Source organism: Engystomops pustulosus, unplaced genomic scaffold (genome assembly GCF_040894005.1).
Source record: "Engystomops pustulosus unplaced genomic scaffold, aEngPut4.maternal MAT_SCAFFOLD_235, whole genome shotgun sequence".
NCBI classification, from domain to species: Eukaryota; Metazoa; Chordata; class Amphibia; order Anura; family Leptodactylidae; genus Engystomops; species Engystomops pustulosus.
In genome coordinates, this window is record NW_027285114.1 from 1 (window position 1) to 59381 (window position 59381).

The window sequence follows — 59381 nt, forward strand, 5'->3', positions numbered from 1 at the left end:
CCTTCTTTTACCATCTTTGACATAGAAACTAACACAATTTTCAGGTTCAAAAAGGTCAACGGAACTTGGGATTCCCAGCCAGTCTCCCATGCTGGTACTTGCCAAGCCTTAAGCTGCATTGCTGCTGCGATCTGACGAGAGCAGGCACATTCAGCTTAGAATGGCCGTTGACAGCAGCTGTTCAATTTGAACCTTCTTTTACTATCTCATAGAGAAACTAACACAATTTTCAGGTTCAAAAGGTCAACGGAACTTGGGATTCCCAGCCAGTCTCCCATGCTGGTACTTGCCAAGCCTTAAGCTGCATTGCTGCTGCGATCTGACGAGAGCAGGCACATTCAGCTTAGAATGGCTGTTGACAGCAGCTGTTCAATTTGAACCTTCTTTTACCATCTTTGACATAGAAACTAACACAATTTTCACTTTCAAAAATGTCAAAGGAACTTGGATTTCCCAGCCAGTCTCCCATGCTGGTACTTGCCAAGCCTTAAGCTGCATTGCTGCTGCGATCTGACGAGAGCAGGCACATTCAGCTTAGAATGGCCGTTGACAGCAGCTGTTCAATTTGAACCTTCTTTTACTATCTCATAGAGAAACTAACACAATTTTCATGTTCAAAAAGGTCAACGGAACTTGGGATTCCCAGCCAGTCTCCCATGCTGGTACTTGCCAAGCCTTAAGCTGCATTGCTGCTGCGATCTGACGAGAGCAGGCACATTCAGCTTAGAATGGCTGTTGACAGCAGCTGTTCAATTTGAACCTTCTTTTACTATCTCATAGAGAAACTAACACAATTTTCAGGTTCAAAAAGGCCAACGGAACTTGGGATTCCCAGCCAGTCTCCCATGCTGGTACTTGCCAAGCCTTAAGCTGCATTGCTGCTGCGATCTGACGAGAGCAGGCACATTCAGCTTAGAATGGCCGTTGACAGCAGCTGTTCAATTTGAACCTTCTTTTACCATCTTTGACATAGAAACTAACACAATTTTCAGGTTCAAAAAGGTCAACGGAACTTGGGATTCCCAGCCAGTCTCCCATGCTGGTACTTGCCAAGCCTTAAGCTGCATTGCTGCTGCGATCTGACGCGAGAGCAGGCACATTCAGCTTTAGAATGGCTGTTGACAGCAGCTGTTCAATTTGAACCTTCTTTACTATCTCATAGAGAAACTAACACAATTTCAGGTTCAAAAAGGCCCAACGGAACTTAGGGCTCCAGCCAGTCTCCCATGCTGGTACTTGCCAAGCCTTAAGCTGCATTGCTGCTGCGATCTGACGAGAGCAGGCACATTCAGCTTAGAATGGCCGTTGACAGCAGCTGTTCAATTTGAACCTTCTTTTACCATCTTTGACATAGAAACTAACACAATTTTCAGGTTCAAAAGGCCAACGGAACTTGGGATTCCCAGCCAGTCTCCCATGCTGGTACTTGCCAAGCCTTAAGCTGCATTGCTGCTGCGATCTGACGAGAGCAGGCACATTCAGCTTAGAATGGCTGTTGACAGCAGCTGTTCAATTTGAACCTTCTTTTACCATCTTTGACATAGAAACTAACACAATTTTCAGGTTCAAAAGGTCAACGGACTTGGGATTCCCAGCCCAGTCTCCCATGCTGGTACTTGCCAGGCCTTAAGCTGCATTGCTGCTGCGATCTGACGAGAGCAGGCACATTCAGCTTAGAATGGCTGTTGACAGCAGCTGTTCAATTTGAACTTCTTTACTATCTCATAGAGAAACTAACACAATTTTCAGGTTCAAAAAGGTCAACGGAACTTGGGATTCCCAGCCAGTCTCCCATGCTGGTACTTGCCAAGCCTTAAGCTGCATTGCTGCTGCGATCTGACGAGAGCAGGCACATTCAGCTTAGAATGGCCGTTGACAGCAGCTGTTCAATTTGAACCTTTCTTTTACCATCTTTGACATAGAAACTAACACAATTTTCAGGTTCAAAAAGGTCAACGGAACTTGGGATTCCCAGCCAGTCTCCCATGCTGGTACTTGCCAAGCCTTAAGCTGCATTGCTGCTGCGATCTGACGAGAGCAGGCACATTCAGCTTAGAATGGCCGTTGACAGCAGCTGTTCAATTTGAACCTTCTTTTACCATCTTTGACATAGAAACTAACACAATTTTCAGGTTCAAAAAGGTCAACGGAACTTGGGATTCCCAGCCAGTCTCCCATGCTGGTACTTGCCAAGCCTTAAGCTGCATTGCTGCTGCGATCTGACGAGAGCAGGCACATTCAGCTTAGAATGGCTGTTGACAGCAGCTGTTCAATTTGAACCTTCTTTTACTATCTCATAGAGAAACTAACACAATTCAGGTTCAAAAAGGCCAACGGAACTTGGGATTCCCAGCCAGTCTCCCATGCTGGTACTTGCCAAGCCTTAAGCTGCATTGCTGCTGCGATCTGACGAGAGCAGGCACATTCAGCTTAGAATGGCTGTTGACAGCAGCTGTCAATTTGAACCTTCTTTTACTATCTCATAGAGAAACTAACACAATTCAGGTTCAAAAAGGCTCAACGGAACTTGGGATTCCCAGCCAGTCTCCATGCTGGTACTTGCCAAGCCTTAAGCTGCATTGCTGCTGCGATCTGACGAGAGCAGGCACATTCAGCTTAGAATGGCCGTTGACAGCAGCGGTTCAATTTGAACCTTCTTTTACTATCTCATAGAGAAACTAACACAATTTTCAGGTTCAAAAAGGTCAACGGAACTTGGGATTCCCAGCCAGTCTCCCATGCTGGTACTTGCCAAGCCTTAAGCTGCATTGCTGCTGCGATCTGACGAGAGCAGGCACATTCAGCTTAGAATGGCTGTTGACAGCAGCTGTTCAATTTGAACCTTCTTTTACTATCTCATAGAGAAAACTAACACAATTCAGGTTCAAAAAGGCCAACGGAATTTGGGATTCCCAGCCAGTCTCCCATGCTGGTACTTGCCAAGCCTTAAGCTGCATTGCTGCTGCGATCTGACGAGAGCAGGCACAATCAGCTTAGAATGGCCGTTGACAGCAGCTGTTCAATTTGAACCTTCTTTTACCATCTTTGACATAGAAACTAACACAATTTTCAGGTTCAAAAAGGTCAACGGAACTTGGGATTCCCAGCCAGTCTCCCATGCTGGTACTTGCCAAGCCTTAAGCTGCATTCTGACGAGAGCAGGCACATTCAGCTTAGAATGGCCGTTGACAGCAGCTGTTCAATTTGAACCTTCTTTTACTATCTCATAGAGAAACTAACACAATTTTCAGGTTCAAAAAGGTCAACGGAACTTGGGATTCCCAGCCAGTCTCCATGCTGGTACTTGCCAAGCCTTAAGCTGCATTGCTGCTGCGATCTGACGAGAGCAGGCACATTCAGCTTAGAATGGCCGTTGACAGCAGCTGTTCAATTTGAACCTTCTTTTACTATCTCATAGAGAAACTAACACAATTTTCAGGTTCAAAAAGGCCAACGGAACTTGGGATTCCCAGCCAGTCTCCCATGCTGGTACTTGCCAAGCCTTAAGCTGCATTGCTGCTGCGATCTGACGAGAGCAGGCACATTCAGCTTAGAATGGCCGTTGACAGCAGCTGTTCAATTTGAACCTTCTTTTACCATCTTTGACATAGAAACTAACACAATTTTCAGGTTCAAAAAGGTCAACGGAACTTGGGATTCCCAGCCAGTCTCCCATGCTGGTACTTGCCAAGCCTTAAGCTGCATTGCTGCTGCGATCTGACGAGAGCAGGCACATTCAGCTTAGAATGGCCGTTGACAGCAGCTGTTCAATTTGAACCTTCTTTTACCATCTTTGACATAGAAACTAACACAATTTTCAGGTTCAAAAAGGTCAACGGAACTTGGGATTCCCAGCCAGTCTCCCATGCTGGTACTTGCCAAGCCTTAAGCTGCATTGCTGCTGCGATCTGACGAGAGCAGGCACATTCAGCTTAGAATGGCCTGTTGACAGCAGCGGTTCAATTTGAACCTTCTTTTACTATCTCATAGAGAAACTAACACAATTCAGGTTCAAAAAGGCCAACGGAACTTGGGATTCCCAGCCAGTCTCCCATGCTGGTACTTGCCAAGCCTTAAGCTGCATTGCTGCTGCGATCTGACGAGAGCAGGCACATTCAGCTTAGAATGGCCGTTGACAGCAGCGGTTCAATTTGAACCTTCTTTTACCATCTTTGACATAGAAACTAACACAATTTTCAGGTTCAAAAAGGTCAACGGAACTTGGGATTCCCAGCCAGTCTCCCATGCTGGTACTTGCCAAGCCTTAAGCTGCATTGCTGCTGCGATCTGACGAGAGCAGGCACATTCAGCTTAGAATGGCCGTTGACAGCAGCTGTTCAATTTGAACCTTCTTTTACTATCTCATAGAGAAACTAACACAATTTTCAGGTTCAAAAAGGTCAACGGAACTTGGGATTCCCAGCCAGTCTCCCATGCTGGTACTTGCCAAGCCTTAAGCTGCATTGCTGCTGCGATCTGACGAGAGCAGGCACATTCAGCTTAGAATGGCCGTTGACAGCAGCTGTTCAATTTGAACCTTCTTTTACTATCTCATAGAGAAACTAACACAATTTTCAGGTTCAAAAAGGCCAACGGAACTTGGGATTCCCAGCCAGTCTCCCATGCTGGTACTTGCCAAGCCTTAAGCTGCATTGCTGCTGCGATCTGACGAGAGCAGGCACATTCAGCTTAGAATGGCCGTTGACAGCAGCTGTTCAATTTGAACCTTCTTTTACCATCTTTGACATAGAAACTAACACAAATTTCAGGTTCAAAAAGGTCAACGGAACTTGGGATTCCCAGCCAGTCTCCCATGCTGGTACTTGCCAAGCCTTAAGCTGCATTGCTGCTGCGATCTGACGAGAGCAGGCACATTCAGCTTAGAATGGCCGTTGACAGCAGCTGTTCAATTTGAACCTTCTTTTACCATCTTTGACATAGAAACTAACACAATTTTCAGGTTCAAAAAGGTCAACGGAACTTGGGATTCCCAGCCAGTCTCCCATGCTGGTACTTGCCAAGCCTTAAGCTGCATTGCTGCTGCGATCTGACGAGAGCAGGCACATTCAGCTTAGAATGGCCGTTGACAGCAGCTGTTCAATTTGAACCTTCTTTTACTATCTCATAGAGAAACTAACACAATTTTCAGGTTCAAAAAGGTCAACGGAACTTGGGATTCCCAGCCAGTCTCCCATGCTGGTACTTGCCAAGCCTTAAGCTGCATTGCTGCTGCGATCTGACGAGAGCAGGCACATTCAGCTTAGAATGGCCGTTGACAGCAGCTGTTCAATTTGAACCTTCTTTTACCATCTTTGACATAGAAACTAACACAATTTTCAGGTTCAAAAATGTCAAAGGAACTTGGATTTCCCAGCCAGTCTCCCATGCTGGTACTTGCCAAGCCTTAAGCTGCATTGCTGCTGCGATCTGACGAGAGCAGGCACATTCAGCTTAGAATGGCCGTTGACAGCAGCTGTTCAATTTGAACCTTCTTTTACTATCTCATAGAGAAACTAACACAATTTTCATGTTCAAAAAGGTCAACGGAACTTGGGATTCCCAGCCAGTCTCCCATGCTGGTACTTGCCAAGCCTTAAGCTGCATTGCTGCTGCGATCTGACGAGAGCAGGCACATTCAGCTTAGAATGGCTGTTGACAGCAGCTGTTCAATTTGAACCTTCTTTTACTATCTCAGAGAAACTAACACAATTTTCAGGTTCAAAAAGGCCAACGGAACTTGGGATTCCCAGCCAGTCTCCCATGCTGGTACTTGCCAAGCCTTAAGCTGCATTGCTGCTGCGATCTGACGAGAGCAGGCACATTCAGCTTAGAATGGCCGTTGACAGCAGCTGTTCAATTTGAACCTTCTTTTACCATCTTTGACATAGAAACTAACACAATTTTCAGGTTCAAAAAGGTCAACGGATCTTAGGATTCCCAGCCAGTCTCCCATGCTGGTACTTGCCAAGCCTTAAGCTGCATTGCTGCTGCGATCTGACGAGAGCAGGCACATTCAGCTTAGAATGGCCGTTGACAGCAGCTGTTCAATTTGAACCTTCTTTTACCATCTTTGACATAGAAACTAACACAATTTTCAGGTTCAAAAAGGTCAACGGAACTTGGGATTCCCAGCCAGTCTCCCATGCTGGTACTTGCCAGGCCTTAAGCTGCATTGCTGCTGCGATCTGACGAGAGCAGGCACATTCAGCTTAGAATGGCTGTTGACAGCAGCTGTTCAATTTGAACCTTCTTTTACCATCTTTGACATAGAAACTAACACAATTTTCAGGTTCAAAAAGGTCAACGGAACTTGGGATTCCCAGCCAGTCTCCCATGCTGGTACTTGCCAAGCCTTAAGCTGCATTGCTGCTGCGATCTGACGAGAGCAGGCACATTCAGCTTAGAATGGCTGTTGACAGCAGCTGTTCAATTTGAACCTTCTTTTACTATCTCATAGAGAAACTAACACAATTTTCAGGTTCAAAAAGGTCAACGGAACTTGGGATTCCCAGCCAGTCTCCCATGCTGGTACTTGCCAAGCCTTAAGCTGCATTGCTGCTGCGATCTGACGAGAGCAGGCACATTCAGCTTAGAATGGCCGTTGACAGCAGCTGTTCAATTTGAACCTTCTTTTACCATCTTTGACATAGAAACTAACACAATTTTCAGGTTCAAAAAGGCCAACGGAACTTGGGATTCCCAGCCAGTCTCCCATGCTGGTACTTGCCAAGCCTTAAGCTGCATTGCTGCTGCGATCTGACGAGAGCAGGCACATTCAGCTTAGAATGGCCGTTGACAGCAGCTGTTCAATTTGAACCTTCTTTTACCATCTTTGACATAGAAACTAACACAATTTTCAGGTTCAAAAAGGTCAACGGAACTTGGGATTCCCAGCCAGTCTCCCATGCTGGTACTTGCCAAGCCTTAAGCTGCATTGCTGCTGCGATCTGACGAGAGCAGGCACATTCAGCTTAGAATGGCTGTTGACAGCAGCTGTTCAATTTGAACCTTCTTTTACTATCTCATAGAGAAACTAACACAATTCAGGTTCAAAAAGGCCAACGGAACTTGGGATTCCCAGCCAGTCTCCCATGCTGGTACTTGCCAAGCCTTAAGCTGCATTGCTGCTGCGATCTGACGAGAGCAGGCACATTCAGCTTAGAATGGCTGTTGACAGCAGCTGTTCAATTTGAACCTTCTTTTACTATCTCATAGAGAAACTAACACAATTCAGGTTCAAAAAGGCCAACGGAACTTGGGATTCCCAGCCAGTCTCCCATGCTGGTACTTGCCAAGCCTTAAGCTGCATTGCTGCTGCGATCTGACGAGAGCAGGCACATTCAGCTTAGAATGGCCGTTGACAGCAGCGGTTCAATTTGAACCTTCTTTTACTATCTCATAGAGAAACTAACACAATTTTCAGGTTCAAAAAGGTCAACGGAACTTGGGATTCCCAGCCAGTCTCCCATGCTGGTACTTGCCAAGCCTTAAGCTGCATTGCTGCTGCGATCTGACGAGAGCAGGCACATTCAGCTTAGAATGGCTGTTGACAGCAGCTGTTCAATTTGAACCTTCTTTTACTATCTCATAGAGAAACTAACACAATTCAGGTTCAAAAAGGCCAACGGAATTTGGGATTCCCAGCCAGTCTCCCATGCTGGTACTTGCCAAGCCTTAAGCTGCATTGCTGCTGCGATCTGACGAGAGCAGGCACATTCAGCTTAGAATGGCCGTTGACAGCAGCTGTTCAATTTGAACCTTCTTTTACCATCTTTGACATAGAAACTAACACAATTTTCAGGTTCAAAAAGGTCAACGGAACTTGGGATTCCCAGCCAGTCTCCCATGCTGGTACTTGCCAAGCCTTAAGCTGCATTCTGACGAGAGCAGGCACATTCAGCTTAGAATGGCCGTTGACAGCAGCTGTTCAATTTGAACCTTCTTTTACTATCTCATAGAGAAACTAACACAATTTTCAGGTTCAAAAAGGTCAACGGAACTTGGGATTCCCAGCCAGTCTCCCATGCTGGTACTTGCCAAGCCTTAAGCTGCATTGCTGCTGCGATCTGACGAGAGCAGGCACATTCAGCTTAGAATGGCCGTTGACAGCAGCTGTTCAATTTGAACCTTCTTTTACTATCTCATAGAGAAACTAACACAATTTTCAGGTTCAAAAAGGCCAACGGAACTTGGGATTCCCAGCCAGTCTCCCATGCTGGTACTTGCCAAGCCTTAAGCTGCATTGCTGCTGCGATCTGACGAGAGCAGGCACATTCAGCTTAGAATGGCCGTTGACAGCAGCTGTTCAATTTGAACCTTCTTTTACCATCTTTGACATAGAAACTAACACAATTTTCAGGTTCAAAAAGGTCAACGGAACTTGGGATTCCCAGCCAGTCTCCCATGCTGGTACTTGCCAAGCCTTAAGCTGCATTGCTGCTGCGATCTGACGAGAGCAGGCACATTCAGCTTAGAATGGCCGTTGACAGCAGCTGTTCAATTTGAACCTTCTTTTACCATCTTTGACATAGAAACTAACACAATTTTCAGGTTCAAAAAGGTCAACGGAACTTGGGATTCCCAGCCAGTCTCCCATGCTGGTACTTGCCAAGCCTTAAGCTGCATTGCTGCTGCGATCTGACGAGAGCAGGCACATTCAGCTTAGAATGGCCGTTGACAGCAGCGGTTCAATTTGAACCTTCTTTTACTATCTCATAGAGAAACTAACACAATTCAGGTTCAAAAAGGCCAACGGAACTTGGGATTCCCAGCCAGTCTCCCATGCTGGTACTTGCCAAGCCTTAAGCTGCATTGCTGCTGCGATCTGACGAGAGCAGGCACATTCAGCTTAGAATGGCCGTTGACAGCAGCTGTTCAATTTGAACCTTCTTTTACCATCTTTGACATAGAAACTAACACAATTTTCAGGTTCAAAAAGGTCAACGGAACTTGGGATTCCCAGCCAGTCTCCCATGCTGGTACTTGCCAAGCCTTAAGCTGCATTGCTGCTGCGATCTGACGAGAGCAGGCACATTCAGCTTAGAATGGCCGTTGACAGCAGCTGTTCAATTTGAACCTTCTTTTACTATCTCATAGAGAAACTAACACAATTTTCAGGTTCAAAAAGGTCAACGGAACTTGGGATTCCCAGCCAGTCTCCCATGCTGGTACTTGCCAAGCCTTAAGCTGCATTGCTGCTGCGATCTGACGAGAGCAGGCACATTCAGCTTAGAATGGCCGTTGACAGCAGCTGTTCAATTTGAACCTTCTTTTACTATCTCATAGAGAAACTAACACAATTTTCAGGTTCAAAAAGGCCAACGGAACTTGGGATTCCCAGCCAGTCTCCCATGCTGGTACTTGCCAAGCCTTAAGCTGCATTGCTGCTGCGATCTGACGAGAGCAGGCACATTCAGCTTAGAATGGCCGTTGACAGCAGCTGTTCAATTTGAACCTTCTTTTACCATCTTTGACATAGAAACTAACACAAATTTCAGGTTCAAAAAGGTCAACGGAACTTGGGATTCCCAGCCAGTCTCCCATGCTGGTACTTGCCAAGCCTTAAGCTGCATTGCTGCTGCGATCTGACGAGAGCAGGCACATTCAGCTTAGAATGGCCGTTGACAGCAGCTGTTCAATTTGAACCTTCTTTTACCATCTTTGACATAGAAACTAACACAATTTTCAGGTTCAAAAAGGTCAACGGAACTTGGGATTCCCAGCCAGTCTCCCATGCTGGTACTTGCCAAGCCTTAAGCTGCATTGCTGCTGCGATCTGACGAGAGCAGGCACATTCAGCTTAGAATGGCCGTTGACAGCAGCTGTTCAATTTGAACCTTCTTTTACTATCTCATAGAGAAACTAACACAATTTTCAGGTTCAAAAAGGTCAACGGAACTTGGGATTCCCAGCCAGTCTCCCATGCTGGTACTTGCCAAGCCTTAAGCTGCATTGCTGCTGCGATCTGACGAGAGCAGGCACATTCAGCTTAGAATGGCCGTTGACAGCAGCTGTTCAATTTGAACCTTCTTTTACCATCTTTGACATAGAAACTAACACAATTTTCAGGTTCAAAAATGTCAAAGGAACTTGGATTTCCCAGCCAGTCTCCCATGCTGGTACTTGCCAAGCCTTAAGCTGCATTGCTGCTGCGATCTGACGAGAGCAGGCACATTCAGCTTAGAATGGCCGTTGACAGCAGCTGTTCAATTTGAACCTTCTTTTACTATCTCATAGAGAAACTAACACAATTTTCATGTTCAAAAAGGTCAACGGAACTTGGGATTCCCAGCCAGTCTCCCATGCTGGTACTTGCCAAGCCTTAAGCTGCATTGCTGCTGCGATCTGACGAGAGCAGGCACATTCAGCTTAGAATGGCTGTTGACAGCAGCTGTTCAATTTGAACCTTCTTTTACTATCTCAGAGAAACTAACACAATTTTCAGGTTCAAAAAGGCCAACGGAACTTGGGATTCCCAGCCAGTCTCCCATGCTGGTACTTGCCAAGCCTTAAGCTGCATTGCTGCTGCGATCTGACGAGAGCAGGCACATTCAGCTTAGAATGGCCGTTGACAGCAGCTGTTCAATTTGAACCTTCTTTTACTATCTCATAGAGAAACTAACACAATTTTCAGGTTCAAAAAGGTCAACGGATCTTAGGATTCCCAGCCAGTCTCCCATGCTGGTACTTGCCAAGCCTTAAGCTGCATTGCTGCTGCGATCTGACGAGAGCAGGCACATTCAGCTTAGAATGGCCGTTGACAGCAGCTGTTCAATTTGAACCTTCTTTTACCATCTTTGACATAGAAACTAACACAATTTTCAGGTTCAAAAAGGTCAACGGAACTTGGGATTCCCAGCCAGTCTCCCATGCTGGTACTTGCCAGGCCTTAAGCTGCATTGCTGCTGCGATCTGACGAGAGCAGGCACATTCAGCTTAGAATGGCTGTTGACAGCAACTGTTCAATTTGAACCTTCTTTTACCATCTTTGACATAGAAACTAACACAATTTTCAGGTTCAAAAAGGTCAACGGAACTTGGGATTCCCAGCCAGTCTCCCATGCTGGTACTTGCCAAGCCTTAAGCTGCATTGCTGCTGCGATCTGACGAGAGCAGGCACATTCAGCTTAGAATGGCCGTTGACAGCAGCTGTTCAATTTGAACCTTCTTTTACTATCTCATAGAGAAACTAACACAATTTTCAGGTTCAAAAAGGTCAACGGAACTTGGGATTCCCAGCCAGTCTCCCATGCTGGTACTTGCCAAGCCTTAAGCTGCATTGCTGCTGCGATCTGACGAGAGCAGGCACATTCAGCTTAGAATGGCCGTTGACAGCAGCTGTTCAATTTGAACCTTCTTTTACCATCTTTGACATAGAAACTAACACAATTTTCAGGTTCAAAAAGGTCAACGGAACTTGGGATTCCCAGCCAGTCTCCCATGCTGGTACTTGCCAAGCCTTAAGCTGCATTGCTGCTGCGATCTGACGAGAGCAGGCACATTCAGCTTAGAATGGCCGTTGACAGCAGCTGTTCAATTTGAACCTTCTTTTACCATCTTTGACATAGAAACTAACACAATTTTCAGGTTCAAAAAGGTCAACGGAACTTGGGATTCCCAGCCAGTCTCCCATGCTGGTACTTGCCAAGCCTTAAGCTGCATTGCTGCTGCGATCTGACGAGAGCAGGCACATTCAGCTTAGAATGGCCGTTGACAGCAGCTGTTCAATTTGAACCTTCTTTTACCATCTTTGACATAGAAACTAACACAATTTTCAGGTTCAAAAAGGTCAACGGAACTTGGGATTCCCAGCCAGTCTCCCATGCTGGTACTTGCCAAGCCTTAAGCTGCATTGCTGCGGCGATCTGACGAGAGCAGGCACATTCAGCTTAGAATGGCTGTTGACAGCAGCTGTTCAATTTGAACCTTCTTTTACCATCTTTGACATAGAAACTAACACAATTTTCAGGTTCAAAAAGGTCAACGGAACTTGGGATTCCCAGCCAGTCTCCCATGCTGGTACTTGCCAAGCCTTAAGCTGCATTGCTGCTGCGATCTGACGAGAGCAGGCACATTCAGCTTAGAATGGCCGTTGACAGCAGCGATTCAATTTGAACCTTCTTTTACTATCTCATAGAGAAACTAACACAATTTTCAGGTTCAAAAAGGTCAACGGAACTTGGGATTCCCAGCCAGTCTCCCATGCTGGTACTTGCCAAGCCTTAAGCTGCATTGCTGCTGCGATCTGACGAGAGCAGGCACATTCAGCTTAGAATGGCCGTTGACAGCAGCTGTTCAATTTGAACCTTCTTTTACCATCTTTGACATAGAAACTAACACAATTTTCAGGTTCAAAAAGGTCAACGGAACTTGGGATTCCCAGCCAGTCTCCCATGCTGGTACTTGCCAAGCCTTAAGCTGCATTCTGACGAGAGCAGGCACATTCAGCTTAGAATGGCCGTTGACAGCAGCTGTTCAATTTGAACCTTCTTTTACTATCTCATAGAGAAACTAACACAATTTTCAGGATCAAAAAGGTCAACGGAACTTGGGATTCCCAGCCAGTCTCCCATGCTGGTACTTGCCAAGCCTTAAGCTGCATTGCTGCTGCGATCTGACGAGAGCAGGCACATTCAGCTTAGAATGGCCGTTGACAGCAGCTGTTCAATTTGAACCTTCTTTTACTATCTCATAGAGAAACTAACACAATTTTCAGGTTCAAAAAGGCCAACGGAACTTGGGATTCCCAGCCAGTCTCCCATGCTGGTACTTGCCAAGCCTTAAGCTGCATTGCTGCTGCGATCTGACGAGAGCAGGCACATTCAGCTTAGAATGGCCGTTGACAGCAGATGTTCAATTTGAACCTTCTTTTACCATCTTTGACATAGAAACTAACACAATTTTCAGGTTCAAAAAGGTCAACGGAACTTGGGATTCCCAGCCAGTCTCCCATGCTGGTACTTGCCAAGCCTTAAGCTGCATTGCTGCTGCGATCTGACGAGAGCAGGCACATTCAGCTTAGAATGGCCGTTGACAGCAGCTGTTAAATTTGAACCTTCTTTTACCATCTTTGACATAGAAACTAACACAATTTTCAGGTTCAAAAAGGTCAACGGAACTTGGGATTCCCAGCCAGTCTCCCATGCTGGTACTTGCCAAGCCTTAAGCTGCATTGCTGCTGCGATCTGACGAGAGCAGGCACATTCAGCTTAGAATGGCCGTTGACAGCAGCTGTTCAATTTGAACCTTCTTTTACTATCTCATAGAGAAACTAACACAATTTTCAGGTTCAAAAAGGTCAACGGAACTTGGGATTCCCAGCCAGTCTCCCATGCTGGTACTTGCCAAGCCTTAAGCTGCATTGCTGCTGCGATCTGACGAGAGCAGGCACATTCAGCTTAGAATGGCCGTTGACAGCAGCTGTTCAATTTGAACCTTCTTTTACCATCTTTGACATAGAAACTAACACAATTTTCAGGTTCAAAAATGTCAAAGGAACTTGGATTTCCCAGCCAGTCTCCCATGCTGGTACTTGCCAAGCCTTAAGCTGCATTGCTGCTGCGATCTGACGAGAGCAGGCACATTCAGCTTAGAATGGCCGTTGACAGCAGCTGTTCAATTTGAACCTTCTTTTACTATCTCATAGAGAAACTAACACAATTTTCATGTTCAAAAAGGTCAACGGAACTTGGGATTCCCAGCCAGTCTCCCATGCTGGTACTTGCCAAGCCTTAAGCTGCATTGCTGCTGCGATCTGACGAGAGCAGGCACATTCAGCTTAGAATGGCTGTTGACAGCAGCTGTTCAATTTGAACCTTCTTTTACTATCTCATAGAGAAACTAACACAATTTTCAGGTTCAAAAAGGCCAACGGAACTTGGGATTCCCAGCCAGTCTCCCATGCTGGTACTTGCCAAGCCTTAAGCTGCATTGCTGCTGCGATCTGACGAGAGCAGGCACATTCAGCTTAGAATGGCCGTTGACAGCAGCGATTCAATTTGAACCTTCTTTTACTATCTCATAGAGAAACTAACACAATTTTCAGGTTCAAAAAGGTCAACGGAACTTGGGATTCCCAGCCAGTCTCCCATGCTGGTACTTGCCAAGCCTTAAGCTGCATTGCTGCTGCGATCTGACGAGAGCAGGCACATTCAGCTTAGAATGGCCGTTGACAGCAGCTGTTCAATTTGAACCTTCTTTTACCATCTTTGACATAGAAACTAACACAATTTTCAGGTTCAAAAAGGTCAACGGAACTTGGGATTCCCAGCCAGTCTCCCATGCTGGTACTTGCCAAGCCTTAAGCTGCATTCTGACGAGAGCAGGCACATTCAGCTTAGAATGGCCGTTGACAGCAGCTGTTCAATTTGAACCTTCTTTTACTATCTCATAGAGAAACTAACACAATTTTCAGGATCAAAAAGGTCAACGGAACTTGGGATTCCCAGCCAGTCTCCCATGCTGGTACTTGCCAAGCCTTAAGCTGCATTGCTGCTGCGATCTGACGAGAGCAGGCACATTCAGCTTAGAATGGCCGTTGACAGCAGCTGTTCAATTTGAACCTTCTTTTACTATCTCATAGAGAAACTAACACAATTTTCAGGTTCAAAAAGGCCAACGGAACTTGGGATTCCCAGCCAGTCTCCCATGCTGGTACTTGCCAAGCCTTAAGCTGCATTGCTGCTGCGATCTGACGAGAGCAGGCACATTCAGCTTAGAATGGCCGTTGACAGCAGCTGTTCAATTTGAACCTTCTTTTACCATCTTTGACATAGAAACTAACACAATTTTCAGGTTCAAAAAGGTCAACGGAACTTGGGATTCCCAGCCAGTCTCCCATGCTGGTACTTGCCAAGCCTTAAGCTGCATTGCTGCTGCGATCTGACGAGAGCAGGCACATTCAGCTTAGAATGGCCGTTGACAGCAGCTGTTAAATTTGAACCTTCTTTTACCATCTTTGACATAGAAACTAACACAATTTTCAGGTTCAAAAAGGTCAACGGAACTTGGGATTCCCAGCCAGTCTCCCATGCTGGTACTTGCCAAGCCTTAAGCTGCATTGCTGCTGCGATCTGACGAGAGCAGGCACATTCAGCTTAGAATGGCCGTTGACAGCAGCTGTTCAATTTGAACCTTCTTTTACTATCTCATAGAGAAACTAACACAATTTTCAGGTTCAAAAAGGTCAACGGAACTTGGGATTCCCAGCCAGTCTCCCATGCTGGTACTTGCCAAGCCTTAAGCTGCATTGCTGCTGCGATCTGACGAGAGCAGGCACATTCAGCTTAGAATGGCCGTTGACAGCAGCTGTTCAATTTGAACCTTCTTTTACCATCTTTGACATAGAAACTAACACAATTTTCAGGTTCAAAAATGTCAAAGGAACTTGGATTTCCCAGCCAGTCTCCCATGCTGGTACTTGCCAAGCCTTAAGCTGCATTGCTGCTGCGATCTGACGAGAGCAGGCACATTCAGCTTAGAATGGCCGTTGACAGCAGCTGTTCAATTTGAACCTTCTTTTACTATCTCATAGAGAAACTAACACAATTTTCATGTTCAAAAAGGTCAACGGAACTTGGGATTCCCAGCCAGTCTCCCATGCTGGTACTTGCCAAGCCTTAAGCTGCATTGCTGCTGCGATCTGACGAGAGCAGGCACATTCAGCTTAGAATGGCTGTTGACAGCAGCTGTTCAATTTGAACCTTCTTTTACTATCTCATAGAGAAACTAACACAATTTTCAGGTTCAAAAAGGCCAACGGAACTTGGGATTCCCAGCCAGTCTCCCATGCTGGTACTTGCCAAGCCTTAAGCTGCATTGCTGCTGCGATCTGACGAGAGCAGGCACATTCAGCTTAGAATGGCCGTTGACAGCAGCTGTTCAATTTGAACCTTCTTTTACCATCTTTGACATAGAAACTAACACAATTTTCAGGTTCAAAAAGGTCAACGGAACTTGGGATTCCCAGCCAGTCTCCCATGCTGGTACTTGCCAAGCCTTAAGCTGCATTGCTGCTGCGATCTGACGAGAGCAGGCACATTCAGCTTAGAATGGCTGTTGACAGCAGCTGTTCAATTTGAACCTTCTTTTACTATCTCATAGAGAAACTAACACAATTTTCAGGTTCAAAAAGGCCAACGGAACTTGGGATTCCCAGCCAGTCTCCCATGCTGGTACTTGCCAAGCCTTAAGCTGCATTGCTGCTGCGATCTGACTAGAGCAGGCACATTCAGCTTAGAATGGCCGTTGACAGCAGCTGTTCAATTTGAACCTTCTTTTACTATCTCATAGAGAAACTAACACAATTTTCAGGTTCAAAAAGGTCAACGGATCTTAGGATTCCCAGCCAGTCTCCCATGCTGGTACTTGCCAAGCCTTAAGCTGCATTGCTGCTGCGATCTGACGAGAGCAGGCACATTCAGCTTAGAATGGCCGTTGACAGCAGCTGTTCAATTTGAACCTTCTTTTACCATCTTTGACATAGAAACTAACACAATTTTCAGGTTCAAAAAGGTCAACGGAACTTGGGATTCCCAGCCAGTCTCCCATGCTGGTACTTGCCAGGCCTTAAGCTGCATTGCTGCTGCGATCTGACGAGAGCAGGCACATTCAGCTTAGAATGGCTGTTGACAGCAGCTGTTCAATTTGAACCTTCTTTTACCATCTTTGACATAGAAACTAACACAATTTTCAGGTTCAAAAAGGTCAACGGAACTTGGGATTCCCAGCCAGTCTCCCATGCTGGTACTTGCCAAGCCTTAAGCTGCATTGCTGCTGCGATCTGACGAGAGCAGGCACATTCAGCTTAGAATGGCTGTTGACAGCAGCTGTTCAATTTGAACCTTCTTTTACTATCTCATAGAGAAACTAACACAATTTTCAGGTTCAAAAAGGTCAACGGAACTTGGGATTCCCAGCCAGTCTCCCATGCTGGTACTTGCCAAGCCTTAAGCTGCATTGCTGCTGCGATCTGATGAGAGCAGGCACATTCAGCTTAGAATGGCCGTTGACAGCAGCTGTTCAATTTGAACCTTCTTTTACCATCTTTGACATAGAAACTAACACAATTTTCAGGTTCAAAAAGGCCAACGGAACTTGGGATTCCCAGCCAGTCTCCCATGCTGGTACTTGCCAAGCCTTAAGCTGCATTGCTGCTGCGATCTGACGAGAGCAGGCACATTCAGCTTAGAATGGCCGTTGACAGCAGCTGTTCAATTTGAACCTTCTTTTACCATCTTTGACATAGAAACTAACACAATTTTCAGGTTCAAAAAGGTCAACGGAACTTGGGATTCCCAGCCAGTCTCCCATGCTGGTACTTGCCAAGCCTTAAGCTGCATTGCTGCTGCGATCTGACGAGAGCAGGCACATTCAGCTTAGAATGGCCGTTGACAGCAGCTGTTCAATTTGAACCTTCTTTTACTATCTCATAGAGAAACTAACACAATTTTCAGGTTCAAAAAGGTCAACGGAACTTGGGATTCCCAGCCAGTCTCCCATGCTGGTACTTGCCAAGCCTTAAGCTGCATTGCTGCTGCGATCTGACGAGAGCAGGCACATTCAGCTTAGAATGGCCGTTGACAGCAGCTGTTCAATTTGAACCTTCTTTTACCATCTTTGACATAGAAACTAACACAATTTTCAGGTTCAAAAATGTCAAAGGAACTTGGATTTCCCAGCCAGTCTCCCATGCTGGTACTTGCCAAGCCTTAAGCTGCATTGCTGCTGCGATCTGACGAGAGCAGGCACATTCAGCTTAGAATGGCCGTTGACAGCAGCTGTTCAATTTGAACCTTCTTTTACTATCTCATAGAGAAACTAACACAATTTTCATGTTCAAAAAGGTCAACGGAACTTGGGATTCCCAGCCAGTCTCCCATGCTGGTACTTGCCAAGCCTTAAGCTGCATTGCTGCTGCGATCTGACGAGAGCAGGCACATTCAGCTTAGAATGGCTGTTGACAGCAGCTGTTCAATTTGAACCTTCTTTTACTATCTCATAGAGAAACTAACACAATTTTCAGGTTCAAAAAGGCCAACGGAACTTGGGATTCCCAGCCAGTCTCCCATGCTGGTACTTGCCAAGCCTTAAGCTGCATTGCTGCTGCGATCTGACGAGAGCAGGCACATTCAGCTTAGAATGGCCGTTGACAGCAGCGATTCAATTTGAACCTTCTTTTACTATCTCATAGAGAAACTAACACAATTTTCAGGTTCAAAAAGGTCAACGGAACTTGGGATTCCCAGCCAGTCTCCCATGCTGGTACTTGCCAAGCCTTAAGCTGCATTGCTGCTGCGATCTGACGAGAGCAGGCACATTCAGCTTAGAATGGCCGTTGACAGCAGCTGTTCAATTTGAACCTTCTTTTACCATCTTTGACATAGAAACTAACACAATTTTCAGGTTCAAAAAGGTCAACGGAACTTGGGATTCCCAGCCAGTCTCCCATGCTGGTACTTGCCAAGCCTTAAGCTGCATTCTGACGAGAGCAGGCACATTCAGCTTAGAATGGCCGTTGACAGCAGCTGTTCAATTTGAACCTTCTTTTACTATCTCATAGAGAAACTAACACAATTTTCAGGATCAAAAAGGTCAACGGAACTTGGGATTCCCAGCCAGTCTCCCATGCTGGTACTTGCCAAGCCTTAAGCTGCATTGCTGCTGCGATCTGACGAGAGCAGGCACATTCAGCTTAGAATGGCCGTTGACAGCAGCTGTTCAATTTGAACCTTCTTTTACTATCTCATAGAGAAACTAACACAATTTTCAGGTTCAAAAAGGCCAACGGAACTTGGGATTCCCAGCCAGTCTCCCATGCTGGTACTTGCCAAGCCTTAAGCTGCATTGCTGCTGCGATCTGACGAGAGCAGGCACATTCAGCTTAGAATGGCCGTTGACAGCAGCTGTTCAATTTGAACCTTCTTTTACCATCTTTGACATAGAAACTAACACAATTTTCAGGTTCAAAAAGGTCAACGGAACTTGGGATTCCCAGCCAGTCTCCCATGCTGGTACTTGCCAAGCCTTAAGCTGCATTGCTGCTGCGATCTGACGAGAGCAGGCACATTCAGCTTAGAATGGCCGTTGACAGCAGCTGTTAAATTTGAACCTTCTTTTACCATCTTTGACATAGAAACTAACACAATTTTCAGGTTCAAAAAGGTCAACGGAACTTGGGATTCCCAGCCAGTCTCCCATGCTGGTACTTGCCAAGCCTTAAGCTGCATTGCTGCTGCGATCTGACGAGAGCAGGCACATTCAGCTTAGAATGGCCGTTGACAGCAGCTGTTCAATTTGAACCTTCTTTTACTATCTCATAGAGAAACTAACACAATTTTCAGGTTCAAAAAGGTCAACGGAACTTGGGATTCCCAGCCAGTCTCCCATGCTGGTACTTGCCAAGCCTTAAGCTGCATTGCTGCTGCGATCTGACGAGAGCAGGCACATTCAGCTTAGAATGGCCGTTGACAGCAGCTGTTCAATTTGAACCTTCTTTTACCATCTTTGACATAGAAACTAACACAATTTTCAGGTTCAAAAATGTCAAAGGAACTTGGATTTCCCAGCCAGTCTCCCATGCTGGTACTTGCCAAGCCTTAAGCTGCATTGCTGCTGCGATCTGACGAGAGCAGGCACATTCAGCTTAGAATGGCCGTTGACAGCAGCTGTTCAATTTGAACCTTCTTTTACTATCTCATAGAGAAACTAACACAATTTTCATGTTCAAAAAGGTCAACGGAACTTGGGATTCCCAGCCAGTCTCCCATGCTGGTACTTGCCAAGCCTTAAGCTGCATTGCTGCTGCGATCTGACGAGAGCAGGCACATTCAGCTTAGAATGGCTGTTGACAGCAGCTGTTCAATTTGAACCTTCTTTTACTATCTCATAGAGAAACTAACACAATTTTCAGGTTCAAAAAGGCCAACGGAACTTGGGATTCCCAGCCAGTCTCCCATGCTGGTACTTGCCAAGCCTTAAGCTGCATTGCTGCTGCGATCTGACGAGAGCAGGCACATTCAGCTTAGAATGGCCGTTGACAGCAGCTGTTCAATTTGAACCTTCTTTTACCATCTTTGACATAGAAACTAACACAATTTTCAGGTTCAAAAAGGTCAACGGAACTTGGGATTCCCAGCCAGTCTCCCATGCTGGTACTTGCCAAGCCTTAAGCTGCATTGCTGCTGCGATCTGACGAGAGCAGGCACATTCAGCTTAGAATGGCTGTTGACAGCAGCTGTTCAATTTGAACCTTCTTTTACTATCTCATAGAGAAACTAACACAATTTTCAGGTTCAAAAAGGCCAACGGAACTTGGGATTCCCAGCCAGTCTCCCATGCTGGTACTTGCCAAGCCTTAAGCTGCATTGCTGCTGCGATCTGACTAGAGCAGGCACATTCAGCTTAGAATGGCCGTTGACAGCAGCTGTTCAATTTGAACCTTCTTTTACTATCTCATAGAGAAACTAACACAATTTTCAGGTTCAAAAAGGTCAACGGATCTTAGGATTCCCAGCCAGTCTCCCATGCTGGTACTTGCCAAGCCTTAAGCTGCATTGCTGCTGCGATCTGACGAGAGCAGGCACATTCAGCTTAGAATGGCCGTTGACAGCAGCTGTTCAATTTGAACCTTCTTTTACCATCTTTGACATAGAAACTAACACAATTTTCAGGTTCAAAAAGGTCAACGGAACTTGGGATTCCCAGCCAGTCTCCCATGCTGGTACTTGCCAGGCCTTAAGCTGCATTGCTGCTGCGATCTGACGAGAGCAGGCACATTCAGCTTAGAATGGCTGTTGACAGCAGCTGTTCAATTTGAACCTTCTTTTACCATCTTTGACATAGAAACTAACACAATTTTCAGGTTCAAAAAGGTCAACGGAACTTGGGATTCCCAGCCAGTCTCCCATGCTGGTACTTGCCAAGCCTTAAGCTGCATTGCTGCTGCGATCTGACGAGAGCAGGCACATTCAGCTTAGAATGGCTGTTGACAGCAGCTGTTCAATTTGAACCTTCTTTTACTATCTCATAGAGAAACTAACACAATTTTCAGGTTCAAAAAGGTCAACGGAACTTGGGATTCCCAGCCAGTCTCCCATGCTGGTACTTGCCAAGCCTTAAGCTGCATTGCTGCTGCGATCTGATGAGAGCAGGCACATTCAGCTTAGAATGGCCGTTGACAGCAGCTGTTCAATTTGAACCTTCTTTTACCATCTTTGACATAGAAACTAACACAATTTTCAGGTTCAAAAAGGCCAACGGAACTTGGGATTCCCAGCCAGTCTCCCATGCTGGTACTTGCCAAGCCTTAAGCTGCATTGCTGCTGCGATCTGACGAGAGCAGGCACATTCAGCTTAGAATGGCCGTTGACAGCAGCTGTTCAATTTGAACCTTCTTTTACCATCTTTGACATAGAAACTAACACAATTTTCAGGTTCAAAAAGGTCAACGGAACTTGGGATTCCCAGCCAGTCTCCCATGCTGGTACTTGCCAAGCCTTAAGCTGCATTGCTGCTGCGATCTGACGAGAGCAGGCACATTCAGCTTAGAATGGCTGTTGACAGCAGCTGTTCAATTTGAACCTTCTTTTACCATCTTTGACATAGAAACTAACACAATTTTCATGTTCAAAAAGGTCAACGGAACTCGGGATTCCCAGCCAGTCTCCCATGCTGGTACTTGCCAAGCCTTAAGCTGCATTGCTGCTGCGATCTGACGAGAGCAGGCACATTCAGCTTAGAATGGCCGTTGACAGCAGCTGTTCAATTTGAACCTTCTTTTACTATCTCATAGAGAAACTAACACAATTTTAAGGTTCAAAAAGGTCAACAGAACTTAGGATTCCCAGCCAGTCTCCCATGCTGGTACTTGCCAAGCCTTAAGCTGCATTGCTGCTGCGATATGAAGAGAGCAGGCACATTCAGCTTAGAATGGCCGTTGACAGCAGCTGTTCAATTTGAACCTTCTTTTACCATCTTTGACATAGAAACTAACACAATTTTCAGGTTCAAAAAGGTCAACGGAACTTGGGATTCCCAGCCAGTCTCCCATGCTGGTACTTGCCAAGCCTTAAGCTGCATTGCTGCTGCGATCTGACGAGAGCAGGCACATTCAGCTTAGAATGGCCGTTGACAGCAGCTGTTCAATTTGAACCTTCTTTTACCATCTTTGACATAGAAACTAACACAATTTTCAGGTTCAAAAAGGTCAACGGAACTTGGGATTCCCAGCCAGTCTCCCATGCTGGTACTTGCCAAGCCTTAAGCTGCATTGCTGCTGCGATCTGACGAGAGCAGGCACATTCAGCTTAGAATGGCCGTTGACAGCAGCTGTTCAATTTGAACCTTCTTTTACCATCTTTGACATAGAAACTAACACAATTTTCAGGTTCAAAAAGGTCAACGGAACTTGGGATTCCCAGCCAGTCTCCCATGCTGGTACTTGCCAAGCCTTAAGCTGCATTGCTGCGGCGATCTGACGAGAGCAGGCACATTCAGCTTAGAATGGCTGTTGACAGCAGCTGTTCAATTTGAACCTTCTTTTACCATCTTTGACATAGAAACTAACACAATTTTCAGGTTCAAAAAGGTCAACGGAACTTGGGATTCCCAGCCAGTCTCCCATGCTGGTACTTGCCAAGCCTTAAGCTGCATTGCTGCTGCGATCTGACGAGAGCAGGCACATTCAGCTTAGAATGGCCGTTGACAGCAGCGGTTTAATTTGAACCTTCTTTTACTATCTCATAGAGAAACTAACACAATTTTCAGGTTCAAAAAGGTCAACGGAACTTGGGATTCCCAGCCAGTCTCCCATGCTGGTACTTGCCAAGCCTTAAGCTTCATTGCTGCTGCGATCTGACGAGAGCAGGCACATTCAGCTTAGAATGGCCGTTGACAGCAGCTGTTCAATTTGAACCTTCTTTTACCATCTTTGACATAGAAACTAACACAATTTTCAGGTTCAAAAAGGTCAACGGAACTTGGGATTCCCAGCCAGTCTCCCATGCTGGTACTTGCCAAGCCTTAAGCTGCATTCTGACGAGAGCAGGCACATTCAGCTTAGAATGGCCGTTGACAGCAGCTGTTCAATTTGAACCTTCTTTTACTATCTCATAGAGAAACTAACACAATTTTCAGGTTCAAAAAGGTCAACGGAACTTGGGATTCCCAGCCAGTCTCCCATGCTGGTACTTGCCAAGCCTTAAGCTGCATTGCTGCTGCGATCTGACGAGAGCAGGCACATTCAGCTTAGAATGGCCGTTGACAGCAGCTGTTCAATTTGAACCTTCTTTTACTATCTCATAGAGAAACTAACACAATTTTCAGGTTCAAAAAGGCCAACGGAACTTGGGATTCCCAGCCAGTCTCCCATGCTGGTACTTGCCAAGCCTTAAGCTGCATTGCTGCTGCGATCTGACGAGAGCAGGCACATTCAGCTTAGAATGGCCGTTGACAGCAGCTGTTCAATTTGAACCTTCTTTTACCATCTTTGACATAGAAACTAACACAATTTTCAGGTTCAAAAAGGTCAACGGAACTTGGGATTCCCAGCCAGTCTCCCATGCTGGTACTTGCCAAGCCTTAAGCTGCATTGCTGCTGCGATCTGACGAGAGCAGGCACATTCAGCTTAGAATGGCTGTTGACAGCAGCTGTTCAATTTGAACCTTCTTTTACTATCTCATAGAGAAACTAACACAATTCAGGTTCAAAAAGGCCAACGGAACTTGGGATTCCCAGCCAGTCTCCCATGCTGGTACTTGCCAAGCCTTAAGCTGCATTGCTGCTGCGATCTGACGAGAGCAGGCACATTCAGCTTAGAATGGCCGTTGACAGCAGCTGTTCAATTTGAACCTTCTTTTACCGTCTTTGACATAGAAACTAACACAATTTTCAGGTTCAAAAAGGTCAACGGAACTTGGGATTCCCAGCCAGTCTCCCATGCTGGTACTTGCCAAGCCTTAAGCTGCATTGCTGCTGCGATCTGACGAGAGCAGGCACATTCAGCTTAGAATGGCCGTTGACAGCAGCTGTTCAATTTGAACCTTCTTTTACCATCTTTGACATAGAAACTAACACAATTTTCAGGTTCAAAAAGGTCAACGGAACTTGGGATTCCCAGCCAGTCTCCCATGCTGGTACTTGCCAAGCCTTAAGCTGCATTGCTGCTGCGATCTGACGAGAGCAGGCACATTCAGCTTAGAATGGCCGTTGACAGCAGCGGTTCAATTTGAACCTTCTTTTACAATCTCATAGAGAAACTAACACAATTTTCAGGTTCAAAAAGGTCAACGGAACTTGGGATTCCCAGCCAGTCTCCCATGCTGGTACTTGCCAAGCCTTAAGCTGCATTGCTGCTGCGATCTGACGAGAGCAGGCACATTCAGCTTAGAATGGCTGTTGACAGCAGCTGTTCAATTTGAACCTTCTTTTACTATCTCATAGAGAAACTAACACAATTCAGGTTCAAAAAGGCCAACGGAACTTGGGATTCCCAGCCAGTCTCCCATGCTGGTACTTGCCAAGCCTTAAGCTGCATTGCTGCTGCGATCTGATGAGAGCAGGCACATTCAGCTTAGAATGGCCGTTGACAGCAGCTGTTCAATTTGAACCTTCTTTTACCATCTTTGACATAGAAACTAACACAATTTTCAGGTTCAAAAAGGTCAACGGAACTTGGGATTCCCAGCCAGTCTCCCATGCTGGTACTTGCCAAGCCTTAAGCTGCATTGCTGCTGCGATCTGACGAGAGCAGGCACATTCAGCTTAGAATGGCCGTTGACAGCAGCTGTTCAATTTGAACCTTCTTTTACTATCTCATAGAGAAACTAACACAATTTTCAGGTTCAAAAAGGTCAACGGAACTTGGGATTCCCAGCCAGTCTCCCATGCTGGTACTTGCCAAGCCTTAAGCTGCATTGCTGCTGCGATCTGACGAGAGCAGGCACATTCAGCTTAGAATGGCCGTTGACAGCAGCTGTTCAATTTGAACCTTCTTTTACTATCTCATAGAGAAACTAACACAATTTTCAGGTTCAAAAAGGCCAACGGAACTTGGGATTCCCAGCCAGTCTCCCATGCTGGTACTTGCCAAGCCTTAAGCTGCATTGCTGCTGCGATCTGACGAGAGCAGGCACATTCAGCTTAGAATGGCCGTTGACAGCAGCTGTTCAATTTGAACCTTCTTTTACCATCTTTGACATAGAAACTAACACAATTTTCATGTTCAAAAAGGTCAACGGAACTTGGGATTCCCAGCCAGTCTCCCATGCTGGTACTTGCCAAGCCTTAAGCTGCATTGCTGCTGCGATCTGACGAGAGCAGGCACATTCAGCTTAGAATGGCCGTTGACAGCAGCTGTTCAATTTGAACCTTCTTTTACCATCTTTGACATAGAAACTAACACAATTTTCAGGTTCAAAAAGGTCAACGGAACTTGGGATTCCCAGCCAGTCTCCCATGCTGGTACTTGCCAAGCCTTAAGCTGCATTGCTGCTGCGATCTGACGAGAGCAGGCACATTCAGCTTAGAATGGCCGTTGACAGCAGCGGTTCAATTTGAACCTTCTTTTACAATCTCATAGAGAAACTAACACAATTTTCAGGTTCAAAAAGGTCAACGGAACTTGGGATTCCCAGCCAGTCTCCCATGCTGGTACTTGCCAAGCCTTAAGCTGCATTGCTGCTGCGATCTGACGAGAGCAGGCACATTCAGCTTAGAATGGCTGTTGACAGCAGCTGTTCAATTTGAACCTTCTTTTACTATCTCATAGAGAAACTAACACAATTCAGGTTCAAAAAGGCCAACGGAACTTGGGATTCCCAGCCAGTCTCCCATGCTGGTACTTGCCAAGCCTTAAGCTGCATTGCTGCTGCGATCTGACGAGAGCAGGCACATTCAGCTTAGAATGGCCGTTGACAGCAGCTGTTCAATTTGAACCTTCTTTTACCATCTTTGACATAGAAACTAACACAATTTTCAGGTTCAAAAAGGTCAACGGAACTTGGGATTCCCAGCCAGTCTCCCATGCTGGTACTTGCCAAGCCTTAAGCTGCATTGCTGCTGCGATCTGACGAGAGCAGGCACATTCAGCTTAGAATGGCCGTTGACAGCAGCTGTTCAATTTGAACCTTCTTTTACTATCTCATAGAGAAACTAACACAATTTTCAGGTTCAAAAAGGCCAACGGAACTTGGGATTCCCAGCCAGTCTCCCAAGCTGGTACTTGCCAAGCCTTAAGCTGCATTGCTGCTGCGATCTGACGAGAGCAGGCACATTCAGGTTAGAATGGCCGTTGACAGCAGCTGTTCAATTTGAACCTTCTTTTACCATCTTTGACATAGAAACTAACACGATTTTCAGGTTCAAAAAGGTCAACGGAACTTGGGATTCCCAGCCAGTCTCCCATGCTGGTACTTGCCAAGCCTTAAGCTGCATTGCTGCTGCGATCTGACGAGAGCAGGCACATTCAGCTTAGAATGGCCGTTGACAGCAGCTGTTCAATTTGAACCTTCTTTTACCATCTTTGACATAGAAACTAACACAATATTCAGGTTCAAAAAGGTCAACGGAACTTGGGATTCCCAGCCAGTCTCCCATGCTGGTACTTGCCAAGCCTTAAGCTGCATTGCTGCTGCGATCTGACGAGAGCAGGCACATTCAGCTTAGAATGGCCGTTGACAGCAGCTGTTCAATTTGAACCTTCTTTTACTATCTCATAGAGAAACTAACACAATTTTCAGGTTCAAAAAGGTCAACGGAACTTGGGATTCCCAGCCAGTCTCCCATGCTGGTACTTGCCAAGCCTTAAGCTGCATTGCTGCTGCGATCTGACGAGAGCAGGCACATTCAGCTTAGAATGGCCGTTGACAGCAGCTGTTCAATTTGAACCTTCTTTTACCATCTTTGACATAGAAACTAACACAATTTTCAGGTTCAAAAATGTCAAAGGAACTTGGGATTCCCAGCCAGTCTCCCATGCTGGTACTTGCCAAGCCTTAAGCTGCATTGCTGCTGCGATCTGACGAGAGCAGGCACATTCAGCTTAGAATGGCCGTTGACAGCAGCTGTTCAATTTGAACCTTCTTTTACTATCTCATAGAGAAACTAACACAATTTTCAGGTTCAAAAAGGTCAACGGAACTTGGGATTCCCAGCCAGTCTCCCATGCTGGTACTTGCCAAGCCTTAAGCTGCATTGCTGCTGCGATCTGACGAGAGCAGGCACATTCAGCTTAGAATGGCCATTGACAGCAGCTGTACAATTTGAACCTTCTTTTACCATCTTTGACATAGAAACTAACACAATTTTCAGGTTCAAAAAGGTCAAAGGAACTTGGGATTCCCAGCCAGTCTCCCATGCTGGTACTTGCCAAGCCTTAAGCTGCATTGCTGCTGCGATCTGACGAGAGCAGGCACATTCAGCTTAGAATGGCCGTTGACAGCAGCTGTTCAATTTGAACCTTCTTTTACTATCTCATAGAGAAACTAACACAATTTTCAGGTTCAAAAAGGCCAACGGAACTTGGGATTCCCAGCCAGTCTCCCATGCTGGTACTTGCCAAGCCTTAAGCTGCATTGCTGCTGCGATCTGACGAGAGCAGGCACATTCAGCTTAGAATGGCCGTTGACAGCAGCTGTTCAATTTGAACCTTCTTTTACCATCTTTGACATAGAAACTAACACAATTTTCAGGTTCAAAAAGGTCAACGGAACTTGGGATTCCCAGCCAGTCTCCCATGCTGGTACTTGCCAAGCCTTAAGCTGCATTGCTGCTGCGATCTGACGAGTGCAGGCACATTCAGCTTAGAATGGCCGTTGACAGCAGCTGTTCAATTTGAACCTTCTTTTACCATCTTTGACATAGAAACTAACACAATTTTCATGTTCAAAAAGGTCAACGGAACTCGGGATTCCCAGCCAGTCTCCCATGCTGGTACTTGCCAAGCCTTAAGCTGCATTGCTGCTGCAATCTGACGAGAGCAGGCACATTCAGCTTAGAATGGCCGTTGACAGCAGCTGTTCAATTTGAACCTTCTTTTACTATCTCATAGAGAAACTAACACAATTTTAAGGTTCAAAAAGGTCAACAGAACTTAGGATTCCCATCCAGGCTCCCATGCTGGTACTTGCCAAGCCTTAAGCTGCATTGCTGCTGCGATATGACGAGAGCAGGCACATTCAGCTTAGAATGGCCGTTGACAGCAGCTGTTCAATTTGAACCTTCTTTTACCATCTTTGACATAGAAACTAACACAATTTTCAGGTTCAAAAAGGGCAACGGAACTTGGGATTCCCAGCCAGTCTCCCATGCTGGTACTTGCCAAGCCTTAAGCTGCATTGCTGCTGCGATCTGACGAGAGCAGGCACATTCAGCTTAGAATGGCCGTTGACAGCAGCTGTTCAATTTGAACCTTCTTTTACCATCTTTGACATAGAAACTAACACAATTTTCAGGTTCAAAAAGGTCAACGGAACTTGGGATTCCCAGCCAGTCTCCCATGCTGGTACTTGCCAAGCCTTAAGCTGCATTGCTGCTGCGATCTGACGAGAGCAGGCACATTCAGCTTAGAATGGCCGTTGACAGCAGCTGTTCAATTTGAACCTTCTTTTACTATCTCATAGAGAAACTAACACAATTTTCATGTTCAAAAAGGTCAACGGAACTTGGGATTCCCAGCCAGTCTCCCATGCTGGTACTTGCCAAGCCTTAAGCTGCATTGCTGCTGCGATCTGACGAGAGCAGGCACATTCAGCTTAGAATGGCTGTTGACAGCAGCTGTTCAATTTGAACCTTCTTTTACTATCTCATAGAGAAACTAACACAATTTTCAGGTTCAAAAAGGCCAACGGAACTTGGGATTCCCAGCCAGTCTCCCATGCTGGTACTTGCCAAGCCTTAAGCTGCATTGCTGCTGCGATCTGACGAGAGCAGGCACATTCAGCTTAGAATGGCCGTTGACAGCAGCTGTTCAATTTGAACCTTCTTTTACCATCTTTGACATAGAAACTAACACAATTTTCATGTTCAAAAAGGTCAACGGAACTTGGGATTCCCAGCCAGTCTCCCATGCTGGTACTTGCCAAGCCTTAAGCTGCATTGCTGCTGCGATCTGACGAGAGCAGGCACATTCAGCTTAGAATGGCCGTTGACAGCAGCTGTTCAATTTGAACCTTCTTTTACCATCTTTGACATAGAAACTAACACAATTTTCAGGTTCAAAAAGGTCAACGGAACTTGGGATTCCCAGCCAGTCTCCCATGCTGGTACTTGCCAAGCCTTAAGCTGCATTGCTGCTGCGATCTGACGAGAGCAGGCACATTCAGCTTAGAATGGCCGTTGACAGCAGCGGTTCAATTTGAACCTTCTTTTACAATCTCATAGAGAAACTAACACAATTTTCAGGTTCAAAAAGGTCAACGGAACTTGGGATTCCCAGCCAGTCTCCCATGCTGGTACTTGCCAAGCCTTAAGCTGCATTGCTGCTGCGATCTGACGAGAGCAGGCACATTCAGCTTAGAATGGCTGTTGACAGCAGCTGTTCAATTTGAACCTTCTTTTACTATCTCATAGAGAAACTAACACAATTCAGGTTCAAAAAGGCCAACGGAACTTGGGATTCCCAGCCAGTCTCCCATGCTGGTACTTGCCAAGCCTTAAGCTGCATTGCTGCTGCGATCTGACGAGAGCAGGCACATTCAGCTTAGAATGGCCGTTGACAGCAGCTGTTCAATTTGAACCTTCTTTTACCATCTTTGACATAGAAACTAACACAATTTTCAGGTTCAAAAAGGTCAACGGAACTTGGGATTCCCAGCCAGTCTCCCATGCTGGTACTTGCCAAGCCTTAAGCTGCATTGCTGCTGCGATCTGACGAGAGCAGGCACATTCAGCTTAGAATGGCCGTTGACAGCAGCTGTTCAATTTGAACCTTCTTTTACTATCTCATAGAGAAACTAACACAATTTTCAGGTTCAAAAAGGTCAACGGAACTTGGGATTCCCAGCCAGTCTCCCATGCTGGTACTTGCCAAGCCTTAAGCTGCATTGCTGCTGCGATCTGACGAGAGCAGGCACATTCAGCTTAGAATGGCCGTTGACAGCAGCTGTTCAATTTGAACCTTCTTTTACTATCTCATAGAGAAACTAACACAATTTTCAGGTTCAAAAAGGCCAACGGAACTTGGGATTCCCAGCCAGTCTCCCAAGCTGGTACTTGCCAAGCCTTAAGCTGCATTGCTGCTGCGATCTGACGAGAGCAGGCACATTCAGGTTAGAATGGCCGTTGACAGCAGCTGTTCAATTTGAACCTTCTTTTACCATCTTTGACATAGAAACTAACACGATTTTCAGGTTCAAAAAGGTCAACGGAACTTGGGATTCCCAGCCAGTCTCCCATGCTGGTACTTGCCAAGCCTTAAGCTGCATTGCTGCTGCGATCTGACGAGAGCAGGCACATTCAGCTTAGAATGGCCGTTGACAGCAGCTGTTCAATTTGAACCTTCTTTTACCATCTTTGACATAGAAACTAACACAATTTTCAGGTTCAAAAAGGTCAACGGAACTTGGGATTCCCAGCCAGTCTCCCATGCTGGTACTTGCCAAGCCTTAAGCTGCATTGCTGCTGCGATCTGACGAGAGCAGGCACATTCAGCTTAGAATGGCCGTTGACAGCAGCTGTTCAATTTGAACCTTCTTTTACTATCTCATAGAGAAACTAACACAATTTTCAGGTTCAAAAAGGTCAACGGAACTTGGGATTCCCAGCCAGTCTCCCATGCTGGTACTTGCCAAGCCTTAAGCTGCATTGCTGCTGCGATCTGACGAGAGCAGGCACATTCAGCTTAGAATGGCCGTTGACAGCAGCTGTTCAATTTGAACCTTCTTTTACTATCTCATAGAGAAACTAACACAATTTTCAGGTTCAAAAAGGTCAACGGAACTTGGGATTCCCAGCCAGTCTCCCATGCTGGTACTTGCCAAGCCTTAAGCTGCATTGCTGCTGCGATCTGACGAGAGCAGGCACATTCAGCTTAGAATGGCCATTGACAGCAGCTGTTCAATTTGAACCTTCTTTTACCATCTTTGACATAGAAACTAACACAATTTTCAGGTTCAAAAAGGTCAAAGGAACTTGGGATTCCCAGCCAGTCTCCCATGCTGGTACTTGCCAAGCCTTAAGCTGCATTGCTGCTGCGATCTGACGAGAGCAGGCACATTCAGCTTAGAATGGCCGTTGACAGCAGCTGTTCAATTTGAACCTTCTTTTACTATCTCATAGAGAAACTAACACAATTTTCAGGTTCAAAAAGGCCAACGGAACTTGGGATTCCCAGCCAGTCTCCCATGCTGGTACTTGCCAAGCCTTAAGCTGCATTGCTGCTGCGATCTGACGAGAGCAGGCACATTCAGCTTAGAATGGCCGTTGACAGCAGCTGTTCAATTTGAACCTTCTTTTACCATCTTTGACATAGAAACTAACACAATTTTCAGGTTCAAAAAGGTCAACGGAACTTGGGATTCCCAGCCAGTCTCCCATGCTGGTACTTGCCAAGCCTTAAGCTGCATTGCTGCTGCGATCTGACGAGTGCAGGCACATTCAGCTTAGAATGGCCGTTGACAGCAGCTGTTCAATTTGAACCTTCTTTTACCATCTTTGACATAGAAACTAACACAATTTTCAGGTTCAAAAATGTCAAAGGAACTTGGGATTCCCAGCCAGTCTCCCATGCTGGTACTTGCCAAGCCTTAAGCTGCATTGCTGCTGCGATCTGACGAGAGCAGGCACATTCAGCTTAGAATGGCCGTTGACAGCAGCTGTTCAATTTGAACCTTCTTTTACTATCTCATAGAGAAACTAACACAATTTTCAGGTTCAAAAAGGTCAACGGAACTTGGGATTCCCAGCCAGTCTCCCATGCTGGTACTTGCCAAGCCTTAAGCTGCATTGCTGCTGCGATCTGACGAGAGCAGGCACATTCAGCTTAGAATGGCCATTGACAGCAGCTGTTCAATTTGAACCTTCTTTTACCATCTTTGACATAGAAACTAACACAATTTTCAGGTTCAAAAAGGTCAAAGGAACTTGGGATTCCCAGCCAGTCTCCCATGCTGGTACTTGCCAAGCCTTAAGCTGCATTGCTGCTGCGATCTGACGAGAGCAGGCACATTCAGCTTAGAATGGCCGTTGACAGCAGCTGTTCAATTTGAACCTTCTTTTACTATCTCATAGAGAAACTAACACAATTTTCAGGTTCAAAAAGGCCAACGGAACTTGGGATTCCCAGCCAGTCTCCCATGCTGGTACTTGCCAAGCCTTAAGCTGCATTGCTGCTGCGATCTGACGAGAGCAGGCACATTCAGCTTAGAATGGCCGTTGACAGCAGCTGTTCAATTTGAACCTTCTTTTACCATCTTTGACATAGAAACTAACACAATTTTCAGGTTCAAAAAGGTCAACGGAACTTGGGATTCCCAGCCAGTCTCCCATGCTGGTACTTGCCAAGCCTTAAGCTGCATTGCTGCTGCGATCTGACGAGTGCAGGCACATTCAGCTTAGAATGGCCGTTGACAGCAGCTGTTCAATTTGAACCTTCTTTTACCATCTTTGACATAGAAACTAACACAATTTTCATGTTCAAAAAGGTCAACGGAACTCGGGATTCCCAGCCAGTCTCCCATGCTGGTACTTGCCAAGCCTTAAGCTGCATTGCTGCTGCAATCTGACGAGAGCAGGCACATTCAGCTTAGAATGGCCGTTGACAGCAGCTGTTCAATTTGAACCTTCTTTTACTATCTCATAGAGAAACTAACACAATTTTAAGGTTCAAAAAGGTCAACAGAACTTAGGATTCCCATCCAGGCTCCCATGCTGGTACTTGCCAAGCCTTAAGCTGCATTGCTGCTGCGATATGACGAGAGCAGGCACATTCAGCTTAGAATGGCCGTTGACAGCAGCTGTTCAATTTGAACCTTCTTTTACCATCTTTGACATAGAAACTAACACAATTTTCAGGTTCAAAAAGGGCAACGGAACTTGGGATTCCCAGCCAGTCTCCCATGCTGGTACTTGCCAAGCCTTAAGCTGCATTGCTGCTGCGATCTGACGAGAGCAGGCACATTCAGCTTAGAATGGCCGTTGACAGCAGCTGTTCAATTTGAACCTTCTTTTACCATCTTTGACATAGAAACTAACACAATTTTCAGGTTCAAAAAGGTCAACGGAACTTGGGATTCCCAGCCAGTCTCCCATGCTGGTACTTGCCAAGCCTTAAGCTGCATTGCTGCTGCGATCTGACGAGAGCAGGCACATTCAGCTTAGAATGGCCGTTGACAGCAGCTGTTCAATTTGAACCTTCTTTTACTATCTCATAGAGAAACTAACACAATTTTCATGTTCAAAAAGGTCAACGGAACTTGGGATTCCCAGCCAGTCTCCCATGCTGGTACTTGCCAAGCCTTAAGCTGCATTGCTGCTGCGATCTGACGAGAGCAGGCACATTCAGCTTAGAATGGCTGTTGACAGCAGCTGTTCAATTTGAACCTTCTTTTACTATCTCATAGAGAAACTAACACAATTTTCAGGTTCAAAAAGGCCAACGGAACTTGGGATTCCCAGCCAGTCTCCCATGCTGGTACTTGCCAAGCCTTAAGCTGCATTGCTGCTGCGATCTGACAAGAGCAGGCACATTCAGCTTAGAATGGCCGTTGACAGCAGCTGTTCAATTTGAACCTTCTTTTACCATCTTTGACATAGAAACTAACACAATTTTCAGGTTCAAAAAGGTCAACGGAACTTGGGATTCCCAGCCAGTCTCCCATGCTGGTACTTGCCAAGCCTTAAGCTGCATTGCTGCTGCGATCTGACGAGAGCAGGCACATTCAGCTTAGAATGGCCGTTGACAGCAGCTGTTCAATTTGAACCTTCTTTTACTATCTCATAGAGAAACTAACACAATTTTCAGGTTCAAAAAGGTCAACGGAACTTAAGATTCCCAGCCAGTCTCCCATGCTGGTACTTGCCAAGCCTTAAGCTGCATTGCTGCTGCGATCTGACGAGAGCAGGCACATTCAGCTTAGAATGGCCGTTGACAGCAGCTGTTCAATTTGAACCTTCTTTTACTATCTCATAGAGAAACTAACACAATTTTCAGGTTCAAAAAGGTCAACGGAACTTGGGATTCCCAGCCAGTCTCCCATGCTGGTACTTGCCAAGCCTTAAGCTGCATTGCTGCTGCGATCTGACGAGAGCAGGCACATTCAGCTTAGAATGGCCGTTGACAGCAGCTGTTCAATTTGAACCTTCTTTTACCATCTTTGACATAGAAACTAACACAATTTTCAGGTTCAAAAAGGTCAACGGAACTTGGGATTCCCAGCCAGTCTCCCATGCTGGTACTTGCCAAGCCTTAAGCTGCATTGCTGCTGCGATCTGACGAGAGCAGGCACATTCAGCTTAGAATGGCCGTTGACAGCAGCTGTTCAATTTGAACCTTCTTTTACCATCTTTGACATAGAAACTAACACAATTTTCAGGTTCAAAAAGGTCAACGGAACTTGTGATTCCCAGCCAGTCTCCCATGCTGGTACTTGCCAAGCCTTAAGCTGCATTGCTGCTGCGATCTGACGAGAGCAGGCACATTCAGCTTAGAATGGCCGTTGACAGCAGCTGTTCAATTTGAACCTTCTTTTACTATCTCATAGAGAAACTAACACAATTTTAAGGTTCAAAAAGGTCAACGGAACTTGGGATTCCCAGCCAGTCTCCCATGCTGGTACTTGCCAAGCCTTAAGCTGCATTGCTGCTGCGATCTGACGAGAGCAGGCACATTCAGCTTAGAATGGCCGTTGACAGCAGCTGTTCAATTTGAACCTTCTTTTACCATCTTTGACATAGAAACTAACACAATTTTCAGGTTCAAAAAGGTCAAAGGAACTTGGGATTCCCAGCCAGTCTCCCATGCTGGTACTTGCCAAGCCTTAAGCTGCATTGCTGCTGCGATCTGACGAGAGCAGGCACATTCAGCTTAGAATGGCCATTGACAGCAGCTGTTCAATTTGAACCTTCTTTTACCATCTTTGACATAGAAACTAACACAATTTAAAGGTTCAAAAAGGTCAACGGAACTTGGGATTCCCAGCCAGTCTCCCATGCTGGTACTTGCCAAGCCTTAAGCTGCATTGCTGCTGCGATCTGACGAGAGCAGGCACATTCAGCTTAGAATGGCTGTTGACAGCAGCTGTTCAATTTGAACCTTCTTTTACTATCTCATAGAGAAACTAACACAATTTTCAGGTTCAAAAAGGCCAACGGAACTTGGGATTCCCAGCCAGTCTCCCATGCTGGTACTTGCCAAGCCTTAAGCTGCATTGCTGCTGCGATCTGACGAGAGCAGGCACATTCAGCTTAGAATGGCCGTTGACAGCAGCTGTTCAATTTGAACCTTCTTTTACCATCTTTGACATAGAAACTAACACAATTTTCAGGTTCAAAAAGGTCAACGGAACTTGGGATTCCCAGCCAGTCTCCCATGCTGGTACTTGCCAAGCCTTAAGCTGCATTGCTGCTGCGATCTGACGAGAGCAGGCACATTCAGCTTAGAATGGCCGTTGACAGCAGCTGTTTAATTTGAACCTTCTTTTACTATCTCATAGAGAAACTAACACAATTTTCAGGTTCAAAAAGGTCAACGGAACTTGGGATTCCCAGCCAGTCTCCCATGCTGGTACTTGCCAAGCCTTAAGCTGCATTGCTGCTGCGATCTGACGAGAGCAGGCACATTCAGCTTAGAATGGCCGTTGACAGCAGCTGTTCAATTTGAACCTTCTTTTACCATCTTTGACATAGAAACTAACACAATTTTCAGGTTCAAAAAGGTCAACGGAACTTGGGATTCCCAGCCAGTCTCCCATGCTGGTACTTGCCAAGCCTTAAGCTGCATTGCTGCTGCGATCTGACGAGAGCAGGCACATTCAGCTTAGAATGGCCGTTGACAGCAGCTGTTCAATTTGAACCTTCTTTTACCATCTTTGACATAGAAACTAACACAATTTTCAGGTTCAAAAAGGTCAACGGAACTTGGGATTCCCAGCCAGTCTCCCATGCTGGTACTTGCCAAGCCTTAAGCTGCATTGCTGCGGCGATCTGACGAGAGCAGGCACATTCAGCTTAGAATGGCTGTTGACAGCAGCTGTTCAATTTGAACCTTCTTTTACCATCTTTGACATAGAAACTAACACAATTTTCAGGTTCAAAAAGGTCAACGGAACTTGGGATTCCCAGCCAGTCTCCCATGCTGGTACTTGCCAAGCCTTAAGCTGCATTGCTGCTGCGATCTGACGAGAGCAGGCACATTCAGCTTAGAATGGCCGTTGACAGCAGCGGTTCAATTTGAACCTTCTTTTACTATCTCATAGAGAAACTAACACAATTTTCAGGTTCAAAAAGGTCAACGGAACTTGGGATTCCCAGCCAGTCTCCCATGCTGGTACTTGCCAAGCCTTAAGCTGCATTGCTGCTGCGATCTGACGAGAGCAGGCACATTCAGCTTAGAATGGCCGTTGACAGCAGCTGTTCAATTTGAACCTTCTTTTACCATCTTTGACATAGAAACTAACACAATTTTCAGGTTCAAAAAGGTCAACGGAACTTGGGATTCCCAGCCAGTCTCCCATGCTGGTACTTGCCAAGCCTTAAGCTGCATTCTGACGAGAGCAGGCACATTCAGCTTAGAATGGCCGTTGACAGCAGCTGTTCAATTTGAACCTTCTTTTACTATCTCATAGAGAAACTAACACAATTTTCAGGTTCAAAAAGGTCAACGGAACTTGGGATTCCCAGCCAGTCTCCCATGCTGGTACTTGCCAAGCCTTAAGCTGCATTGCTGCTGCGATCTGACGAGAGCAGGCACATTCAGCTTAGAATGGCCGTTGACAGCAGCTGTTCAATTTGAACCTTCTTTTACTATATTATAGAGAAACTAACACAATTTTCAGGTTCAAAAAGGCCAACGGAACTTGGGATTCCCAGCCAGTCTCCCATGCTGGTACTTGCCAAGCCTTAAGCTGCATTGCTGCTGCGATCTGACGAGAGCAGGCACATTCAGCTTAGAATGGCCGTTGACAGCAGCTGTTCAATTTGAACCTTCTTTTACCATCTTTGACATAGAAACTAACACAATTTTCAGGTTCAAAAAGGTCAACGGAACTTGGGATTCCCAGCCAGTCTCCCATGCTGGTACTTGCCAAGCCTTAAGCTGCATTGCTGCTGCGATCTGACGAGAGCAGGCACATTCAGCTTAGAATGGCTGTTGACAGCAGCTGTTCAATTTGAACCTTCTTTTACTATCTCATAGAGAAACTAACACAATTCAGGTTCAAAAAGGCCAACGGAACTTGGGATTCCCAGCCAGTCTCCCATGCTGGTACTTGCCAAGCCTTAAGCTGCATTGCTGCTGCGATCTGACGAGAGCAGGCACATTCAGCTTAGAATGGCCGTTGACAGCAGCTGTTCAATTTGAACCTTCTTTTACCGTCTTTGACATAGAAACTAACACAATTTTCAGGTTCAAAAAGGTCAACGGAACTTGGGATTCCCAGCCAGTCTCCCATGCTGGTACTTGCCAAGCCTTAAGCTGCATTGCTGCTGCGATCTGACGAGAGCAGGCACATTCAGCTTAGAATGGCCGTTGACAGCAGCTGTTCAATTTGAACCTTCTTTTACCATCTTTGACATAGAAACTAACACAATTTTCAGGTTCAAAAAGGTCAACGGAACTTGGGATTCCCAGCCAGTCTCCCATGCTGGTACTTGCCAAGCCTTAAGCTGCATTGCTGCTGCGATCTGACGAGAGCAGGCACATTCAGCTTAGAATGGCCGTTGACAGCAGCGGTTCAATTTGAACCTTCTTTTACAATCTCATAGAGAAACTAACACAATTTTCAGGTTCAAAAAGGTCAACGGAACTTGGGATTCCCAGCCAGTCTCCCATGCTGGTACTTGCCAAGCCTTAAGCTGCATTGCTGCTGCGATCTGACGAGAGCAGGCACATTCAGCTTAGAATGGCTGTTGACAGCAGCTGTTCAATTTGAACCTTCTTTTACTATCTCATAGAGAAACTAACACAATTCAGGTTCAAAAAGGCCAACGGAACTTGGGATTCCCAGCCAGTCTCCCATGCTGGTACTTGCCAAGCCTTAAGCTGCATTGCTGCTGCGATCTGACGAGAGCAGGCACATTCAGCTTAGAATGGCCGTTGACAGCAGCTGTTCAATTTGAACCTTCTTTTACTATCTCATAGAGAAACTAACACAATTTTCAGGTTCAAAAAGGCCAACGGAACTTGGGATTCCCAGCCAGTCTCCCATGCTGGTACTTGCCAAGCCTTAAGCTGCATTGCTGCTGCGATCTGACGAGAGCAGGCACATTCAGCTTAGAATGGCCGTTGACAGCAGCTGTTCAATTTGAACCTTCTTTTACCATCTTTGACATAGAAACTAACACAATTTTCATGTTCAAAAAGGTCAACGGAACTTGGGATTCCCAGCCAGTCTCCCATGCTGGTACTTGCCAAGCCTTAAGCTGCATTGCTGCTGCGATCTGACGAGAGCAGGCACATTCAGCTTAGAATGGCCGTTGACAGCAGCTGTTCAATTTGAACCTTCTTTTACCATCTTTGACATAGAAACTAACACAATTTTCAGGTTCAAAAAGGTCAACGGAACTTGGGATTCCCAGCCAGTCTCCCATGCTGGTACTTGCCAAGCCTTAAGCTGCATTGCTGCTGCGATCTGACGAGAGCAGGCACATTCAGCTTAGAATGGCCGTTGACAGCAGCGGTTCAATTTGAACCTTCTTTTACAATCTCATAGAGAAACTAACACAATTTTCAGGTTCAAAAAGGTCAACGGAACTTGGGATTCCCAGCCAGTCTCCCATGCTGGTACTTGCCAAGCCTTAAGCTGCATTGCTGCTGCGATCTGACGAGAGCAGGCACATTCAGCTTAGAATGGCTGTTGACAGCAGCTGTTCAATTTGAACCTTCTTTTACTATCTCATAGAGAAACTAACACAATTCAGGTTCAAAAAGGCCAACGGAACTTGGGATTCCCAGCCAGTCTCCCATGCTGGTACTTGCCAAGCCTTAAGCTGCATTGCTGCTGCGATCTGACGAGAGCAGGCACATTCAGCTTAGAATGGCCGTTGACAGCAGCTGTTCAATTTGAACCTTCTTTTACCATCTTTGACATAGAAACTAACACAATTTAAAGGTTCAAAAAGGTCAACGGAACTTGGGATTCCCAGCCAGTCTCCCATGCTGGTACTTGCCAAGCCTTAAGCTGCATTGCTGCTGCGATCTGACGAGAGCAGGCACATTCAGCTTAGAATGGCTGTTGACAGCAGCTGTTCAATTTGAACCTTCTTTTACTATCTCATAGAGAAACTAACACAATTTTCAGGTTCAAAAAGGCCAACGGAACTTGGGATTCCCAGCCAGTCTCCCATGCTGGTACTTGCCAAGCCTTAAGCTGCATTGCTGCTGCGATCTGACGAGAGCAGGCACATTCAGCTTAGAATGGCCGTTGACAGCAGCTGTTCAATTTGAACCTTCTTTTACCATCTTTGACATAGAAACTAACACAATTTTCAGGTTCAAAAAGGTCAACGGAACTTGGGATTCCCAGCCAGTCTCCCATGCTGGTACTTGCCAAGCCTTAAGCTGCATTGCTGCTGCGATCTGACGAGAGCAGGCACATTCAGCTTAGAATGGCCGTTGACAGCAGCTGTTCAATTTGAACCTTCTTTTACTATCTCATAGAGAAACTAACACAATTTTCAGGTTCAAAAAGGTCAACGGAACTTGGGATTCCCAGCCAGTCTCCCATGCTGGTACTTGCCAAGCCTTAAGCTGCATTGCTGCTGCGATCTGACGAGAGCAGGCACATTCAGCTTAGAATGGCCGTTGACAGCAGCTGTTCAATTTGAACCTTCTTTTACCATCTTTGACATAGAAACTAACACAATTTTCAGGTTCAAAAAGGTCAACGGAACTTGGGATTCCCAGCCAGTCTCCCATGCTGGTACTTGCCAAGCCTTAAGCTGCATTGCTGCTGCGATCTGACGAGAGCAGGCACATTCAGCTTAGAATGGCCGTTGACAGCAGCTGTTCAATTTGAACCTTCTTTTACTATCTCATAGAGAAACTAACACAATTTTCAGGTTCAAAAAGGTCAACGGAACTTGGGATTCCCAGCCAGTCTCCCATGCTGGTACTTGCCAAGCCTTAAGCTGCATTGCTGCTGCGATCTGACGAGAGCAGGCACATTCAGCTTAGAATGGCCGTTGACAGCAGCTGTTCAATTTGAACCTTCTTTTACCATCTTTGACATAGAAACTAACACAATTTTCAGGTTCAAAAATGTCAAAGGAACTTGGGATTCCCAGCCAGTCTCCCATGCTGGTACTTGCCAAGCCTTAAGCTGCATTGCTGCTGCGATCTGACGAGAGCAGGCACATTCAGCTTAGAATGGCCGTTGACAGCAGCTGTTCAATTTGAACCTTCTTTTACTATCTCATAGAGAAACTAACACAATTTTCAGGTTCAAAAAGGTCAACGGAACTTGGGATTCCCAGCCAGTCTCCCATGCTGGTACTTGCCAAGCCTTAAGCTGCATTGCTGCTGCGATCTGACGAGAGCAGGCACATTCAGCTTAGAATGGCCATTGACAGCAGCTGTTCAATTTGAACCTTCTTTTACCATCTTTGACATAGAAACTAACACAATTTTCAGGTTCAAAAAGGTCAAAGGAACTTGGGATTCCCAGCCAGTCTCCCATGCTGGTACTTGCCAAGCCTTAAGCTGCATTGCTGCTGCGATCTGACGAGAGCAGGCACATTCAGCTTAGAATGGCCGTTGACAGCAGCTGTTCAATTTGAACCTTCTTTTACTATCACATAGAGAAACTAACACAATTTTCAGGTTCAAAAAGGTCAACGGAACTTAGGATTCCCAGCCAGTCTCCCATGCTGGTACTTGCCAAGCCTTAAGCTGCATTGCTGCTGCGATCTGACGAGAGCAGGCACATTCAGCTTAGAATGGCCGTTGACAGCAGCTGTTCAATTTGAACCTTCTTTTACTATCTCATAGAGAAACTAACACAATTTTAAGGTTCAAAAAGGTCAACGGAACTTGGGATTCCCAGCCAGTCTCCCATGCTGGTACTTGCCAAGCCTTAAGCTGCATTGCTGCTGCGATCTGACGAGAGCAGGCACATTCAGCTTAGAATGGTCGTTGACAGCAGCTGTTCAATTTGAACCTTCTTTTACCATCTTTGACATAGAAACTAACACAATTTTCAGGTTCAAAAAGGTCAACGGAACTTGGGATTCCCAGCCAGTCTCCCATGCTGGTACTTGCCAAGCCTTAAGCTGCATTGCTGCTGCGATCTGACGAGAGCAGGCACATTCAGCTTAGAATGGCCGTTGACAGCAGCTGTTCAATTTGAACCTTCTTTTACTATCTCATAGAGAAACTAACACAATTTTCAGGTTCAAAAAGGTCAACGGAACTTGGGATTCCCAGCCAGTCTCCCATGCTGGTACTTGTCAAGCCTTAAGCTGCATTGCTGCTGCGATCTGACGAGAGCAGGCACATTCAACTTAGAATGGCCATTGACAGCAGCTGTTCAATTTGAACCTTCTTTTACCATCTTTGACATAGAAACTAACACAATTTTCAGGTTCAAAAAGGTCAACGGAACTTGGGATTCCCAGCCAGTCTCCCATGCTGGTACTTGCCAAGCCTTAAGCTGCATTGCTGCTGCGATCTGACGAGAGCAGGCACATTCAGCTTAGAATGGCCGTTGACAGCAGCTGTTCAATTTGAACCTTCTTTTACTATCTCATAGAGAAACTAACACAATTTTCAGGTTCAAAAAGGTCAACGGAACTTGGGATTCCCAGCCAGTCTCCCATGCTGGTACTTGCCAAGCCTTAAGCTGCATTGCTGCTGCGATCTGACGAGAGCAGGCACATTCAGCTTAGAATGGCTGTTGACAGCAGCTGTTCAATTTGAACCTTCTTTTACTATCTCATAGAGAAACTAACACAATTTTCAGGTTCAAAAAGGCCAACGGAACTTGGGATTCCCAGCCAGTCTCCCATGCTGGTACTTGCCAAGCCTTAAGCTGCATTGCTGCTGCGATCTGACGAGAGCAGGCACATTCAGCTTAGAATGGCCGTTGACAGCAGCTGTTCAATTTGAACCTTCTTTTACCATCTTTGACATAGAAACTAACACAATTTTCAGGTTCAAAAAGGTCAACGGAACTTGGGATTCCCAGCCAGTCTCCCATGCTGGTACTTGCCAAGCCTTAAGCTGCATTGCTGCTGCGATCTGACGAGTGCAGGCACATTCAGCTTAGAATGGCCGTTGACAGCAGCTGTTCAATTTGAACCTTCTTTTACCATCTTTGACATAGAAACTAACACAATTTTCATGTTCAAAAAGGTCAACGGAACTCGGGATTCCCAGCCAGTCTCCCATGCTGGTACTTGCCAAGCCTTAAGCTGCATTGCTGCTGCAATCTGACGAGAGCAGGCACATTCAGCTTAGAATGGCCGTTGACAGCAGCTGTTCAATTTGAACCTTCTTTTACTATCTCATAGAGAAACTAACACAATTTTAAGGTTCAAAAAGGTCAACAGAACTTAGGATTCCCATCCAGGCTCCCATGCTGGTACTTGCCAAGCCTTAAGCTGCATTGCTGCTGCGATATGACGAGAGCAGGCACATTCAGCTTAGAATGGCCGTTGACAGCAGCTGTTCAATTTGAACCTTCTTTTACCATCTTTGACATAGAAACTAACACAATTTTCAGGTTCAAAAAGGTCAACGGAACTTGGGATTCCCAGCCAGTCTCCCATGCTGGTACTTGCCAAGCCTTAAGCTGCATTGCTGCTGCGATCTGACGAGAGCAGGCACATTCAGCTTAGAATGGCCGTTGACAGCAGCTGTTCAATTTGAACCTTCTTTTACCATCTTTGACATAGAAACTAACACAATTTTCAGGTTCAAAAAGGTCAACGGAACTTGGGATTCCCAGCCAGTCTCCCATGCTGGTACTTGCCAAGCCTTAAGCTGCATTGCTGCTGCGATCTGACGAGAGCAGGCACATTCAGCTTAGAATGGCCGTTGACAGCAGCTGTTCAATTTGAACCTTCTTTTACTATCTCATAGAGAAACTAACACAATTTTAAGGTTCAAAAAGGTCAACGGAACTTGGGATTCCCAGCCAGTCTCCCATGCTGGTACTTGCCAAGCCTTAAGCTGCATTGCTGCTGCGATCTGACGAGAGCAGGCACATTCAGCTTAGAATGGCCGTTGACAGCAGCTGTTCAATTTGAACCTTCTTTTACCATCTTTGACATAGAAACTAACACAATTTTCAGGTTCAAAAAGGTCAAAGGAACTTGGGATTCCCAGCCAGTCTCCCATGCTGGTACTTGCCAAGCCTTAAGCTGCATTGCTGCTGCGATCTGACGAGAGCAGGCACATTCAGCTTAGAATGGCCGTTGACAGCAGCTGTTCAATTTGAACCTTCTTTTACCATCTTTGACATAGAAACTAACACAATTTTCAGGTTCAAAAAGGTCAAAGGAACTTGGGATTCCCAGCCAGTCTCCCATGCTGGTACTTGCCAAGCCTTAAGCTGCATTGCTGCTGCGATCTGACGAGAGCAGGCACATTCAGCTTAGAATGGCCGTTGACAGCAGCTGTTCAATTTGAACCTTCTTTTACTATCTCATAGAGAAACTAACACAATTTTCAGGTTCAAAAAGGTCAAGGGAACTTAGGATTCCCAGCCAGTCTCCCATGCTGGTACTTGCCAAGCCTTAAGCTGCATTGCTGCTGCGATCTGACGAGAGCAGGCACATTCAGCTTAGAATGGCCGTTGACAGCAGCTGTTCAATTTGAACCTTCTTTTACCATCTTTGACATAGAAACTAACACAATTTTCAGGTTCAAAAAGGTCAACGGAACTTGGGATTCCCAGCCAGTCTCCCATGCTGGTACTTGCCAAGCCTTAAGCTGCATTGCTGCTGCGATCTGACGAGAGCAGGCACATTCAGCTTAGAATGGCCGTTGACAGCAGCTGTTCAATTTGAACCTTCTTTTACTATCTCATAGAGAAACTAACACAATTTTCAGGTTCAAAAAGGTCAAGGGAACTTAGGATTCCCAGCCAGTCTCCCATGCTGGTACTTGCCAAGCCTTAAGCTGCATTGCTGCTGCGATCTGACGAGAGCAGGCACATTCAGCTTAGAATGGCCGTTGACAGCAGCTGTTCAATTTGAACCTTCTTTTACCATCTTTGACATAGAAACTAACACAATTTTCAGGTTCAAAAAGGTCAACGGAACTTGGGATTCCCAGCCAGTCTCCCATGCTGGTACTTGCCAAGCCTTAAGCTGCATTGCTGCTGCGATCTGACGAGAGCAGGCACATTCAGCTTAGAATGGCCGTTGACAGCAGCTGTTCAATTTGAACCTTCTTTTACTATCTCATAGAGAAACTAACACAATTTTCAGGTTCAAAAAGGTCAACGGAACTTGGGATTCCCAGCCAGTCTCCCATGCTGGTACTTGCCAAGCCTTAAGCTGCATTGCTGCTGCGATCTGACGAGAGCAGGCACATTCAGCTTAGAATGGCCGTTGACAGCAGCTGTTCAATTTGAACCTTCTTTTACTATCTCATAGAGAAACTAACACAATTTTCAGGTTCAAAAAGGTCAACGGAACTTGGGATTCCCAGCCAGTCTCCCATGCTGGTACTTGCCAAGCCTTAAGCTGCATTGCTGCTGCGATCTGACGAGAGCAGGCACATTCAGCTTAGAATGGCCGTTGACAGCAGCTGTTCAATTTGAACCTTCTTTTACTATCTCATAGAGAAACTAACACAATTTTCAGGTTCAAAAAGGTCAACGGAACTTGGGATTCCCAGCCAGTCTCCCATGCTGGTACTTGCCAAGCCTTAAGCTGCATTGCTGCTGCGATCTGACGAGAGCAGGCACATTCAGCTTAGAATGGCCGTTGACAGCAGCTGTTCAATTTGAACCTTCTTTTACTATCTCATAGAGAAACTAACACAATTTTAAGGTTCAAAAAGGTCAACAGAACTTAGGATTCCCATCCAGGGTCCCATGCTGGTACTTGCCAAGCCTTAAGCTGCATTGCTGCTGCGATATGACGAGAGCAGGCACATTCAGCTTAGAATGGCCGTTGACAGCAGCTGTTCAATTTGAACCTTCTTTTACCATCTTTGACATAGAAACTAACACAATTTTCAGGTTCAAAAAGGGCAACGGAACTTGGGATTCCCAGCCAGTCTCCCATGCTGGTACTTGCCAAGCCTTAAGCTGCATTGCTGCTGCGATCTGACGAGAGCAGGCACATTCAGCTTAGAATGGCCGTTGACAGCAGCTGTTCAATTTGAACCTTCTTTTACCATCTTTGACATAGAAACTAACACAATTTTCAGGTTCAAAAAGGTCAACGGAACTTGGGATTCCCAGCCAGTCTCCCATGCTGGTACTTGCCAAGCCTTAAGCTGCATTGCTGCTGCGATCTGACGAGAGCAGGCACATTCAGCTTAGAATGGCCGTTGACAGCAGCTGTTCAATTTGAACCTTCTTTTACTATCTCATAGAGAAACTAACACAATTTTCATGTTCAAAAAGGTCAACGGAACTTGGGATTCCCAGCCAGTCTCCCATGCTGGTACTTGCCAAGCCTTAAGCTGCATTGCTGCTGCGATCTGACGAGAGCAGGCACATTCAGCTTAGAATGGCTGTTGACAGCAGCTGTTCAATTTGAACCTTCTTTTACTATCTCATAGAGAAACTAACACAATTTTCAGGTTCAAAAAGGCCAACGGAACTTGGGATTCCCAGCCAGTCTCCCATGCTGGTACTTGCCAAGCCTTAAGCTGCATTGCTGCTGCGATCTGACGAGAGCAGGCACATTCAGCTTAGAATGGCCGTTGACAGCAGCTGTTCAATTTGAACCTTCTTTTACCATCTTTGACATAGAAACTAACACAATTTTCAGGTTCAAAAAGGTCAACGGAACTTGGGATTCCCAGCCAGTCTCCCATGCTGGTACTTGCCAAGCCTTAAGCTGCATTGCTGCTGCGATCTGACGAGAGCAGGCACATTCAGCTTAGAATGGCCGTTGACAGCAGCTGTTCAATTTGAACCTTCTTTTACTATCTCATAGAGAAACTAACACAATTTTCAGGTTCAAAAAGGTCAACGGAACTTAAGATTCCCAGCCAGTCTCCCATGCTGGTACTTGCCAAGCCTTAAGCTGCATTGCTGCTGCGATCTGACGAGAGCAGGCACATTCAGCTTAGAATGGCCGTTGACAGCAGCTGTTCAATTTGAACCTTCTTTTACTATCTCATAGAGAAACTAACACAATTTTCAGGTTCAAAAAGGTCAACGGAACTTGGGATTCCCAGCCAGTCTCCCATGCTGGTACTTGCCAAGCCTTAAGCTGCATTGCTGCTGCGATCTGACGAGAGCAGGCACATTCAGCTTAGAATGGCCGTTGACAGCAGCTGTTCAATTTGAACCTTCTTTTACCATCTTTGACATAGAAACTAACAGAATTTTCAGGTTCAAAAAGGTCAACGGAACTTGGGATTCCCAGCCAGTCTCCCATGCTGGTACTTGCCAAGCCTTAAGCTGCATTGCTGCTGCGATCTGACGAGAGCAGGCACATTCAGCTTAGAATGGCCGTTGACAGCAGCTGTTCAATTTGAACCTTCTTTTACTATCTCATAGAGAAACTAACACAATTTTAAGGTTCAAAAAGGTCAACGGAACTTGGGATTCCCAGCCAGTCTCCCATGCTGGTACTTGCCAAGCCTTAAGCTGCATTGCTGCTGCGATCTGACGAGAGCAGGCACATTCAGCTTAGAATGGCCGTTGACAGCAGCTGTTCAATTTGAACCTTCTTTTACCATCTTTGACATAGAAACTAACACAATTTTCAGGTTCAAAAAGGTCAAAGGAACTTGGGATTCCCAGCCAGTCTCCCATGCTGGTACTTGCCAAGCCTTAAGCTGCATTGCTGCTGCGATCTGACGAGAGCAGGCACATTCAGCTTAGAATGGCCATTGACAGCAGCTGTTCAATTTGAACCTTCTTTTACCATCTTTGACATAGAAACTAACACAATTTAAAGGTTCAAAAAGGTCAACGGAACTTGGGATTCCCAGCCAGTCTCCCATGCTGGTACTTGCCAAGCCTTAAGCTGCATTGCTGCTGCGATCTGACGAGAGCAGGCACATTCAGCTTAGAATGGCTGTTGACAGCAGCTGTTCAATTTGAACCTTCTTTTACTATCTCATAGAGAAACTAACACAATTTTCAGGTTCAAAAAGGCCAACGGAACTTGGGATTCCCAGCCAGTCTCCCATGCTGGTACTTGCCAAGCCTTAAGCTGCATTGCTGCTGCGATCTGACGAGAGCAGGCACATTCAGCTTAGAATGGCCGTTGACAGCAGCTGTTCAATTTGAACCTTCTTTTACCATCTTTGACATAGAAACTAACACAATTTTCAGGTTCAAAAAGGTCAACGGAACTTGGGATTCCCAGCCAGTCTCCCATGCTGGTACTTGCCAAGCCTTAAGCTGCATTGCTGCTGCGATCTGACGAGAGCAGGCACATTCAGCTTAGAATGGCCGTTGACAGCAGCTGTTCAATTTGAACCTTCTTTTACTATCTCATAGAGAAACTAACACAATTTTCAGGTTCAAAAAGGTCAACGGAACTTGGGATTCCCAGCCAGTCTCCCATGCTGGTACTTGCCAAGCCTTAAGCTGCATTGCTGCTGCGATCTGACGAGAGCAGGCACATTCAGCTTAGAATGGCCGTTGACAGCAGCTGTTCAATTTGAACCTTCTTTTACCATCTTTGACATAGAAACTAACACAATTTTCAGGTTCAAAAAGGTCAACGGAACTTGGGATTCCCAGCCAGTCTCCCATGCTGGTACTTGCCAAGCCTTAAGCTGCATTGCTGCTGCGATCTGACGAGAGCAGGCACATTCAGCTTAGAATGGCCGTTGACAGCAGCTGTTCAATTTGAACCTTCTTTTACTATCTCATAGAGAAACTAACACAATTTTCAGGTTCAAAAAGGTCAACGGAACTTGGGATTCCCAGCCAGTCTCCCATGCTGGTACTTGCCAAGCCTTAAGCTGCATTGCTGCTGCGATCTGACGAGAGCAGGCACATTCAGCTTAGAATGGCCGTTGACAGCAGCTGTTCAATTTGAACCTTCTTTTACCATCTTTGACATAGAAACTAACACAATTTTCAGGTTCAAAAATGTCAAAGGAACTTGGGATTCCCAGCCAGTCTCCCATGCTGGTACTTGCCAAGCCTTAAGCTGCATTGCTGCTGCGATCTGACGAGAGCAGGCACATTCAGCTTAGAATGGCCGTTGACAGCAGCTGTTCAATTTGAACCTTCTTTTACTATCTCATAGAGAAACTAACACAATTTTCAGGTTCAAAAAGGTCAACGGAACTTGGGATTCCCAGCCAGTCTCCCATGCTGGTACTTGCCAAGCCTTAAGCTGCATTGCTGCTGCGATCTGACGAGAGCAGGCACATTCAGCTTAGAATGGCCATTGACAGCAGCTGTTCAATTTGAACCTTCTTTTACCATCTTTGACATAGAAACTAACACAATTTTCAGGTTCAAAAAGGTCAAAGGAACTTGGGATTCCCAGCCAGTCTCCCATGCTGGTACTTGCCAAGCCTTAAGCTGCATTGCTGCTGCGATCTGACGAGAGCAGGCACATTCAGCTTAGAATGGCCGTTGACAGCAGCTGTTCAATTTGAACCTTCTTTTACTATCACATAGAGAAACTAACACAATTTTCAGGTTCAAAAAGGTCAACGGAACTTAGGATTCCCAGCCAGTCTCCCATGCTGGTACTTGCCAAGCCTTAAGCTGCATTGCTGCTGCGATCTGACGAGAGCAGGCACATTCAGCTTAGAATGGCCGTTGACAGCAGCTGTTCAATTTGAACCTTCTTTTACTATCTCATAGAGAAACTAACACAATTTTAAGGTTCAAAAAGGTCAACGGAACTTGGGATTCCCAGCCAGTCTCCCATGCTGGTACTTGCCAAGCCTTAAGCTGCATTGCTGCTGCGATCTGACGAGAGCAGGCACATTCAGCTTAGAATGGTCGTTGACAGCAGCTGTTCAATTTGAACCTTCTTTTACCATCTTTGACATAGAAACTAACACAATTTTCAGGTTCAAAAAGGTCAACGGAACTTGGGATTCCCAGCCAGTCTCCCATGCTGGTACTTGCCAAGCCTTAAGCTGCATTGCTGCTGCGATCTGACGAGAGCAGGCACATTCAGCTTAGAATGGCCGTTGACAGCAGCTGTTCAATTTGAACCTTCTTTTACTATCTCATAGAGAAACTAACACAATTTTCAGGTTCAAAAAGGTCAACGGAACTTGGGATTCCCAGCCAGTCTCCCATGCTGGTACTTGTCAAGCCTTAAGCTGCATTGCTGCTGCGATCTGACGAGAGCAGGCACATTCAACTTAGAATGGCCATTGACAGCAGCTGTTCAATTTGAACCTTCTTTTACCATCTTTGACATAGAAACTAACACAATTTTCAGGTTCAAAAAGGTCAAAGGAACTTGGGATTCCCAGCCAGTCTCCCATGCTGGTACTTGCCAAGCCTTAAGCTGCATTGCTGCTGCGATCTGACGAGAGCAGGCACATTCAGCTTAGAATGGCCGTTGACAGCAGCTGTTCAATTTGAACCTTCTTTTACTATCTCATAGAGAAACTAACACAATTTTCAGGTTCAAAAAGGTCAACGGAACTTGGGATTCCCAGCCAGTCTCCCATGCTGGTACTTGCCAAGCCTTAAGCTGCATTGCTGCTGCGATCTGACGAGAGCAGGCACATTCAGCTTAGAATGGCTGTTGACAGCAGCTGTTCAATTTGAACCTTCTTTTACTATCTCATAGAGAAACTAACACAATTTTCAGGTTCAAAAAGGCCAACGGAACTTGGGATTCCCAGCCAGTCTCCCATGCTGGTACTTGCCAAGCCTTAAGCTGCATTGCTGCTGCGATCTGACGAGAGCAGGCACATTCAGCTTAGAATGGCCGTTGACAGCAGCTGTTCAATTTGAACCTTCTTTTACCATCTTTGACATAGAAACTAACACAATTTTCAGGTTGAAAAAGGTCAACGGAACTTGGGATTCCCAGCCAGTCTCCCATGCTGGTACTTGCCAAGCCTTAAGCTGCATTGCTGCTGCGATCTGACGAGTGCAGGCACATTCAGCTTAGAATGGCCGTTGACAGCAGCTGTTCAATTTGAACCTTCTTTTACCATCTTTGACATAGAAACTAACACAATTTTCATGTTCAAAAAGGTCAACGGAACTCGGGATTCCCAGCCAGTCTCCCATGCTGGTACTTGCCAAGCCTTAAGCTGCATTGCTGCTGCAATCTGACGAGAGCAGGCACATTCAGCTTAGAATGGCCGTTGACAGCAGCTGTTCAATTTGAACCTTCTTTTACTATCTCATAGAGAAACTAACACAATTTTAAGGTTCAAAAAGGTCAACAGAACTTAGGATTCCCATCCAGGCTCCCATGCTGGTACTTGCCAAGCCTTAAGCTGCATTGCTGCTGCGATATGACGAGAGCAGGCACATTCAGCTTAGAATGGCCGTTGACAGCAGCTGTTCAATTTGAACCTTCTTTTACCATCTTTGACATAGAAACTAACACAATTTTCAGGTTCAAAAAGGGCAACGGAACTTGGGATTCCCAGCCAGTCTCCCATGCTGGTACTTGCCAAGCCTTAAGCTGCATTGCTGCTGCAATCTGACGAGAGCAGGCACATTCAGCTTAGAATGGCCGTTGACAGCAGCTGTTCAATTTGAACCTTCTTTTACCATCTTTGACATAGAAACTAACACAATTTTCAGGTTCAAAAAGGTCAACGGAACTTGGGATTCCCAGCCAGTCTCCCATGCTGGTACTTGCCAAGCCTTAAGCTGCATTGCTGCTGCGATCTGACGAGAGCAGGCACATTCAGCTTAGAATGGCCGTTGACAGCAGCTGTTCAATTTGAACCTTCTTTTACTATCTCATAGAGAAACTAACACAATTTTCATGTTCAAAAAGGTCAACGGAACTTGGGATTCCCAGCCAGTCTCCCATGCTGGTACTTGCCAAGCCTTAAGCTGCATTGCTGCTGCGATCTGACGAGAGCAGGCACATTCAGCTTAGAATGGCTGTTGACAGCAGCTGTTCAATTTGAACCTTCTTTTACTATCTCATAGAGAAACTAACACAATTTTCAGGTTCAAAAAGGCCAACGGAACTTGGGATTCCCAGCCAGTCTCCCATGCTGGTACTTGCCAAGCCTTAAGCTGCATTGCTGCTGCGATCTGACGAGAGCAGGCACATTCAGCTTAGAATGGCCGTTGACAGCAGCTGTTCAATTTGAACCTTCTTTTACCATCTTTGACATAGAAACTAACACAATTTTCAGGTTCAAAAAGGTCAACGGAACTTGGGATTCCCAGCCAGTCTCCCATGCTGGTACTTGCCAAGCCTTAAGCTGCATTGCTGCTGCGATCTGACGAGAGCAGGCACATTCAGCTTAGAATGGCCGTTGACAGCAGCTGTTCAATTTGAACCTTCTTTTACTATCTCATAGAGAAACTAACACAATTTTCAGGTTCAAAAAGGTCAACGGAACTTGGGATTCCCAGCCAGTCTCCCATGCTGGTACTTGCCAAGCCTTAAGCTGCATTGCTGCTGCGATCTGACGAGAGCAGGCACATTCAGCTTAGAATGGCCGTTGACAGCAGCTGTTCAATTTGAACCTTCTTTTACTATCTCATAGAGAAACTAACACAATTTTCAGGTTCAAAAAGGTCAACGGAACTTGGGATTCCCAGCCAGTCTCCCATGCTGGTACTTGCCAAGCCTTAAGCTGCATTGCTGCTGCGATCTGACGAGAGCAGGCACATTCAGCTTAGAATGGCCGTTGACAGCAGCTGTTCAATTTGAACCTTCTTTTACTATCTCATAGAGAAACTAACACAATTTTCAGGTTCAAAAAGGTCAACGGAACTTGGGATTCCCAGCCAGTCTCCCATGCTGGTACTTGCCAAGCCTTAAGCTGCATTGCTGCTGCGATCTGACGAGAGCAGGCACATTCAGCTTAGAATGGCCGTTGACAGCAGCTGTTCAATTTGAACCTTCTTTTACTATCTCATAGAGAAACTAACACAATTTTCAGGTTCAAAAAGGTCAACGGAACTTGGGATTCCCAGCCAGTCTCCCATGCTGGTACTTGCCAAGCCTTAAGCTGCATTGCTGCTGCGATCTGACGAGAGCAGGCACATTCAGCTTAGAATGGCCGTTGACAGCAGCTGTTCAATTTGAACCTTCTTTTACTATCTCATAGAGAAACTAACACAATTTTCAGGTTCAAAAATGTCAACGGAACTTGGGATTCCCAGCCAGTCTCCCATGCTGGTACTTGCCAAGCCTTAAGCTGCATTGCTGCTGCGATCTGACGAGAGCAGGCACATTCAGCTTAGAATGGCCGTTGACAGCAGCTGTTCAATTTGAACCTTCTTTTACTATCTCATAGAGAAACTAACACAATTTTCAGGTTCAAAAAAGCCAACGGAACTTGGGATTCCCAGCCAGTCTCCCATGCTGGTACTTGCCAAGCCTTAAGCTGCATTGCTGCTGCGATCTGACGAGAGCAGGCACATTCAGCTTAGAATGGCCGTTGACAGCAACTGTTCAATTTGAACCTTCTTTTACCATCTTTGACATAGAAACTAACACAATTTTCAGGTTCAAAAAGGTCAACGGAACTTGGGATTCCCAGCCAGTCTCCCATGCTGGTACTTGCCAAGCCTTAAGCTGCATTGCTGCTGCGATCTGACGAGAGCAGGCACATTCAGCTTAAAATGGCCGTTGACAGCAGCTGTTCAATTTGAACCTTCTTTTACTATCTCATAGAGAAACTAACACAATTTTCAGGTTCAAAAAGGTCAACGGAACTTGGGATTCCCAGCCAGTCTCCCATGCTGGTACTTGCCAAGCCTTAAGCTGCATTGCTGCTGCGATCTGACGAGAGCAGGCACATTCAGCTTAGAATGGCCGTTGACAGCAGCTGTTCAATTTGAACCTTCTTTTACTATCTCATAGAGAAACTAACACAATTTTCAGGTTCAAAAAGGTCAACGGAACTTGGGATTCCCAGCCAGTCTCCCATGCTGGTACTTGCCAAGCCTTAAGCTGCATTGCTGCTGCGATCTGACGAGAGCAGGCACATTCAGCTTAGAATGGCTGTTGACAGCAGCTGTTCAATTTGAACCTTCTTTTACTATCTCATAGAGAAACTAACACAATTTTCAGGTTCAAAAAGGTCAACGGAACTTGGGATTCCCAGCCAGTCTCCCATGCTGGTACTTGCCAAGCCTTAAGCTGCATTGCTGCTGCGATCTGACGAGAGCAGGCACATTCAGCTTAGAATGGCCGTTGACAGCAGCTGTTCAATTTGAACCTTCTTTTACCATCTTTGACATAGAAACTAACACAATTTTCAGGTTCAAAAAGGTCAACGGAACTTGGGATTCCCAGCCAGTCTCCCATGCTGGTACTTGCCAAGCCTTAAGCTGCATTGCTGCTGCGATCTGACGAGAGCAGGCACATTCAGCTTAGAATGGCCGTTGACAGCAGCGGTTCAATTTGAACCTTCTTTTACTATCTCATAGAGAAACTAACACAATTTTCAGGTTCAAAAAGGTCAACGGAACTTGGGATTCCCAGCAAGTCTCCCATGCTGGTACTTGCCAAGCCTTAAGCTGCATTGCTGCTGCGATCTGACGAGAGCAGGCACATTCAGCTTAGAATGGCTGTTGACAGCAGCTGTTCAATTTGAACCTTCTTTTACTATCTCATAGAGAAACTAACACAATTCAGGTTCAAAAAGGCCAACGGAACTTGGGATTCCCAGCCAGTCTCCCATGCTGGTACTTGCCAAGCCTTAAGCTGCATTGCTGCTGCGATCTGACGAGAGCAGGCACATTCAGCTTAGAATGGCCGTTGACAGCAGCTGTTCAATTTGAACCTTCTTTTACCATCTTTGACATAGAAACTAACACAATTTTCAGGTTCAAAAAGGTCAACGGAACTTGGGATTCCCAGCCAGTCTCCCATGCTGGTACTTGCCAAGCCTTAAGCTGCATTGCTGCTGCGATCTGACTAGAGCAGGCACATTCAGCTTAGAATGGCCGTTGAGAGCAGCTGTTCAATTTGAACCTTCTTTTACTATCTCATAGAGAAACTAACACAATTTTCAGGTTCAAAAAGGTCAACGGAACTTGGGTTCCCAGCCAGTCTCCCATGCTGGTACTTGCCAAGCCTTAAGCTGCATTGCTGCTGCGATCTGACGAGAGCAGGCACATTCAGCTTAGAATGGCCGTTGACAGCAGCTGTTCAATTTGAACCTTCTTTTACCATCTTTGACATAGAAACTAACACAATTTTCAGGTTCAAAAATGTCAACGGAACTTGGGATTCCCAGCCAGTCTCCCATGCTGGTACTTGCCAAGCCTTAAGCTGCATTGCTGCTGCGATCTGACGAGAGCAGGCACATTCAGCTTAGAATGGCCGTTGACAGCAGCTGTTCAATTTGAACCTTCTTTTACTATCTCATAGAGAAACTAACACAATTTTAAGGTTCAAAAAGGTCAACGGAACTTGGGATTCCCAGCCAGTCTCCCATGCTGGTACTTGCCAAGCCTTAAGCTGCATTGCTGCTGCGATCTGACGAGAGCAGGCACATTCAGCTAAGAATGGCTGTTGACAGCAGCTGTTCAATTTGAACCTTCTTTTACTATCTCATAGAGAAACTAACACAATTTTCAGGTTCAAAAAGGCCAACGGAACTTGGGATTCCCAGCCAGTCTCCCATGCTGGTACTTGCCAAGCCTTAAGCTGCATTGCTGCTGCGATCTGACGAGAGCAGGCACATTCAGCTTAGAATGGCCGATGACAGCAGCTGTTCAATTTGAACCTTCTTTTACTATCTCATAGAGAAACTAACACAATTTTCAGGTTCAAAAAGGTCAACGGATCTTAGGATTCCTAGCCAGTCTCCCATGCTGGTACTTGCCAAGCCTTAAGCTGCATTGCTGCTGCGATCTGACGAGAGCAGGCACATTCAGCTTAGAATGGCCGTTGACAGCAGCTGTTCAATTTGAACCTTCTTTTACCATCTTTGACATAGAAACTAACACAATTTTCAGGTTCAAAAAGGTCAACGGAACTTGGGATTCCCAGCCAGTCTCCCATGCTGGTACTTGCCAAGCCTTAAGCTGCATTGCTGCTGCGATCTGACGAGAGCAGGCACATTCAGCTTAGAATGGCCGTTGACAGCAGCTGTTCAATTTGAACCTTCTTTTACCATCTTTGACATAGAAACTAACACAATTTTCAGGTTCAAAAAGGTCAACGGATCTTAGGATTCCTAGCCAGTCTCCCATGCTGGTACTTGCCAAGCCTTAAGCTGCATTGCTGCTGCGATCTGACGAGAGCAGGCACATTCAGCTTAGAATGGCCGTTGACAGCAGCTGTTCAATTTGAACCTTCTTTTACCATCTTTGACATAGAAACTAACACAATTTTCAGGTTCAAAAAGGTCAACGGAACTTGGGATTCCCAGCCAGTCTCCCATGCTGGTACTTGCCAAGCCTTAAGCTGCATTGCTGCTGCGATCTGACGAGAGCAGGCACATTCAGCTTAGAATGGCCGTTGACAGCAGCTGTTCAATTTGAACCTTCTTTTACCATCTTTGACATAGAAACTAACACAATTTTCAGGTTCAAAAAGGTCAACGGAACTTGGGATTCCCAGCCAGTCTCCCATGCTGGTACTTGCCAAGCCTTAAGCTGCATTGCTGCTGCGATCTGACGAGAGCAGGCACATTCAGCTTAGAATGGCCGTTGACAGCAGCTGTTCAATTTGAACCTTCTTTTACTATCTCATAGAGAAACTAACACAATTTTCATGTTCAAAAAGGTCAACGGAACTTGGGATTCCCAGCCAGTCTCCCATGCTGGTACTTGCCAAGCCTTAAGCTGCATTGCTGCTGCGATCTGACGAGAGCAGGCACATTCAGCTTAGAATGGCTGTTGACAGCAGCTGTTCAATTTGAACCTTCTTTTACTATCTCATAGAGAAACTAACACAATTTTCAGGTTCAAAAAGGCCAACGGAACTTGGGATTCCCAGCCAGTCTCCCATGCTGGTACTTGCCAAGCCTTAAGCTGCATTGCTGCTGCGATCTGACGAGAGCAGGCACATTCAGCTTAGAATGGCCGTTGACAGCAGCTGTTCAATTTGAACCTTCTTTTACCATCTTTGACATAGAAACTAACACAATTTTCAGGTTCAAAAAGGTCAACGGAACTTGGGATTCCCAGCCAGTCTCCCATGCTGGTACTTGCCAAGCCTTAAGCTGCATTGCTGCTGCGATCTGACGAGAGCAGGCACATTCAGCTTAGAATGGCCGTTGACAGCAGCTGTTCAATTTGAACCTTCTTTTACTATCTCATAGAGAAACTAACACAATTTTCAGGTTCAAAAAGGTCAACGGAACTTAAGATTCCCAGCCAGTCTCCCATGCTGGTACTTGCCAAGCCTTAAGCTGCATTGCTGCTGCGATCTGACGAGAGCAGGCACATTCAGCTTAGAATGGCCGTTGACAGCAGCTGTTCAATTTGAACCTTCTTTTACTATCTCATAGAGAAACTAACACAATTTTCAGGTTCAAAAAGGTCAACGGAACTTGGGATTCCCAGCCAGTCTCCCATGCTGGTACTTGCCAAGCCTTAAGCTGCATTGCTGCTGCGATCTGACGAGAGCAGGCACATTCAGCTTAGAATGGCCGTTGACAGCAGCTGTTCAATTTGAACCTTCTTTTACCATCTTTGACATAGAAACTAACACAATTTTCAGGTTCAAAAAGGTCAACGGAACTTGGGATTCCCAGCCAGTCTCCCATGCTGGTACTTGCCAAGCCTTAAGCTGCATTGCTGCTGCGATCTGACGAGAGCAGGCACATTCAGCTTAGAATGGCCGTTGACAGCAGCTGTTCAATTTGAACCTTCTTTTACTATCTCATAGAGAAACTAACACAATTTTAAGGTTCAAAAAGGTCAACGGAACTTGGGATTCCCAGCCAGTCTCCCATGCTGGTACTTGCCAAGCCTTAAGCTGCATTGCTGCTGCGATCTGACGAGAGCAGGCACATTCAGCTTAGAATGGCCGTTGACAGCAGCTGTTCAATTTGAACCTTCTTTTACCATCTTTGACATAGAAACTAACACAATTTTCAGGTTCAAAAAGGTCAAAGGAACTTGGGATTCCCAGCCAGTCTCCCATGCTGGTACTTGCCAAGCCTTAAGCTGCATTGCTGCTGCGATCTGACGAGAGCAGGCACATTCAGCTTAGAATGGCCATTGACAGCAGCTGTTCAATTTGAACCTTCTTTTACCATCTTTGACATAGAAACTAACACAATTTAAAGGTTCAAAAAGGTCAACGGAACTTGGGATTCCCAGCCAGTCTCCCATGCTGGTACTTGCCAAGCCTTAAGCTGCATTGCTGCTGCGATCTGACGAGAGCAGGCACATTCAGCTTAGAATGGCTGTTGACAGCAGCTGTTCAATTTGAACCTTCTTTTACTATCTCATAGAGAAACTAACACAATTTTCAGGTTCAAAAAGGCCAACGGAACTTGGGATTCCCAGCCAGTCTCCCATGCTGGTACTTGCCAAGCCTTAAGCTGCATTGCTGCTGCGATCTGACGAGAGCAGGCACATTCAGCTTAGAATGGCCGTTGACAGCAGCTGTTCAATTTGAACCTTCTTTTACCATCTTTGACATAGAAACTAACACAATTTTCAGGTTCAAAAAGGTCAACGGAACTTGGGATTCCCAGCCAGTCTCCCATGCTGGTACTTGCCAAGCCTTAAGCTGCATTGCTGCTGCGATCTGACGAGAGCAGGCACATTCAGCTTAGAATGGCCGTTGACAGCAGCTGTTCAATTTGAACCTTCTTTTACTATCTCATAGAGAAACTAACACAATTTTCAGGTTCAAAAAGGTCAACGGAACTTGGGATTCCCAGCCAGTCTCCCATGCTGGTACTTGCCAAGCCTTAAGCTGCATTGCTGCTGCGATCTGACGAGAGCAGGCACATTCAGCTTAGAATGGCCGTTGACAGCAGCTGTTCAATTTGAACCTTCTTTTACCATCTTTGACATAGAAACTAACACAATTTTCAGGTTCAAAAATGTCAAAGGAACTTGGGATTCCCAGCCAGTCTCCCATGCTGGTACTTGCCAAGCCTTAAGCTGCATTGCTGCTGCGATCTGACGAGAGCAGGCACATTCAGCTTAGAATGGCCGTTGACAGCAGCTGTTCAATTTGAACCTTCTTTTACTATCTCATAGAGAAACTAACACAATTTTCAGGTTCAAAAAGGTCAACGGAACTTGGGATTCCCAGCCAGTCTCCCATGCTGGTACTTGCCAAGCCTTAAGCTGCATTGCTGCTGCGATCTGACGAGAGCAGGCACATTCAGCTTAGAATGGCCATTGACAGCAGCTGTTCAATTTGAACCTTCTTTTACCATCTTTGACATAGAAACTAACACAATTTTCAGGTTCAAAAAGGTCAAAGGAACTTGGGATTCCCAGCCAGTCTCCCATGCTGGTACTTGCCAAGCCTTAAGCTGCATTGCTGCTGCGATCTGACGAGAGCAGGCACATTCAGCTTAGAATGGCCGTTGACAGCAGCTGTTCAATTTGAACCTTCTTTTACTATCACATAGAGAAACTAACACAATTTTCAGGTTCAAAAAGGTCAACGGAACTTAGGATTCCCAGCCAGTCTCCCATGCTGGTACTTGCCAAGCCTTAAGCTGCATTGCTGCTGCGATCTGACGAGAGCAGGCACATTCAGCTTAGAATGGCCGTTGACAGCAGCTGTTCAATTTGAACCTTCTTTTACTATCTCATAGAGAAACTAACACAATTTTAAGGTTCAAAAAGGTCAACGGAACTTGGGATTCCCAGCCAGTCTCCCATGCTGGTACTTGCCAAGCCTTAAGCTGCATTGCTGCTGCGATCTGACGAGAGCAGGCACATTCAGCTTAGAATGGTCGTTGACAGCAGCTGTTCAATTTGAACCTTCTTTTACCATCTTTGACATAGAAACTAACACAATT

At 45.8% G+C, this 59381-nt stretch overlaps 144 pseudogenes; all 144 read right to left on the minus strand.

Annotated features, from left to right (window-relative positions):
• Positions 1 to 53: 53 nt before the first annotated feature.
• On the minus strand, positions 54 to 172 carry LOC140110080 (5S ribosomal RNA; annotated as a pseudogene).
• Positions 173 to 241: 69 nt separating this feature from the next.
• LOC140110218 (5S ribosomal RNA) lies at positions 242 to 360 on the minus strand (annotated as a pseudogene).
• A 72-nt stretch (positions 361 to 432) lies between these two features.
• LOC140109695 (5S ribosomal RNA) lies at positions 433 to 551 on the minus strand (annotated as a pseudogene).
• Positions 552 to 621: 70 nt separating this feature from the next.
• Positions 622 to 740, minus strand: LOC140110219 (5S ribosomal RNA; annotated as a pseudogene).
• A 70-nt stretch (positions 741 to 810) lies between these two features.
• LOC140110041 (5S ribosomal RNA) lies at positions 811 to 929 on the minus strand (annotated as a pseudogene).
• Positions 930 to 1381: 452 nt separating this feature from the next.
• On the minus strand, positions 1382 to 1500 carry LOC140109669 (5S ribosomal RNA; annotated as a pseudogene).
• Positions 1501 to 1758: 258 nt separating this feature from the next.
• On the minus strand, positions 1759 to 1877 carry LOC140110203 (5S ribosomal RNA; annotated as a pseudogene).
• Positions 1878 to 1950: 73 nt separating this feature from the next.
• LOC140109679 (5S ribosomal RNA) lies at positions 1951 to 2069 on the minus strand (annotated as a pseudogene).
• Positions 2070 to 2141: 72 nt separating this feature from the next.
• On the minus strand, positions 2142 to 2260 carry LOC140110221 (5S ribosomal RNA; annotated as a pseudogene).
• Positions 2261 to 2328: 68 nt separating this feature from the next.
• Positions 2329 to 2447, minus strand: LOC140109670 (5S ribosomal RNA; annotated as a pseudogene).
• Positions 2448 to 2703: 256 nt separating this feature from the next.
• On the minus strand, positions 2704 to 2822 carry LOC140110223 (5S ribosomal RNA; annotated as a pseudogene).
• Positions 2823 to 2891: 69 nt separating this feature from the next.
• On the minus strand, positions 2892 to 3010 carry LOC140109708 (5S ribosomal RNA; annotated as a pseudogene).
• A 250-nt stretch (positions 3011 to 3260) lies between these two features.
• Positions 3261 to 3378, minus strand: LOC140109673 (5S ribosomal RNA; annotated as a pseudogene).
• Positions 3379 to 3448: 70 nt separating this feature from the next.
• LOC140110042 (5S ribosomal RNA) lies at positions 3449 to 3567 on the minus strand (annotated as a pseudogene).
• A 72-nt stretch (positions 3568 to 3639) lies between these two features.
• LOC140109730 (5S ribosomal RNA) lies at positions 3640 to 3758 on the minus strand (annotated as a pseudogene).
• A 72-nt stretch (positions 3759 to 3830) lies between these two features.
• On the minus strand, positions 3831 to 3950 carry LOC140109680 (5S ribosomal RNA; annotated as a pseudogene).
• Positions 3951 to 4018: 68 nt separating this feature from the next.
• On the minus strand, positions 4019 to 4137 carry LOC140110044 (5S ribosomal RNA; annotated as a pseudogene).
• Positions 4138 to 4209: 72 nt separating this feature from the next.
• LOC140109742 (5S ribosomal RNA) lies at positions 4210 to 4328 on the minus strand (annotated as a pseudogene).
• A 70-nt stretch (positions 4329 to 4398) lies between these two features.
• On the minus strand, positions 4399 to 4517 carry LOC140109754 (5S ribosomal RNA; annotated as a pseudogene).
• A 70-nt stretch (positions 4518 to 4587) lies between these two features.
• LOC140110045 (5S ribosomal RNA) lies at positions 4588 to 4706 on the minus strand (annotated as a pseudogene).
• Positions 4707 to 4778: 72 nt separating this feature from the next.
• On the minus strand, positions 4779 to 4897 carry LOC140109767 (5S ribosomal RNA; annotated as a pseudogene).
• Positions 4898 to 4969: 72 nt separating this feature from the next.
• LOC140109779 (5S ribosomal RNA) lies at positions 4970 to 5088 on the minus strand (annotated as a pseudogene).
• Positions 5089 to 5158: 70 nt separating this feature from the next.
• On the minus strand, positions 5159 to 5277 carry LOC140109791 (5S ribosomal RNA; annotated as a pseudogene).
• A 72-nt stretch (positions 5278 to 5349) lies between these two features.
• Positions 5350 to 5468, minus strand: LOC140109696 (5S ribosomal RNA; annotated as a pseudogene).
• Positions 5469 to 5538: 70 nt separating this feature from the next.
• Positions 5539 to 5657, minus strand: LOC140110224 (5S ribosomal RNA; annotated as a pseudogene).
• A 68-nt stretch (positions 5658 to 5725) lies between these two features.
• Positions 5726 to 5844, minus strand: LOC140110046 (5S ribosomal RNA; annotated as a pseudogene).
• Positions 5845 to 5916: 72 nt separating this feature from the next.
• LOC140109674 (5S ribosomal RNA) lies at positions 5917 to 6035 on the minus strand (annotated as a pseudogene).
• A 72-nt stretch (positions 6036 to 6107) lies between these two features.
• LOC140109710 (5S ribosomal RNA) lies at positions 6108 to 6226 on the minus strand (annotated as a pseudogene).
• A 72-nt stretch (positions 6227 to 6298) lies between these two features.
• Positions 6299 to 6417, minus strand: LOC140110225 (5S ribosomal RNA; annotated as a pseudogene).
• Positions 6418 to 6487: 70 nt separating this feature from the next.
• On the minus strand, positions 6488 to 6606 carry LOC140109803 (5S ribosomal RNA; annotated as a pseudogene).
• A 72-nt stretch (positions 6607 to 6678) lies between these two features.
• Positions 6679 to 6797, minus strand: LOC140110047 (5S ribosomal RNA; annotated as a pseudogene).
• A 72-nt stretch (positions 6798 to 6869) lies between these two features.
• On the minus strand, positions 6870 to 6988 carry LOC140110226 (5S ribosomal RNA; annotated as a pseudogene).
• A 68-nt stretch (positions 6989 to 7056) lies between these two features.
• LOC140109671 (5S ribosomal RNA) lies at positions 7057 to 7175 on the minus strand (annotated as a pseudogene).
• Positions 7176 to 7243: 68 nt separating this feature from the next.
• On the minus strand, positions 7244 to 7362 carry LOC140110048 (5S ribosomal RNA; annotated as a pseudogene).
• Positions 7363 to 7432: 70 nt separating this feature from the next.
• On the minus strand, positions 7433 to 7551 carry LOC140110227 (5S ribosomal RNA; annotated as a pseudogene).
• Positions 7552 to 7619: 68 nt separating this feature from the next.
• Positions 7620 to 7738, minus strand: LOC140109684 (5S ribosomal RNA; annotated as a pseudogene).
• A 250-nt stretch (positions 7739 to 7988) lies between these two features.
• LOC140109815 (5S ribosomal RNA) lies at positions 7989 to 8107 on the minus strand (annotated as a pseudogene).
• Positions 8108 to 8177: 70 nt separating this feature from the next.
• Positions 8178 to 8296, minus strand: LOC140110050 (5S ribosomal RNA; annotated as a pseudogene).
• A 72-nt stretch (positions 8297 to 8368) lies between these two features.
• On the minus strand, positions 8369 to 8487 carry LOC140109827 (5S ribosomal RNA; annotated as a pseudogene).
• Positions 8488 to 8559: 72 nt separating this feature from the next.
• LOC140109841 (5S ribosomal RNA) lies at positions 8560 to 8678 on the minus strand (annotated as a pseudogene).
• A 68-nt stretch (positions 8679 to 8746) lies between these two features.
• LOC140110051 (5S ribosomal RNA) lies at positions 8747 to 8865 on the minus strand (annotated as a pseudogene).
• A 72-nt stretch (positions 8866 to 8937) lies between these two features.
• LOC140109853 (5S ribosomal RNA) lies at positions 8938 to 9056 on the minus strand (annotated as a pseudogene).
• A 70-nt stretch (positions 9057 to 9126) lies between these two features.
• Positions 9127 to 9245, minus strand: LOC140109865 (5S ribosomal RNA; annotated as a pseudogene).
• Positions 9246 to 9315: 70 nt separating this feature from the next.
• Positions 9316 to 9434, minus strand: LOC140110052 (5S ribosomal RNA; annotated as a pseudogene).
• Positions 9435 to 9506: 72 nt separating this feature from the next.
• Positions 9507 to 9625, minus strand: LOC140109878 (5S ribosomal RNA; annotated as a pseudogene).
• Positions 9626 to 9697: 72 nt separating this feature from the next.
• On the minus strand, positions 9698 to 9816 carry LOC140109890 (5S ribosomal RNA; annotated as a pseudogene).
• A 70-nt stretch (positions 9817 to 9886) lies between these two features.
• LOC140109902 (5S ribosomal RNA) lies at positions 9887 to 10005 on the minus strand (annotated as a pseudogene).
• Positions 10006 to 10077: 72 nt separating this feature from the next.
• LOC140109698 (5S ribosomal RNA) lies at positions 10078 to 10196 on the minus strand (annotated as a pseudogene).
• Positions 10197 to 10266: 70 nt separating this feature from the next.
• LOC140110228 (5S ribosomal RNA) lies at positions 10267 to 10385 on the minus strand (annotated as a pseudogene).
• A 68-nt stretch (positions 10386 to 10453) lies between these two features.
• Positions 10454 to 10572, minus strand: LOC140110053 (5S ribosomal RNA; annotated as a pseudogene).
• Positions 10573 to 10642: 70 nt separating this feature from the next.
• Positions 10643 to 10761, minus strand: LOC140109675 (5S ribosomal RNA; annotated as a pseudogene).
• Positions 10762 to 10833: 72 nt separating this feature from the next.
• Positions 10834 to 10952, minus strand: LOC140109712 (5S ribosomal RNA; annotated as a pseudogene).
• Positions 10953 to 11024: 72 nt separating this feature from the next.
• LOC140109914 (5S ribosomal RNA) lies at positions 11025 to 11143 on the minus strand (annotated as a pseudogene).
• A 70-nt stretch (positions 11144 to 11213) lies between these two features.
• Positions 11214 to 11332, minus strand: LOC140109926 (5S ribosomal RNA; annotated as a pseudogene).
• Positions 11333 to 11404: 72 nt separating this feature from the next.
• Positions 11405 to 11523, minus strand: LOC140109938 (5S ribosomal RNA; annotated as a pseudogene).
• A 72-nt stretch (positions 11524 to 11595) lies between these two features.
• Positions 11596 to 11714, minus strand: LOC140109950 (5S ribosomal RNA; annotated as a pseudogene).
• A 72-nt stretch (positions 11715 to 11786) lies between these two features.
• LOC140109716 (5S ribosomal RNA) lies at positions 11787 to 11905 on the minus strand (annotated as a pseudogene).
• A 72-nt stretch (positions 11906 to 11977) lies between these two features.
• On the minus strand, positions 11978 to 12096 carry LOC140109963 (5S ribosomal RNA; annotated as a pseudogene).
• Positions 12097 to 12166: 70 nt separating this feature from the next.
• LOC140109975 (5S ribosomal RNA) lies at positions 12167 to 12285 on the minus strand (annotated as a pseudogene).
• Positions 12286 to 12535: 250 nt separating this feature from the next.
• Positions 12536 to 12654, minus strand: LOC140109988 (5S ribosomal RNA; annotated as a pseudogene).
• Positions 12655 to 12724: 70 nt separating this feature from the next.
• Positions 12725 to 12843, minus strand: LOC140110055 (5S ribosomal RNA; annotated as a pseudogene).
• A 72-nt stretch (positions 12844 to 12915) lies between these two features.
• On the minus strand, positions 12916 to 13034 carry LOC140110001 (5S ribosomal RNA; annotated as a pseudogene).
• Positions 13035 to 13106: 72 nt separating this feature from the next.
• On the minus strand, positions 13107 to 13225 carry LOC140110013 (5S ribosomal RNA; annotated as a pseudogene).
• A 70-nt stretch (positions 13226 to 13295) lies between these two features.
• Positions 13296 to 13414, minus strand: LOC140110025 (5S ribosomal RNA; annotated as a pseudogene).
• A 261-nt stretch (positions 13415 to 13675) lies between these two features.
• LOC140110229 (5S ribosomal RNA) lies at positions 13676 to 13794 on the minus strand (annotated as a pseudogene).
• Positions 13795 to 13864: 70 nt separating this feature from the next.
• LOC140110056 (5S ribosomal RNA) lies at positions 13865 to 13983 on the minus strand (annotated as a pseudogene).
• Positions 13984 to 14053: 70 nt separating this feature from the next.
• LOC140110037 (5S ribosomal RNA) lies at positions 14054 to 14172 on the minus strand (annotated as a pseudogene).
• Positions 14173 to 14422: 250 nt separating this feature from the next.
• Positions 14423 to 14541, minus strand: LOC140110049 (5S ribosomal RNA; annotated as a pseudogene).
• Positions 14542 to 14611: 70 nt separating this feature from the next.
• Positions 14612 to 14730, minus strand: LOC140110057 (5S ribosomal RNA; annotated as a pseudogene).
• A 72-nt stretch (positions 14731 to 14802) lies between these two features.
• Positions 14803 to 14921, minus strand: LOC140110061 (5S ribosomal RNA; annotated as a pseudogene).
• Positions 14922 to 14993: 72 nt separating this feature from the next.
• LOC140110073 (5S ribosomal RNA) lies at positions 14994 to 15112 on the minus strand (annotated as a pseudogene).
• Positions 15113 to 15182: 70 nt separating this feature from the next.
• LOC140110086 (5S ribosomal RNA) lies at positions 15183 to 15301 on the minus strand (annotated as a pseudogene).
• A 261-nt stretch (positions 15302 to 15562) lies between these two features.
• Positions 15563 to 15681, minus strand: LOC140110230 (5S ribosomal RNA; annotated as a pseudogene).
• Positions 15682 to 15751: 70 nt separating this feature from the next.
• LOC140110058 (5S ribosomal RNA) lies at positions 15752 to 15870 on the minus strand (annotated as a pseudogene).
• A 72-nt stretch (positions 15871 to 15942) lies between these two features.
• Positions 15943 to 16061, minus strand: LOC140110232 (5S ribosomal RNA; annotated as a pseudogene).
• A 70-nt stretch (positions 16062 to 16131) lies between these two features.
• LOC140109682 (5S ribosomal RNA) lies at positions 16132 to 16250 on the minus strand (annotated as a pseudogene).
• A 70-nt stretch (positions 16251 to 16320) lies between these two features.
• Positions 16321 to 16439, minus strand: LOC140109676 (5S ribosomal RNA; annotated as a pseudogene).
• Positions 16440 to 16511: 72 nt separating this feature from the next.
• On the minus strand, positions 16512 to 16630 carry LOC140109713 (5S ribosomal RNA; annotated as a pseudogene).
• A 72-nt stretch (positions 16631 to 16702) lies between these two features.
• On the minus strand, positions 16703 to 16821 carry LOC140110233 (5S ribosomal RNA; annotated as a pseudogene).
• Positions 16822 to 16891: 70 nt separating this feature from the next.
• Positions 16892 to 17010, minus strand: LOC140109616 (5S ribosomal RNA; annotated as a pseudogene).
• Positions 17011 to 17082: 72 nt separating this feature from the next.
• Positions 17083 to 17201, minus strand: LOC140110059 (5S ribosomal RNA; annotated as a pseudogene).
• Positions 17202 to 17273: 72 nt separating this feature from the next.
• LOC140110099 (5S ribosomal RNA) lies at positions 17274 to 17392 on the minus strand (annotated as a pseudogene).
• A 70-nt stretch (positions 17393 to 17462) lies between these two features.
• On the minus strand, positions 17463 to 17581 carry LOC140110111 (5S ribosomal RNA; annotated as a pseudogene).
• A 261-nt stretch (positions 17582 to 17842) lies between these two features.
• On the minus strand, positions 17843 to 17961 carry LOC140110235 (5S ribosomal RNA; annotated as a pseudogene).
• A 70-nt stretch (positions 17962 to 18031) lies between these two features.
• Positions 18032 to 18150, minus strand: LOC140110060 (5S ribosomal RNA; annotated as a pseudogene).
• A 70-nt stretch (positions 18151 to 18220) lies between these two features.
• On the minus strand, positions 18221 to 18339 carry LOC140110123 (5S ribosomal RNA; annotated as a pseudogene).
• A 250-nt stretch (positions 18340 to 18589) lies between these two features.
• LOC140110135 (5S ribosomal RNA) lies at positions 18590 to 18708 on the minus strand (annotated as a pseudogene).
• A 70-nt stretch (positions 18709 to 18778) lies between these two features.
• LOC140110062 (5S ribosomal RNA) lies at positions 18779 to 18897 on the minus strand (annotated as a pseudogene).
• A 72-nt stretch (positions 18898 to 18969) lies between these two features.
• LOC140110147 (5S ribosomal RNA) lies at positions 18970 to 19088 on the minus strand (annotated as a pseudogene).
• Positions 19089 to 19160: 72 nt separating this feature from the next.
• On the minus strand, positions 19161 to 19279 carry LOC140110159 (5S ribosomal RNA; annotated as a pseudogene).
• Positions 19280 to 19349: 70 nt separating this feature from the next.
• On the minus strand, positions 19350 to 19468 carry LOC140110172 (5S ribosomal RNA; annotated as a pseudogene).
• A 261-nt stretch (positions 19469 to 19729) lies between these two features.
• Positions 19730 to 19848, minus strand: LOC140110236 (5S ribosomal RNA; annotated as a pseudogene).
• Positions 19849 to 19918: 70 nt separating this feature from the next.
• On the minus strand, positions 19919 to 20037 carry LOC140110063 (5S ribosomal RNA; annotated as a pseudogene).
• A 72-nt stretch (positions 20038 to 20109) lies between these two features.
• Positions 20110 to 20228, minus strand: LOC140110237 (5S ribosomal RNA; annotated as a pseudogene).
• A 70-nt stretch (positions 20229 to 20298) lies between these two features.
• LOC140109683 (5S ribosomal RNA) lies at positions 20299 to 20417 on the minus strand (annotated as a pseudogene).
• A 70-nt stretch (positions 20418 to 20487) lies between these two features.
• On the minus strand, positions 20488 to 20606 carry LOC140109677 (5S ribosomal RNA; annotated as a pseudogene).
• A 72-nt stretch (positions 20607 to 20678) lies between these two features.
• On the minus strand, positions 20679 to 20797 carry LOC140109714 (5S ribosomal RNA; annotated as a pseudogene).
• Positions 20798 to 20869: 72 nt separating this feature from the next.
• Positions 20870 to 20988, minus strand: LOC140110238 (5S ribosomal RNA; annotated as a pseudogene).
• Positions 20989 to 21058: 70 nt separating this feature from the next.
• On the minus strand, positions 21059 to 21177 carry LOC140109835 (5S ribosomal RNA; annotated as a pseudogene).
• Positions 21178 to 21249: 72 nt separating this feature from the next.
• LOC140110064 (5S ribosomal RNA) lies at positions 21250 to 21368 on the minus strand (annotated as a pseudogene).
• A 72-nt stretch (positions 21369 to 21440) lies between these two features.
• LOC140110239 (5S ribosomal RNA) lies at positions 21441 to 21559 on the minus strand (annotated as a pseudogene).
• Positions 21560 to 21631: 72 nt separating this feature from the next.
• Positions 21632 to 21750, minus strand: LOC140110038 (5S ribosomal RNA; annotated as a pseudogene).
• Positions 21751 to 22011: 261 nt separating this feature from the next.
• On the minus strand, positions 22012 to 22130 carry LOC140110184 (5S ribosomal RNA; annotated as a pseudogene).
• Positions 22131 to 22202: 72 nt separating this feature from the next.
• Positions 22203 to 22321, minus strand: LOC140110196 (5S ribosomal RNA; annotated as a pseudogene).
• A 72-nt stretch (positions 22322 to 22393) lies between these two features.
• Positions 22394 to 22512, minus strand: LOC140109717 (5S ribosomal RNA; annotated as a pseudogene).
• Positions 22513 to 22584: 72 nt separating this feature from the next.
• LOC140110210 (5S ribosomal RNA) lies at positions 22585 to 22703 on the minus strand (annotated as a pseudogene).
• A 70-nt stretch (positions 22704 to 22773) lies between these two features.
• LOC140110212 (5S ribosomal RNA) lies at positions 22774 to 22892 on the minus strand (annotated as a pseudogene).
• Positions 22893 to 23142: 250 nt separating this feature from the next.
• Positions 23143 to 23261, minus strand: LOC140110222 (5S ribosomal RNA; annotated as a pseudogene).
• Positions 23262 to 23331: 70 nt separating this feature from the next.
• Positions 23332 to 23450, minus strand: LOC140110066 (5S ribosomal RNA; annotated as a pseudogene).
• A 72-nt stretch (positions 23451 to 23522) lies between these two features.
• Positions 23523 to 23641, minus strand: LOC140110240 (5S ribosomal RNA; annotated as a pseudogene).
• A 68-nt stretch (positions 23642 to 23709) lies between these two features.
• On the minus strand, positions 23710 to 23828 carry LOC140110067 (5S ribosomal RNA; annotated as a pseudogene).
• Positions 23829 to 23900: 72 nt separating this feature from the next.
• Positions 23901 to 24019, minus strand: LOC140110234 (5S ribosomal RNA; annotated as a pseudogene).
• Positions 24020 to 24091: 72 nt separating this feature from the next.
• On the minus strand, positions 24092 to 24210 carry LOC140110246 (5S ribosomal RNA; annotated as a pseudogene).
• Positions 24211 to 24280: 70 nt separating this feature from the next.
• On the minus strand, positions 24281 to 24399 carry LOC140110241 (5S ribosomal RNA; annotated as a pseudogene).
• A 68-nt stretch (positions 24400 to 24467) lies between these two features.
• On the minus strand, positions 24468 to 24586 carry LOC140109957 (5S ribosomal RNA; annotated as a pseudogene).
• Positions 24587 to 24658: 72 nt separating this feature from the next.
• Positions 24659 to 24777, minus strand: LOC140110258 (5S ribosomal RNA; annotated as a pseudogene).
• Positions 24778 to 24847: 70 nt separating this feature from the next.
• LOC140109623 (5S ribosomal RNA) lies at positions 24848 to 24966 on the minus strand (annotated as a pseudogene).
• Positions 24967 to 25036: 70 nt separating this feature from the next.
• LOC140110068 (5S ribosomal RNA) lies at positions 25037 to 25155 on the minus strand (annotated as a pseudogene).
• Positions 25156 to 25227: 72 nt separating this feature from the next.
• On the minus strand, positions 25228 to 25346 carry LOC140109635 (5S ribosomal RNA; annotated as a pseudogene).
• A 72-nt stretch (positions 25347 to 25418) lies between these two features.
• LOC140109647 (5S ribosomal RNA) lies at positions 25419 to 25537 on the minus strand (annotated as a pseudogene).
• Positions 25538 to 25607: 70 nt separating this feature from the next.
• Positions 25608 to 25726, minus strand: LOC140110243 (5S ribosomal RNA; annotated as a pseudogene).
• A 68-nt stretch (positions 25727 to 25794) lies between these two features.
• On the minus strand, positions 25795 to 25913 carry LOC140110069 (5S ribosomal RNA; annotated as a pseudogene).
• Positions 25914 to 25985: 72 nt separating this feature from the next.
• On the minus strand, positions 25986 to 26104 carry LOC140109659 (5S ribosomal RNA; annotated as a pseudogene).
• A 70-nt stretch (positions 26105 to 26174) lies between these two features.
• Positions 26175 to 26293, minus strand: LOC140109702 (5S ribosomal RNA; annotated as a pseudogene).
• Positions 26294 to 26365: 72 nt separating this feature from the next.
• On the minus strand, positions 26366 to 26484 carry LOC140109672 (5S ribosomal RNA; annotated as a pseudogene).
• A 72-nt stretch (positions 26485 to 26556) lies between these two features.
• On the minus strand, positions 26557 to 26675 carry LOC140109685 (5S ribosomal RNA; annotated as a pseudogene).
• Positions 26676 to 26745: 70 nt separating this feature from the next.
• LOC140109697 (5S ribosomal RNA) lies at positions 26746 to 26864 on the minus strand (annotated as a pseudogene).
• Positions 26865 to 27125: 261 nt separating this feature from the next.
• On the minus strand, positions 27126 to 27244 carry LOC140110117 (5S ribosomal RNA; annotated as a pseudogene).
• A 261-nt stretch (positions 27245 to 27505) lies between these two features.
• Positions 27506 to 27624, minus strand: LOC140110070 (5S ribosomal RNA; annotated as a pseudogene).
• Positions 27625 to 27696: 72 nt separating this feature from the next.
• LOC140110181 (5S ribosomal RNA) lies at positions 27697 to 27815 on the minus strand (annotated as a pseudogene).
• A 72-nt stretch (positions 27816 to 27887) lies between these two features.
• Positions 27888 to 28006, minus strand: LOC140109625 (5S ribosomal RNA; annotated as a pseudogene).
• Positions 28007 to 28458: 452 nt separating this feature from the next.
• LOC140109709 (5S ribosomal RNA) lies at positions 28459 to 28577 on the minus strand (annotated as a pseudogene).
• A 70-nt stretch (positions 28578 to 28647) lies between these two features.
• Positions 28648 to 28766, minus strand: LOC140110244 (5S ribosomal RNA; annotated as a pseudogene).
• A 70-nt stretch (positions 28767 to 28836) lies between these two features.
• On the minus strand, positions 28837 to 28955 carry LOC140110071 (5S ribosomal RNA; annotated as a pseudogene).
• A 72-nt stretch (positions 28956 to 29027) lies between these two features.
• On the minus strand, positions 29028 to 29146 carry LOC140109721 (5S ribosomal RNA; annotated as a pseudogene).
• A 72-nt stretch (positions 29147 to 29218) lies between these two features.
• Positions 29219 to 29337, minus strand: LOC140109724 (5S ribosomal RNA; annotated as a pseudogene).
• A 70-nt stretch (positions 29338 to 29407) lies between these two features.
• On the minus strand, positions 29408 to 29526 carry LOC140110245 (5S ribosomal RNA; annotated as a pseudogene).
• A 68-nt stretch (positions 29527 to 29594) lies between these two features.
• On the minus strand, positions 29595 to 29713 carry LOC140110072 (5S ribosomal RNA; annotated as a pseudogene).
• Positions 29714 to 29785: 72 nt separating this feature from the next.
• Positions 29786 to 29904, minus strand: LOC140109725 (5S ribosomal RNA; annotated as a pseudogene).
• Positions 29905 to 29974: 70 nt separating this feature from the next.
• Positions 29975 to 30093, minus strand: LOC140109726 (5S ribosomal RNA; annotated as a pseudogene).
• A 70-nt stretch (positions 30094 to 30163) lies between these two features.
• Positions 30164 to 30282, minus strand: LOC140109703 (5S ribosomal RNA; annotated as a pseudogene).
• A 72-nt stretch (positions 30283 to 30354) lies between these two features.
• LOC140109727 (5S ribosomal RNA) lies at positions 30355 to 30473 on the minus strand (annotated as a pseudogene).
• An 830-nt stretch (positions 30474 to 31303) lies between these two features.
• On the minus strand, positions 31304 to 31422 carry LOC140110074 (5S ribosomal RNA; annotated as a pseudogene).
• Positions 31423 to 32254: 832 nt separating this feature from the next.
• On the minus strand, positions 32255 to 32373 carry LOC140110075 (5S ribosomal RNA; annotated as a pseudogene).
• Between the last annotated feature and the right edge of the window lie 27008 nt (positions 32374 to 59381).